General features: G+C 37.0%; 2 protein-coding genes and 2 pseudogenes across 4 annotated transcripts in view; 2 read left to right on the top strand and 2 right to left on the bottom strand.

The window, feature by feature from the left end:
* On the top strand, positions 8435-31802 carry LOC18781701 (annotated as a pseudogene).
* Positions 32054-39706, bottom strand: LOC18781706 (cycloartenol synthase). Of its 2 annotated transcripts, none has more exons than XM_007214914.2 (18): positions 39169-39706; positions 38266-38451; positions 37886-37975; positions 37411-37605; positions 37238-37322; positions 36828-36994; positions 36283-36471; positions 35506-35619; positions 35223-35345; positions 35018-35140; positions 34853-34951; positions 34625-34681; positions 34155-34201; positions 33913-34056; positions 33333-33510; positions 33043-33123; positions 32711-32794; positions 32054-32300 (listed from the first exon to the last, which is right to left on the bottom strand). In XM_007214914.2, the coding sequence occupies exons 1-18, from the start codon at positions 39379-39381 to the stop codon at positions 32187-32189; spliced, it is 2289 nt and encodes a 762-aa protein (XP_007214976.1). In that variant the 5' UTR covers positions 39382-39706; the 3' UTR covers positions 32054-32186. The 2 variants fall into 2 exon arrangements, with proteins under 2 accessions (XP_007214976.1, XP_020416004.1); XM_020560415.1 differs by lacking the exon at positions 39169-39706 and adding an exon at positions 38559-38855.
* LOC18783162 (lupeol synthase) lies at positions 48309-54314 on the top strand. Its single transcript, XM_007214919.2, has 14 exons — positions 48309-48583; positions 48924-49170; positions 50738-50923; positions 51100-51189; positions 51284-51481; positions 51608-51692; positions 51812-51978; positions 52090-52278; positions 52375-52608; positions 52718-52840; positions 52933-53457; positions 53550-53624; positions 53741-53824; positions 53943-54314. The coding sequence occupies exons 2-14, from the start codon at positions 48970-48972 to the stop codon at positions 54063-54065; spliced, it is 2280 nt and encodes a 759-aa protein (XP_007214981.1). The 5' UTR covers positions 48309-48583; positions 48924-48969; the 3' UTR covers positions 54066-54314.
* The window catches only part of LOC18781700, a 12177-nt pseudogene continuing 7783 nt past the window's right edge, over positions 55452-59845 (bottom strand). The window contains exons 5-18 of the transcript XR_002270797.1: positions 58846-58930; positions 58514-58680; positions 58195-58383; positions 57993-58102; positions 57771-57890; positions 57521-57643; positions 57340-57438; positions 57139-57195; positions 56995-57041; positions 56777-56920; positions 56509-56686; positions 56225-56305; positions 56021-56104; positions 55452-55806 (exon numbers count right to left, since the gene is read on the bottom strand). The product of XR_002270797.1 is annotated as a beta-amyrin synthase (transcript). The remainder of the gene's footprint in view (positions 55807-56020; positions 56105-56224; positions 56306-56508; positions 56687-56776; positions 56921-56994; positions 57042-57138; positions 57196-57339; positions 57439-57520; positions 57644-57770; positions 57891-57992; positions 58103-58194; positions 58384-58513; positions 58681-58845; positions 58931-59845) is intronic.

Raw genomic sequence — 59845 nt, 5'->3', positions numbered from 1 at the left:
GAACGCCTGAACCGTATGGTGTGAGGATATGCATTCTCGGGCAGACTACATGTCTCCCGAGTTTGGTCAGGATGTGCGTTCTCAGGCTGACTACATGTCCCCCGAGTTCTGTGAGGATGTGCATTCTCGGGCTGACTCGGGCTGACTATGTGTCTCCCGAGTTCTGCAAGGAATGTGGCTCGGGTTGACTTTGTGTTTTCGAGGCTTGCGAGGATGTGTCGCTTATGTGACAATTGGAATTGAAGAAATATTATTGGAATTGACGGAATATTATTAGTATTGATGGAATATTAGTAGAATTGACGGATCAAAAATAGGGGTATGCCTAGGTGGAGAGTGTTTGAGTTTTGAGATGTTTTAAACTAAAAGTAAATTTAGGTTTTAGCCACAAAAAAACTTTCATTTTTGGAAAAAGCCAAAACTTTTTCAAAAAAGACAGAAAAACCTCTCAACTTTAAAACCAAAGACATGCAAATGTAAAGGATTCCTTAGGAAATCCAAAAATAAATAAGGGCAATTTTGTCCATTTTGGCTTCTTTTAAAAAATTTCTCTCTCCTTTGGCCTTTTCCAATGTCTTTTCTTAAGTGATGAATTTGTTTTTACATGTGAAAGAGGGAAACATATTTTAGTTAAATTGTTGATATTGACATTAAAGTTTCACATGGTCAATGCTATTTTAATAATTTTAACGTTTTCCTACTTGTAAGTAATAAATCAATTATATATATATATATATGCACATGTGAAAGGAGTGGAAGATTGTTCTGAAATCAATAGCCCTTGCTTGAGTTTCAGCGGATTGATTGGAATTACTTATGAAGGTTTCTCGATTTTATTTGATTAAGTTACCTATGTTTACTTATAATTTATGTAGAAAGAACTACGTATGGCTTGATCCCTTAGTAAGGGTACGTAGGCAACCTAGAGTTACTAGGTGCAGCCACAAGATCAAGTGTTGAAAATTTGTTCAGTTAAGTTATATTGAAACTTGATAACGTATTCATGTTATTCTAAGAGTTGTAACCAATTTCAGATGGCAGAATGATTTATTTGGTATAAAGAGGTTTGAAACTATTTAAAGTTATTTATCTAATGCATGTTGAACGATTAGGATTTGAATTTCAATTTTAACTATATATTTTTACAAGTGGAAATTTTTTTGGGAAATGTATGTTTTATAGGGGAAATTATATCGGTTTTCCGACAGAAGTTAAACCCTTAAGTGTGTTTTACATTTTGCGGTTAAGGGTAAGAGGGGTATTCTGGACATTTATCCATTCTAGGTTGGGCCACAAGGGGCACAAGTCTAAACGACTGCATGACGAACACAACTATCGGCGCTCACCAACCCGCTCGAGAACTAACTCATGACGACAACTCGTGCAGGAATCTGTGCAAACTCAATCTATTAATCTGTTCCATAGGCAACGTAACCAAGGAAGTCGACCTCTGCGAGTCAACTTGGAAATCAACCATCCTCGCCCGAATCACGAAGGTCACCAACGTGATCGGCAAGCCATGCGCGCGGAAGACATCGAGAAGCTTGTAAACGACCGACTTCGAAACTTAAAGATTACAAATTTCGAAGATACTCTACGCTGAGAGGTGGACCAAGCAAACTTACGCCTTTCACCACTGAAATCGAGAAGGCTGCTCCCCCGAAGCGATTCCCAACGCCTTTGTTCACGCATTTCAAAGAGAATTCAGATCCCGAGAGCCATCTTAAAACACTTCAAAAGTGTTATGATCCTCTATAAGGCCAACGACGCGCTAATGTACAAGGTGTTTGCAATGACCTTGCGAGGAGTAGCCCAAGACTAGTTCCACACCCTACCATCCGGGTTAATCAACAGCTTAAAGGAGCTAGCTTACGTCTTAACCAAAGAATACACTTCTTACCGAACGATCAAGAAGAACCTGACCACCTCTACAACCTGCCAAGAAGTCTGATGAATCCCTTCGAGATTACATTAAGAGATTCAAAGCAGAAAAGCCCAATATTATAGGATGCAATGACCGAATCGCGTCTTCTGCTTTCAAGAAAGGTCTTCCAACTGAGCACGACTTATATCACAAGCTGATTATCACTCATAACCAGACTTTGGTAGAGGTCTTCCCGACCGCATAACGTTACTCGCTCTGGGATGACTATCAAATCACCGCGAAGAAGTCTACCAAGCAGGAAAATCAGCCAACCAAGCGAACAGGCCAAAGAAGCGACAGGTTTAGCAACAAGAACAAGGGCAAACGTAGGTTGCACCCACAAGGAGACGCTACGGTAGAAGAGAACTACACCAAGTTCTCCATCCCCATACATCAAATCTTTGTCCAAGTGAAGGACAAACCTTGGGTATGAAGATCGCTGCCCTTAAAAGGAGATCCAGAAAAGAGATACTAGAAAATACTGTGTCTTCCAAGGGACGCATGGGCTCATTACGAATAACTGCTTTGCTTAGAAAGCGCACCTCGAAGAACTTGTGAGAGAAGGTCACTGCACGAAATTCATTGCGAAGCAGGTCATCTAATAGATTGAGGACCGCAATACCGCTAATGAGCCACCCTAGAAGGTCATAAGGATTAACATAATCTTAGCCGACTCTAAGGAGTCTGGGCTGACCAGCAAAGAAAGGAAGACGAAGATCAAACCGACCTTCCACCAGCAAATGTTGATCCCGTGATCGACTTCCAAAAGAAAGATCTAATCAACCTTGATATGCCACATAACGATGCTATTGTCATCAGCACTCAAATCGTTCAGGCAATGGTCGACCGAATCCATGCATACGAGGGCTTGGAGACAAAGATCCACAAATCAGCTAGGTTATTGACTGGCTTCAATGACGCAACAACAGTTACCGTGGGCATGATAGAGCTCGCAAACATTCATGGTCATTGATGAAGTTTCACCCTACAAAGGCATTCTGGGCAGACCATGGATCGGCAAGTCAATGCCATCACTCTGCCACACATCAGAAAATCCGCTATCCAATCCCTGAGGGCTGTGTCGCCCAGATCAATAATGATCAAGCAATGGTGAGGAAATGCATGGCTCAAGGCCTGAAGAAAAGTAAGCAAACACAATTCCTCCCTATGAGTCAGGCAGGAGAGGAGTACAGCAAACAGATCTCTCTCCTAGCAACCGAGCAGGCAAGAAAGGAAAGGGAATAGCTACCTCTTATAGCAATCAAAGTATCAGGACCAAGCCGAGGGAATTCGTTCGGAGGTCTCTCCTGAAGAATGATGGAAACCTGAAGATGACGTCGAGCTATTACACTTGAATGCTGACCAACCAGACAAAAGCGCGGATCGGCTAGTGGCTAAGCCCAGATGAGAAGGTGGAGCTAACCATCTTCCTCTAGAACAACAAAGATAAGTTCACATGGTCGCCATTTGACATACATGACATCAACTCGAACATCATCTGCCCCCGGCTCTATGTCAACCCTGCCAACAAGCCAGTGGAGCAGAAGCCGAGATCGACAAGCTCCTAATTGCCGACTTCATCAAAGAGGTCTCCTACTCGGAGTGGCTAGCCAACGTTGTTCTAGTGGCAAAACAAGAAAATGGGAAATAGAGAGTTTGCTTGGAGTACACTGACCTCAACAAAGCATATCCTAAAGACAACTTCCCATTGCCGAGAATCGAGCAGCTCGTGGATTATACTTCCTGCAATCAACTACTTAGCTTTATGGACGCCTACTTTGGCTATAATCAAATCCTGATGCATGAGGATGACAAGGCGAAGACATCTTTCATCATTGAGAGAATGACCTACTGCTACAAGGCTATGCCTTTTGAGCTGAAGAACGTCGGAGCAACCTACCAGAGGCTCATGAATAATATCTTTAAGGAGCAAATCGGCAAAACCATGAAAGTCTACGTGGATGACATGTTGGTCAAAACCCCCAAACATGCGAACCATATGAAAAACCTCGCCAAGGCATTCAGCTTGCTCCGCTAGTATCACATGAAGCTGAATCCAAGTAAAAGCATATTCGGTGTATCATCCGGCCGATTCTTGGGATATCTAGTCACACAACTAGGTATCGAGGCACACCCACGCCAAATCAAAGTCATTCTCGAGATGAAGTCACCTTTCACAGTGAAGGAAATACAAAGTCTGACTGGCAGAGCAGCAGCCCTCAACAAATTCCTCTCGAAATCTATCGACAAGTGCAGATTATTCTTCAAAGCTTTGAAGAAAGGATAAAAAAGACAAGTAGGATGAGGAGTGCGAAGTAGCTTTCTAGAATCTAAAGACTTACCTCACTTCATCTCTCATTCTCTCAAAGTTAGTTCTTGGTGAAGACTTATTCGTGTACCTGGCAGTATCCAACTTGGTCGTTAGCTCAGCTCTTATCCTAGAATAACTAGGGGCCCGACATCCGGTAATCTACACATCAAAAGCTCTCCTCAATGCAGAGACTCGCTACCCGAAATTGGCTAAGATCATTTTGGCCATTGTAGTTTCTGCGAGAAAACTGCGACTCTACTATGAAGCTAACCGAGTCATCGTCATGATCGACTTTCTTTTGAGATCAATCCTCCCCAGCCTCGACGCTTCTCAGCGACTCATGAAGTGAGCTATAGAACTAAGCCAATACGACCTCATTTACTAGCCAAAAATTACAATAAAAGCCAAGGCTTTAGCAGACTTCATCGCAGAATTCACCCCATCAACCGAAGAAGAGAAGCTGGTCAACAAAAAGAAAGAAAGTTCGAAAGCAGACAGGACCTATCCGTTTCCTATCCAAAGAAGGAATTTCCTAAAGGAGGTCTCCATGCTTTCTGAGAGAGGTATCCAGGTTCCTATTGGTTTCCTAAAGGGGGCAGGGCAATGACCAAAGCATCCTACGAGAGATGCAGAACATGCCCAGAGTCCCTCAATGGGGACCCTGGCCCTTGTCGACTTCCTAAGAGAAAGCATCCTACGGGAGATGCAGAACATGCCCGGAGTCCCTTAAGAGGGAACTTGGCCCTTGTCGACTTCCTAAGAGAAAGCATCCTACGGGATATGCAGAACATGTCCGGAGTCCCTCAAAAGGGACCCTGGCACTTGTCAACTTCCTAGGGAAAAATATCCTACGGGATATGCAGAATATGCTTGGAGTCCCTCAAGGGGGACCCTGATACATATAAATTTCCTAAGGGAGATACACGATCGAGATACGGGCTGGTTACTCTAGCAATTCATAAGTCAATATGCAAATTGAAGTTGAAAAAATAACTGAAATTTCCATAGAAAGCTGACCAACCGGCCAAGTTCAACAAAAAGAAGATAGTCCAACAAGACCAATTATTCAAAACAAACAAAAAGCAGATTACAAAAGCTGAAAAGAAATAAAAGAGTCTTCATCTACTCCGAGACGCTGGCAAGAGATCCCTAATCTGTAGCATCTTCGACATCCGCCTGATCAGCCATGATTTCAGCAGCTCCACCTGCCGGATCCACGACGTCTGCTACCACCTCATCAGCTGCATCCAACTCTGCTCCATCCTCTTCAACTACCGCATCTTCGGCCACCTACTCTTCAGCTCCTTCCATGTTTACAGCATTAACCTGCTCACTTTGCATTTGGAGCAAGTCAGGACAGAGCATCTCTATGTCTCAATCTCAAATGGCACAGAAGGGATTATTTTCATTTTTGCAGTCCAAGTAGCCCAGCTTATACACATCCATGGTAGGTTCGAACTTGGATCCTTCAGCAAACGAGTTCCGAATAGCTTCAGCAGCAAAAACTACTTCTTTTTGAAGCAGATGATATTTCTTCCCTTTGTTTTTCAAGGAAATATTTGAGAAGGTATCAAGATCGCTAGCCTAATGGATATGATCAACCAACTTGAAGCAAGTAGACGGGCTTGACAGTAAGTTTGTCTTCAGCAAATCAGACACGCATGCATCCCCTGTAGGTCTAGACACGCCAGAAGAACCCTTCGCCCGGGTAGATGCATCTCTCGTCTTCTTAGCTGCCGCCATCATCACCTCTAAATGCGTCAACAAAGCTGAATCAACTTCATGCTTTACTGCTTGTGACTCAACAACTGGAACCTGATGGTTGGGCGGATGAGCAGACTTTCCAGTTCTATCTTCATCCTTTCACTGGTGCAGACGACTTGAACCTCAGAGAGGAATATCAACATCTCTTTGCCTTTCAGCAGTGAACTAGTTTGTGTGCAGACTACTTCATATAGCAGATCGCGGTCTCCAAGCTTGTCAGCATGAGGCTTGAGTAAAACATCCCGAATATTGCGCATATGTCTAATCTACTTGTTATCTGCACCAACGAGATGTTTAACCCTAACTGATGACAGGGGAACAGCTCCTACTTTAGTCTTCTCAATAGAAGGGATCTTTGGCTTCTTCCTCAACAGTGACACATTTTTCACCTGCGAAGAAGCAGTTTCATCTCTTGAAGACTTGGCAATAGCCTTCATTTTTCAAGAGAGTCTGACAGAACACTCCTCTTACCCAACTGGCAAATCATCAGAGTATGGACCATTCTGCTTCCAACTCTATACATCTTGGGCAGTGGGTATACCACCAACTTCCTCCCGATACTTGCTCAGTTGACGCAGCCCGCAATTCATGAGGCTCAGCACGCTCCAGTCTAGATCTGCAACGATAGGCAGTAGCTGGCCCACCTGTGAGCACCTACTCCATCACTGCTGCCGCCCACAGCCAGCCATCACCTGTCACGATGACAACCAGTCGGGCTTCCCCCAACTGGTTGTTGCCACAAAAAAAGATAAGACGAAGAAAAAATATACATGCTCGACTTCCCTTGGGATGCATGGCAACTCCTCTCTTTGACAAGCAGTATAAATTCTACAAGATCTCTCTCAAGGTAGAAAGTAGAGAAGTTAAGTTTGCGATACGAAGAAAAGTGAAGAAAAGTTCTGCATTTATACAGGTTGGGCATCCTAGGTCAAGAAAGAATCGCAAGCATATTCCTACTGGGAATCCAACTCCAAGAATAGTTAGAAGCCCACTCCAATTGGGAATACCTCATCCACTCAGGATCCCAAATCCAAGAAGGAAGCTCAGTCTAACAGTCAATCAACATCTCCTACATGCCACCGCGCACCATGCAAAAGCTGGGGGGGGGGCATTTGTGGGAACCGAATTTTAGCAAAACCCTAGGTCAAATATTTCCTTCCAGTTGGGGATTCTTGCCTTGAATTAGGGATTTGTTTCTCATTAAATCCCTAATTGATTTAAATCTCCTAAAATCAGAAAAATAATTCATTTCCCAACAAGGATTATTTTTCTCCAAATCCTAACTCTATGAGGCTCTATAAGTACAAGGCCATGCAAGGCATGAGGTAAGCCATTCTAAGCTGCCAAACCTCTGCAAAAATACCCTCCTCGCCGCCTCCTCTCTCTCTCTCTCTCTCTCTCTCTCTCTCTCTCTCTCTCTCTCTCTCTCTCTCTCTCTCTCTCAAGGCTCCGGCTGCCCGGTTCACACCATACATATATCTCCGTACCTTTTTTAGCTATTGTTTCTCCACAAATCAATTGAACTAACTTAGGCATTGGCGGGCCTTTGGCCAACACCCCCCGGGTGTGATCCTCTTATTCCGATTTATTTTGCAGGGAGAAAGAGACAACGAAGAGGAAGGCGGAATCTTAGATGAATATTCTCGTGGACGAAAATCACTCCCACAGTATGTATGAGAAACCCCTCTCACAAGATCACCAGTCTATCAAATCAAGCCATTCACGTAATTAAGGGATCTGTGGTGGCTTGGCCGTGGCAATAGCAGCAATGGGTAAATGCCGACTTCGTTGAAAAAAATGACGTATAGCTGATCAGCTTAATTACCAAAGACCAAAAACAATAACATCACATGGCATGTCATATATACCTCATATTGTTTGTTTTGTCTATAAAGTTCTCCTGCATTTAATCTCGTTATAACCAAATTCAATATTCTTTGCAAACTGCACTAGAGGTTCTCTCTCTCTCTCTCTCTCTCTCTCTGTGTGCGCATTAACCATACATATACAACACACGCACACACACACATATATATATATATATATATATATATATGAGCTAGCTAGCTGGCCAGCCCCGCCTCTCTTTCATTCATAGCTATATAACCAAACTCTACAATACGGTTTCTGCAGCTTCTTTGCAAACTGCAAACTGCACGTACGGGGTTTCTCTCTCTCTCTTAAATATCTGTACACACTATATATACAACAATTGATACATTTACAAAATATGGAAAGCCAGGGGATCCTTTGTATGTATATATTCACCAAGCTACCTAGCACATCTTTATGGTGAATTAATTGTGACTTATACATTGCAGATGCATGAAACAGGTTCTTACTGAGAAGATTGATATCAAGGTAGAACAGCAGTTGGTAGCTATATATAGCTTTATATATATATATATATATATATATATATATATATTTGAAGAATGTGGAAGCTTAAGGTTGCAGATGGAGGGAATGACCCTTACATCTACAGCACAAACGACTTTGTGGGGAGGCATATATTTGAGTTTGATGCCGAGGCAGGAACTCCAGAAGAGCGAGCCGAGGTGGAAGAAGCTCGTCTTAATTTCTACAATAATCGCTATCAGGTCAAGCCTAGCAGTGACCTCCTATGGCGTTTGCAGGTATTTATCCACTTAATTTCGTTAGTACTTGGTAATGTTCTCTTTAGACTTAAGTTTAGCAAGAGAACATGACTGTGTGTATGTTTGGCTTGGTTTTTATTATTAAATTATTATAAAAATCTTGAAAAGGGTTTCAAACTTGATATCATCTATATATACAAAGCAAAAGGTAGAGAACAGTGAAACATTCAAAATACCAAAAAATACCCTTGGTTAATTCAAACATTTAGAATTAAAATTATTAATTAAATGAGGATAATATGGTAAGTTCACATTTTTTTCATTTAAAAAAAATTAAAACTAAAAACAAAATCAAATAATATGTCCTATTTTTATGGAATATAACTACCCATATTATCTTTTCTTAATTTTAAAAAAATAAAAAAATAAAAAAAACCAATTGGCAAGCATGTGCCAAGGGGCTAGTATCTTATTAAAAAATAAAAGTAAAATAAGGAAAAAAAATAAAAATAAAACTAGACAAATAGTTAGCTTTAAACCTGTCAGCTTTGAATACTTTTTCTTGTTTTTAATTAGCACTCATAAGTTTGTTCTATAATCACCTAGAGGATAGACGGGTAAGGCGGTCGTCTAAGGCCCCCAATTTTTAAAGCCAATATATATATATATACAGTCCCCTTCTATTGAGGGATCCCTTAAATAAAATTATTTGAGGGACGCCCTTTAGGGTACCCTACAATTTTTTTCCCAATGATCCAAACCATCTATTTTTTAGGTCTTCATTCATAGATCATCCTAACAAAAAATTAGACAAATTGGAAACCGTTTCGACATCCAATTGTGTCTTACAAAATCAATGAACACGGTACTTCAAGAAAATGCTAAAATTTCAATAACTTAATTGAGTGGTCAAATGATATCGGATTCAAGTGATTTTTTGTAGGGATGATCTTTGAATGAGTATCTACAAAATAGACGGTTTGGATTAGTGAAATACAATCCGGAGTGGGGCCTACAAGGGGTGTCCCTCAAATAATTATTTGAGGGATCCCTCAATGGAAGCTCTCTGTATATATATATATATATATATATATATGTATGTATGTTACTTTTGTACTGTATTGATATTATATTAAGCGCAAGTATTGTTTTTTAAAAAGCCCAATTATCTACTCTAAAACTTAGAAAAGGAAACTCAATAAAGGACCAATTATTATTATTTTTAAAAAAGTTAAAAAGTTTAATGAGTTAATATATGTACTGCAAGAGGAAGTGTTCTTGGAGGAAGAACAAGAAGGTAAAAACCTACAAGACTATTGCTTTATATTTTACTAGCCTCTTGCGCATGTGTCAATTGGTTTTCTTTTTATTTTTTTATTTTTTTATTTTTTTATTTTTTTTTTTATTTTTTTAATTAAGAAAAAATAATATAGGTAGTTATGTTCTATAAAAGTAGAACTTATTATTTGATTTTGTTTTTAATTTTAATTTTTTTAATATAAAATTTTGAATTTACCATATTATCCTCATTTAATTAATATTTTAAAATTTTAATATTTGAATTAATCAAGGGCATTTTCTGGTATTTTGAATGTTTCATCATTCTCTGCCCTTTGCTTTATATATATAGATATTGAAAAAGACATGATAGAAAAACTTCATTATGTAAAGTTGATTGATACTTTTTGCATCGAAAAATGTAAGAAGAGTTATATTTAAGTGATTTCGTCCCAAAAAAAAAGGTGATATTTAAGTGATGTTTTGATGTATTTTATAAAGTTTTTATGTGAATTAAATTTTGTTTGTTTCTTTTAGATTACAATTGTGACTTTGAGTTCATATAATTTTTTTCTACGTATCCAAAAAAACATAACATAAGGTCACATTTTGGTGGTTGGCCTAGGGCTAGGGCCTCCAAAACTTAGCACCCGACTGTAATCAGCATCATGAATTAACTTACTTTTTCTCTAATACCAATGTTAATCCTCTCCTCTGTTCACTAAACTGCAGTTCCTAAAAGAGAAGAACTTCAAGCAGACAATTCCCCCAGTAAAGGTTGAGGATGGCGAGGAAATCACATATGAAAAGGCAACAGCCTCACTGAGAATATCTGTTCACTTCTTATCAGCCATGCAGGCAAGTGATGGCCATTGGCCTGCTGAAAATGCTGGCCCATTGTTTTTCCTTCCTCCTTTGGTGAGTGTATAATTTCTAATTTCCTTATAATTACAGTTATTTATTAGAGTTTTTTACTAAAATTTTGGAGCGTTTTACTAATTTTCCCTTTTGAATTCTTTTTTTTTCAGGTCATGTGTACATACATTATAGGGCATCTTAATACTGTATTCCCAGCAGAGCATCGCAAAGAAATTCTGCGTTACATATACTATCTGTTGAAATATAATCCTTCTGCAGATTTCCTAGAGCTGAAGTCATCTTCTATTTTTTGTTTTCCTGCTAAGTCTATTTAAATGATGTAATGAGAACCATTAGATCATAGTCTAGGTGGATTCTCTAGCTTAGATTTGGTATGACATGTGTAATCACCTAATAGGGTGACAGCTGTAATTCTGTTAGAGAGAATCACACTTCTCTCTCTGTCAGTCACACTATGTGTGCTGCAGAATTTGCTGAATTCAATAGAACAGTGCATTCCTATTTTTCTCTTCACTCTCTCTAGCAAAATGCTCTAGAACGAGCACCTCTTCCTAATCTGAAAATACACATACAAACTGAGAATTCTAACATGGCCTCAGAGCCAGGTTTGATTGTTTATTGGGCGTGAATCTGTGACATTCGAGCTGGTGCTTGGCTGAGCTGACGTTGAGCTCACTCAAAATTTCACGAAGCCTTTCTAGCTGCGTCTGATGTCTAACATGGCAGTATCAAGCTCTTCTGAGTTTCGTACACCAGTGTTCAATGGAGAAAACTATGAGTTTTGGAGCATTCGAATGAAGACCATTCTGAAATCTCATGGACTGTGGGATTTGGTTGAAAATGGCTTTGATGCTTCAGATCCAATGAAGGAAAAAGGAAAGGAAGAAGGATCTAAAGCTGCTGAAGAAGAGAAGTCTACATCGGCTGAGATTTTGATGAAAGATGCTCGTGCACTTGGACTGATCCAAGGTGCAGTCTCAGACCAAATTTTTTCCAGAATAGTGAATGAGGAAACCTCAAAAGGTGCATGGGATATTCTGAAGCAGGAGTTTAGAGGCGATAAACAGGTACGAAGTGTGAAACTACAAGGCTTACGTAGAGAGTTTGAATACACTCGTATGAAGGATAGTGAGTCATTCTCTGGTTATGTAGCTAAACCGTTTGATCTAATTAATCAAATGAAAAGTTATGGTGAAGAGTTACCTAGAGAAAGAGTTGTGCAGAAATTGCTTATTAGCTTGCCTAGATCTTATGACTCTATATGTTCTGTGATTGAGCATTCAAAGGATCTTGACACTCTTGAAATTCAAGAAGTGGTTGCGTCTCTCAAGAAATTGGAGCTCAGATTGGATAGGCACACTGAAAACTCCACAGAAAAGGCTTTTACTACCCTAAACATAGAGAGTAAAAGGTCTAAGAATGGAAGTTCTTCTGGAGGTAACAAGTCTCAGAAGAACTGGAAGGAAAATGGGAAGAATTGGAATAACAAGTCCAACTCTAATTCCAAACCAAATGCATCAAATGAAGGAACTAAAACACCCTGCAAGCACTGTGAAAAACTGCACTATGGCAAGTGCTGGTTTGAAGGAAAACCAAAATGCAGAGGATGTGGAAAGTTTGGTCACATGGTTAGAGATTGCCATGGAAACCAACCTGTGCAGAAGGTGAATTATGCCAATCAGGTTGAAGAAACTGGAACATTGTTTTATGCATGCAATGCTGTGACAGATGTGAAATTGAACAATTCTTGGTATGTGGACAGTGGCTATAGCAACCACATGACTGGAGATGAAAGGCTACTGATAGATATTCGAAGGGATGTAACTTCCAAGGTGAAAATGGGGACTGGAGAGACAGTTCAAGTTGCAGGAAAAGGTACACTTGTGATAGAAACCAAGACAGGCAGAAAACACATTTAAGAAGTGATGTTGGTGCCTGGTTTAGAAGAGAACTTGCTCAGTGTTGGTCAGATGATGGAACATGGGTATTGTTTAGTATTTGGAAAGGGAATGGTGACAATTTTTGATGATTGGTCGCTGCAAAATCCTATAGCTAAGGTTCCAATGACTAGCAATAGGTGTTTCTCTCTCACAATGGTACCTGCTACTCAGTTGGTGCTGAGAGCAAGTGTGACTCACAGTTTGCAGACTTGGCATAAAAGGCTGGGCCATCTTAATGATCAAAGCATCAGGATGTTGGCAAATCAAGACATGGTTCATGGACTGCCTAGTCTGGAGAAGGATTTTGCAATTTGTGAAGGCTGCAAGCTGGGAAAGCAGCATAGAGACTCATTTCTTGCAGAATCTACTTGGAGAGCTCAGTTTCCACTTGAATTAGTTCACACTGACATCTGTGGTCCAATGCAGATTGCATCAATGTCAGAAAACAGATATTTCCTGTTATTCATTGATGACTATACAAGAATGGCTTGGGTTTATTTTCTCAGAAATAAATCTAATGCTTTTGAATGTTTCAAGAAGTTCAAAGCAATGACAGAATTGCAGAGTGGACACAAAGTGAAATCACTTAGAAGTGACAGAGGTGGAGAATTCATGTCAAATGAATTCCTTGCATACTGCAGTGAGGCTGGAATACAAAGACAGCTGACAGTAGCATATTCCCCTCAGCAAAATGGAGTTGTTAAGAGGAAGAACAGGACTGTGATTGAGATGGCAAAGTCTATGCTACATGAAAAGAGTCTTCCTTATGAGTTTTGGGCAGAAGCTGTCCATACAGCAGTCTACCTTCTCAACAGGTGTCCTTCTAAGTCTCTTAAGAAAATGACACCATTTGAGGCCTACACAGGAAGAAAGCCAGGTATTGCACACTTGAAAGTGTTTGGATGCCTATGTCATGTACTTATTCCTTCTGTTTTGAGACACAAGTTGGAAGAAAACAGTCACAAATGCATTTTTGTGGGCTATGGATTGTGTAAAAAGGCTATAGACTCTATGATCCTAAGACTAGAAAGATTATCTTGTCTAGGGATGTCTATTTTGATGAAGAAGCCTCATGGAAGTGGGAGAATCCTAGCAATGCAGATGTGAGAATGCCTATGCCAGATGGAAATCAAGGTACTGCAGAAACTGAACAGAGGCTATTAGATGAACAATCTCAGTTTTTGGATACTCAAATGCAGATGGAAGAAGAAATTGCACCTCAAGGGGAAGAAATGCTTGATGAGACTCAAAGGTTTGATCACACACCTCACGAGTGGAGGAGTATTAATGACATAATGGCACAATGCAACATGTGCATTGTAGAACCTGACAGCTTTGAAGAAGCAGATTTGGATGAATCATGGAGATGTGCAATGGAGGCTGAATTGGAGATGATTGAGAAGAACAATACTTGGAAATTAGTTGACAGGCCATCTAACAAACCAGTAATTGGTGTTAAGTGGGTCTACAAGGTCAAACTGAACCTAGATGGTACTGTGCAGAAGAATAAAGCTAGGCTTGTGGCTAAAGGCTATTCACAGAAGCCTGGAATCGACTATAATGAGACATTTGCCCCTGTGGCAAGACTTGACACCATCAGAACTTTGATAGCCCTTGCAGCACAAAAGGAATGGAACCTATTTCAACTGGATGTGAAGTCTGCCTTTCTCAATGGCATTCTAAAGGAGGAAGTTTATGTTGAACAACCTCAAGGATATGTTCAAGAGAGCAAGGAAACCAAGGTGTACAGGTTGAACAAGGCTCTATATGGACTGAAACAAGCCCCAAGGGCCTGGTATGATGAAATAGATGCCTATTTCAACACTGCAGGTTTTAAGAAGAGCTTAAGTGAAGCTACTCTCTATATCAAAACAAGTAACACCTCAGGTATTATCATTGTCTCACTTTATGTAGATGACATTATATATACTGGAAGCTGCCCTAAAATGCTTGAAGAATTTAAACAAGATATGATGCAACACTATGAGATGACAGACTTGGGTCTGTTGCACCATTTTCTTGGCATGGGAGTGGAACAAACTAATAAGCATATTTTCATTCATCAAAAGAAATATGCCATGAAAATTCTTGAGAAGTTTGGAATGAGAGACTGCAAGTCAGTGGCAATTCCATTAGTGGTGAATGAGAAATTGTGTAGAGAAGATGGGAGTGAAGCAGCAGATGAAAGTGAATTCAGACAGATTGTAGGAAGTCTGCTTTATCTGACTGCCACAAGACCAAATGTCATGTTTGCATCTAGCTTGCTTGCTAGGTTTATGCACAATCCCTCAAAGAAACATATGGGAACTGCTAAAAGGGTGCTGAGATACATACAAGGCACATTGGATTTTGGAATTGAATTTGAAAAGGGGAAAACAGCTACTCTAATTGGGTACTGTGACAGTGACTGGGCTGGGAGTGAGGATGATATGAGGAGCACCTCAGGATATGCCTTCACACTAGGCTCAGGCATGTTCTCTTGGGCTTCCACAAGCAAAACACAGTTGCTCTATCTACAGCCGAAGCTGAGTATGTGAGTGCTGCAGAAGTAACTTCACAAGCTAAGTGGCTCAAATTTGTGCTTGAAGATTTTGGTGAAGAACAGGTAGAAGGGACTCCAATTCTATGTGACAACACCTCTGCAATTGCAATGGCAAGGAATCCAGTTCATCACCAAAAGACAAGACACATCAGCAGGAAATTTCATTTTATAAGGGAAGCCATTCAAGCAAAAGAAATTGAACTGGTGTATTGCAAGACAGAAGATCAGATAGCAGACATTTTGACTAAGGCTCTGCCTAAGGATCGGTTTGTAAGGCTGAGAAGCTTGCTTGGAGTGAAATCAGCCAAAGGATTAGAAGGGAGTGTTGAAATATAATCCTTCTGCAGATTTCCTAGAGCTGAAGTCATCTTCTATTTTTTGTTTTCCTGCTAAGTCTATTTAAATGATGTAATGAGAACCATTAGATCATAGTCTAGGTGGATTCTCTAGCTTAGATTTGGTATGACATGTGTAATCACCTAATAGGGTGACAGCTGTAATTCTGTTAGAGAGAATCACACTTCTCTCTCTGTCAGTCACACTATGTGTGCTGCAGAATTTGCTGAATTCAATAGAACAGTGCATTCCTATTTTTCTCTTCACTCTCTCTAGCAAAATGCTCTAGAATGAGCACCTCTTCCTAATCTGAAAATACACATACAAACTGAGAATTCTAACACTATCATCAGGTACATACTTATTTGGTATATTTGTTCACACAAATGGGATCAAATTTTAAATTCAATTTCCACTCCTTGTGCATATTTTGTGTTAAACTAGTATATAAAGAATGGTAATGTATTTTCAGAATCAAGATGGTGGTTGGGGATTACATATTGAAGGCCATAGCACCATGTTCTGCACAGCCCTGAGCTACATTTGTATGCGCATTCTCGGAGGAGGACCCGATGGAGGCCAGGACAATGCTTGTGCCAGAGCAAGGAAATGGATTCTTGATCATGGTAGTGTCACAAACATGCCCTCTTGGGGAAAGACTTGGCTTTCGGTACGTATGGCCTTGTTGAATGGAAAAAATATGAGTAACAGTTTCATTTATTAGGCTTCAATTAATATGAGTATGTTGCTTTTGTTGTAGATACTTGGCGTGTTTGAGTGGTCTGGAAGCAACCCAATGCCGCCGGAGTTTTGGATGCTGCCTTCATTTCTTCCTATGCATCCAGGTTAGCACACCTGCAGATTGAAGAACTCTGCAAACTCAAGGAGTGTCCTTGTGATTTAGTTAGGACTCTTAATTTTTAACCTTTTTTATCTTGAAAATGCAGCAAAAATGTGGTGCTATTGTAGGATGGTTTACATGCCTATGTCATATTTATATGGGAAGAGGTTTGTTGGCCCAATCACACCTCTCATTCTGCAATTAAGGGAAGAACTATATGCTCAACCTTACAATGAAATTAATTGGAAGGGAGTTCGCCATCACTGCGCGAAAGTGAGTTAAACTTAGTTAAATGAATTAATCAGTTTATGATTCTTGTTTATGTACAGAACCTGATTACGGTAATTTAATTGCAGGAGGATATCTACTACCCTCACCCTTGGATAGAGGACATTATGTGGGATAGTCTCTACCTATGTACAGAGCCTATTCTTACTCGCTGGCCGTTTAACAAGTTGATCAGAGAAAAAGCTCTTCAAGTAACAATGAAGCATTTTCATTATGAAGATGAAAACAGTAGATATATTACCACTGGATGTGTGGAAAAGGTAATGTGGATAAGGATACTGATGTACCTTATAGGAGACTGGAGAAAAATATTAGCTTTTCAGATTCTCATCATGTTATTTGCATTACTTGAACAGGTGTTATGTATGCTTGCTTGTTGGGCTGAAGATCCAAATGGAGACTATTTTAAGAAGCATCTTGCTAGGATCCCAGATTATTTATGGGTTGCTGAAGATGGGATGAAGATGCAGGTTGGTATACAAAGCATCCCAAATTATTTATGGACTGTTGTAAACTTCTTTATTATTTTTTATATTCACAAATGCTTTTAATTTTAAGGAGTAACTCACCTAGAAGTTGACATATTTATTGTTTGACTGATATATGCAGAGTTTTGGTAGTCAAGAGTGGGATACTGGGTTTGCAATTCAAGCTTTGCTTGCTAGCAATCTCACTGATGAAATTGGACCTACGCTCGCTAGAGGACTTGACTTCATCGAGAAATCTCAGGTTCAATTTTAACTAGAGTCAACTAAATTATCATTTTTTTTTAAGTGTAAATGTGTAACCATTCATTTGTTCAGACTAATGAATCCTTTGCACTCAAACTGTACAGGTCAAGGACAATCCATCAGGTGACTTCAAAAGCATGTACCGCCATATTTCCAAGGGATCATGGATTTTCTCTGATCAAGACCATGGATGGCAAGTTTCTGATTGCACTGCAGAGGGTTTAAAGGTAACGAACGCATCAATTGAGATATCCACCCTGTTGGTTATCTCCATGTTTCTCACAATAGCCCTCTCTACAGTGTTGCCTGCTGTTCTCAATGATGCGACCAGATATAGTTGGTGAAAAAATGGAACCTGAGCGATTATATGATTCTATCAATGTCCTACTTTCCCTACAGGTAACAACTAATGTGTCTTCAAGTACTCTTATCTCGTATCTTAAGTCATAAATATGAGTTTTGAGTAGCATGTGGTTTCCCTGCAGTAAGCAAATTGTGTCTTCTATGTCTCTGTACTCAACTCATAAATAAAAAAGCTTTATTTTACAACTCCTTGCAGAGTAAAAATGGTGGTTTTGCAGCCTGGGAACCAGCAGGAGCTTCAGATTGGTTAGAAGTAAGCATTTTAACAAATTGGAGTCAGATTGGTTAGAAGTAAGAAGTTAATGTTCTTGAAATATCCATTAGCAGATACTCTATAGTCTCTCTCTCTTTTTTGTTTCCCCTAGATGTTAAATCCCACTGAATTCTTCGCAGACATTGTGGTTGAGCATGAATATGTTGAATGCACTTCAACTGCAATTCAGGCTTTGGTTCTGTTTAAGAAGTTGTATCCTGGGCACAGGAAGAAAGAGATTGATCATTCCATTACCAATGCTACGCAGTACATTGAAAGTATACAAATGCCAGATGGTTCATGGTATGTTTAGATAGTCAGATATGTAAATATATAAATGTTTGTTTCAATTAACAACTAGAGGAGAAGAATAACTTAGTTGAGGAACATTTTGCACAGGTATGGAAATTGGGGAGTTTGCTTCACATATGGTTCCTGGTTTGCCCTTGGAGGGTTAGCAGCTGCCGGCAAGACTTTCAATAATTGTTTAGCCATGCGCAAAGGGGTTAACTTTCTACTCAAAACACAGAGAGAATGGTGGTTGGGTAGAGAGCTACCTTTCATGTCCCAAAAAGGTAAAATGAGGAGGTGGATTGTATTTTTAAGCTTCAAGTTTCTTAAACAATCCTATTGTCTTACATTAAAATATTTGTCTCTGTGGTGGGTGATTCAGGAGTACGTTCCGCTAGAAGGAAACCGATCAAATTTAGTACACACTGGATGGGCTATGATGGGTCTGATTCATGCTGGACAGGCAGACAGAGACCCTGCACCTCTTCATCGCGCGGCCAAGTTGATTATCAATTCTCAAATGGAAAATGGGGATTTTCCCCAACAGGTACCTTTCTTAGCATAGCATGACTTGCATTACAATCTGCTTAATTTTTACTTTTAACTTTTTCTAACCGTTAATCACTGAACTATGGCAGGAAATTACAGGAGTGATCATGAAGAACTGCATGCTTCATTATGCAGCTTACAGAAACATCTACCCTCTGTGGGCTCTTGCAGAGTACCTCAAGTGGGTCCCATTGCCTTCCAAAGCCTAAATACTGTATTATGCAGCTCATCCAACTTAAAGGATGCAACATATATATATATATAAGAGCCAATTGTTGGAATTCATTTTTATGAGGCTCAGCTTGATGCCTATGCACAATGTGTCAATAAATCTATGAGAAAGTTAGATTAACTATACAATTCAATTTTAATTAAAGAAAAATATATTTGTGTCAACACTAAATTATGCTACAATTACAATATTAACGAGTGAAAATACGTGTGAGATGTTCTTAAAATGATCAATTGAAAAGAAGCAAGAAAGTCCACAACCCTTGGTAACCTTCCAGAAATGCACCAGTCAGTTTAAGGGCCTTTAACCCTGCTAATGACTCTACTTTGGGGCTACAAACCCTTGTTTATTTGGACAACTGCTTTGATGCAGAAGATCCTTGTTGATGTCAAGAATGGTGTGTTGGACTCTGGTTGCATTTGTTGTCAAGAATGATTTTCCTTGGTTGTCAATGCCAATTGTTACTCTAGTGGCATTTGGATTTTGTGGGACAATATGTTGTGAAAAACACTCCAAGACCTTGTCGTTGATGGACTATAGAACTATCAGACATAAACCACACAAAGATAAAGCACACACAAATCGAAAAGTAAAGAAGCAAACAAAGAACACAAGAATTTATAGAAATTCAGTGTTGTGCCTATGTCCTCTTGGTGATCCCTGAGAAATTCACTAGTATGAAAGAACCCATTTGGTTACAATGAAGAATCCCCTTTGCTATCTGACAAACCCTAGCTCTCTTTTCTCTCAGTCTTGGCTCAAACTCAATTTCATGCCTTAGTTTTCTCACGTTATAATAACCTAGCATTAAATTGCCTATTTATATGTCATAGGGTGACAATCTATCCTAATTCACCAAGGATCTGCGTTGGAGACTCGCCTCCAGCTCAAGCAGAAAGCGTGAATTCTCGCTCTGTCGCTCGAGAGCGAGCAGGTTTCTCTCGAGCGCCGGTGCCTAGGCAAGAAACCACCATTTTGCCGCTCGAGCGGCAAAGCCCAGTCAAAACGACTACAGCTCTTTTGACCGTCTATTTCCTTCACTCCTTTCATATCTTTAGGTGAGCCAACTTCAACATGACCATCACATGTAGGAGTATGAACCGCAAGATGGCGTTGTTCAGCAAAGAGTAAGAGAGCCTCAAGATCGGCATATGTAATAGGGGTTTCACAGGCTTGAGCAGACGCAACAATAGACTCATATAAGGGCCCAACATTATTCATAATGATAGCAAGAAGATCGGAGTCAGGAATAGGAGAACCAGATAACGTGAGGTTGTCGGCAATAACATTGACCTTGTCCAAGTAATCAGCAATGGAGGAATCACCACTACGAAGCTGCAAAATCCGATTCTGATTCGGAGAGGCGAAACATTTTTCAAGACCCACCCTAGTAGAATGAGCAGAAGTAAGTAAGACAACCGACAGTGGCAAGAACTGTAGAACTAAAAGAACTATTGATCCAGGATAAAACCAATTGTTCTTGTTGAATCCAAGTATCGTAAGTAGGATTAATGACATCAGTAAGCTTGCCCTTGTCATTCGTAAGAAAAGGAAGAGGAGCTATGGCATCATCTTTGACAAAGGACATCATATTACGGCTTTTGAGGAGAGGGAGAATCTAGACCAACCAAATGGGATAGTTATTTCGATCAAGCTTGAAATGAACAGCTTGAGAGACAGAGGGAAGAGCATCACCGGAATCAGAAGAAGAGGCCATGAGGAATAGAAAAGAAGAAAAATTTCTGACTGTAAGTCAATAGACTCTTGATACCATGAGAGAATTAGAACATATGGGGTAAGGCCTCAATCATCACGAGAATTAGCTTTGGGCCAAAAAGTCAAGGTTTCTATCCAAGCTAAGGAAGAGATAGCGTCTCAATTGGGTCAAGTCATGGACCCAATGGCTGCAGCCCAAACTTGTTTGCTCTTTGACTTAGCACTTTTACCCACAGTCTAAATGGGTTTACCCAGGTAAATACACTTTACCCAAAGGATTTCGTCTAATCTTGACAACTGGGGGAGATTTTAGGTGGTAAACCAAGGACTAAGCAACCACATTAAATGCGATTTGAACATTAAAGGCCTACTGAACTAACTTGTCAACAAAAGACTAGACTAAGGCCAGTTCTCACCGTCAACTTAAGAAGCAAGGCATTCGAGTTCACCAACTCACCCGTAAAAGAAGGATTGATAGCAGATTCAGCCATCTTATCACCACACGTGCATATACAAATACCAAGAGGGTTATATATACTACCAATTTGGAAATGCACGGGACATAGACAATCTCTCTCACATTCAAAATGAGATCAACATTCAAACTTAATCAATACATGATCTCGTTGAATTCAAATTGCACTCTTCATTTTAAGATTTCCAGCTGACCACTCTTGAGATTTCTTTTGTTTATTGCTCTGTCATCACTTGGAATGATTCCTAGTTTATAGAATTAGTCTTATAAGTTCTTTAGTTATCATCAACTCTTTGTATCTTGAACTGAATAGAGAGATATTCAGTTCCAAGTTGTAATATAGCATGTTTTAATCTCAATACAAGGATATTTACTCTTTCTTATATCTTAAAGCTCAAATTGGGCAACGTCAATAGTGTAAATGTCATATTCGGCAGTGTAACTTAATTTGTATACTGTTGTATCAGACTTTGTCTTATTATCATACAAAGTAGAATATTGAAGTTCTTAATCATACAAGGCATTAAAAAGAACTAATCAAAGTCAGTTCCTCACTTGTTACACAATGCCTTGATTAGATTTTAAGAAATTGAGCGTGAATCTTAAACATTTCAAACAACATAGTAGTAACACATCTTTTATTGGTCTTAGCCAAGTACCAATAGTGGCACGTCTATTCATTAAGTTACAAGGATTATTCCAAGGCCATTTCTCAGGCCCAAAGTGAGCTCTTTATTCAGCTTGATCCAACATACAAGGGCATCAATACTTTAAAGATACAGTACACCTGTCATTTTAGGGTGAATAGTAAACTTGCGGGCTCTGGTTGAGTGTAGTTTTTGTCTTGTCCCTAGTTCATCAAAAAAAGTAAAAAGAAAAAGGAGAAAATGAAGTAAGCTTTGGGCCTAGAAAAGACGACGAAAGGATATTCAAATTTGAGGAATTACGATTACTTGTGGACAATCCAATGAGATTGAATTTCTTGTCAAATCCAAATAGATTATGAAAATACCTGTAGGATATCTATAAATGCCTGGAGAAGGTTAAACAAACTAATTCGGATTTTTTGCAATAAATAATGATCAACCTTTTAAGTAGGATTGATATGAGTTATCAATCCTGAGATGTGCAAAGCTTAAAATAAAAGAACACGCAGGTATTTATTTTACGTGGTAAAACCCCACCTCTGGGGAAAATCCACGGGACTCCTTAGTCCAGAACGAATCTACTATAGAATTGAGATTACAAGAAATACGCACACACACTTGTCTTAGACTCAATCTAGACAATGTTTACCGACTTCTTCGTAACTCAGCTTCTGTCACGGGATGATCTTTGACACTCCTTTTGTTGAATGCAATACTGGTCACGATTGCTTCAAGCTCACCGGAGGATAAACACACAAAGTGTCTTGATGTCCTTAACCATATGAGACACCGACATGCATATGTATGCAATATGAATGATGAATGAATTCGATCAATCACCAAGCAACCTAAGCACTTGATGACTATCCGAGTGATCTAAGTGCAGCAGCTTTTCCCAAAATATATTCAATGTGCATCAATGGTTTTGGACGTTGGAATTTCCCAAACTATATTCAATATGCTTCAATAGTTTTGGACGTTGGAAAAGCTTACATCACAAGAAGGCAAAGCCTCCTTTTTATTCACAGCAAGTTTCTCACGAGAGAGAAACTTGCGAGACTACACTTCCAAAATAATTATAACTCTAAGACCAATTGAACTAAAACTCTTTGAACCTGGTGCAATCTGCTCTCCTTAATGAGACGCAACACAAGGGCCAAACACTTATCAAATTAACAATATAAATTTTGATTCAATAAAAATACAAAGTCTAATTCATTAAGGACTCTTAATGAAGTCACCAACCGACTCATATTTTAACTTCAATTATAAAGACTCAAAACAAAACTTCAACTATAACTCCTATCATGAATGCATGATATGTCATGATTTACCTGTTGTCAAGTTTCTCATATGGTCAGAGTATGCCTCGGAGGTATGTGATTGAAAGGGTAGTGCCAAAACTTCGAGTAGCAATTTCTCACAAACTAATTTTCAACCTATACTACAGTCTAAGAAATGCCAATACGATTTTCGTACTAACAGATTACTTGTGTACAATCCAATCAGAGAGGATCTAGCACCCCCAATATATGTTAATAGCTTACTTCAAAATTAATCTCATGAAATATGGGCCCTAAAATTCTTCAAGGCAGTTTAACTTGTTCATTATAGGAGAAGCAGATTTCAGGAAGAAAACAATGGAATAGTTTGTAAACTTGGTTTTGTCCCTCAGCTGAGTCTTGGTTTTTTTTCATTGCTCAAATAAGTTTCAAAAATAGCTTAATTTGCAGAGCTCAAGCTAGCTTGAGGAATGAGACATTGTGATTGAGTTTTAATTTCCAATTTAATATGGCTTTTCTTGGATTGTACTTAAATGAGGTAAAAATAAAATTTTGGTCAACTTCAAACTTCGTTAGAAATCCACAGCAGCCTTGACGAAAAATGAGTGGTGTACTTGTCTTTGGTGGTTGTAACTCGTTTTTGTATCGTGCTTATAGTCAAAATTACGTCGTTTGGGGTTGAGTTAATTGAATTATAATATGTGGTCATAGTTGTGTGTTGACATTGATTTTGGACATTGCATACCTAGTATGTGGCCACTTCGCATTAGCCCTCACCCATCATCCCGGGGTTTTTCTTACACACTTTATTAAGTTATTTAAAGGGTTCAAATTTGAGACTATTAATCTGTAAAGTAAAACTATATTTTTAAACTCTGGCTTCAAAAATGACGATAAAATAAGTTCACATAACAATACGTAATTAATTTCTGTTACAACTACTGCTGTCCACCTTAGCTACTAGGGGAAATTTCTAAAAGATAGCAACAAAAGTGTGTATGAATAATGAACCGACAACGAGATTATAGATATGAACCAAGCTAGACCTTTGCAAAGGTCACAGCAGCGAGGGGAAGGAATCATATCATAAATACATTTCAAAGTTTCCATTATTGATTTTTGCCCTTGGTCCATTATGTCTGCATTGAGTTGAATTTAAATAAATTTGTTAATTTTCTAGTAGCAAATTAAGTTGCATCGTTCTGATGAATATGCTTCAAAAGATTAATTTTTGTTTCATTTTATTTTAACTTTTAATACTCACTTCGAGATTTTTGCTGTGAAAATATTTTATTTTTATTTTTAAAAAATAATGCAATAAGTTGAAAAATTCAAACTACATGTCTTATGTATATTAAATAGTACCGAAACATGCAAAAATTTATCAGAGACTTTAATACAAAGCCAAAATCATTCTAAGCTTTTTCATATTAATGTGAACCTTTGTCGTGTTGTAGTTGAAAAGATATGATTATATTGGAGGAGGCGATCCATGGAACCATGCCAAATGGGCCATCCCACCGTTAATTGTTGCTCTAGAATGAATTATTTTGAATTAATTAATATATATTTGTAGGCTCACTGACTTGGACTTTGGTGGGCAGGAATATAAGGCTAGTTTGGCATTGTTATATTGTGAAAATAATCACTGTTAGATTTGTTGTGAGAAAAATCAATTGTGAGATAAAGCAGTTTAGCGTTTGGTAAAATTTTTGTTAAAAGTGTTGTTGGTATTGATTTTATGCATAATCAAAAAATGATTGCCGCATAATCATTAAGCCCAGCCCCTCTTCGAAACTGATTCCTGCATCATCAGAAAATGAAAGCACCTCATTAGCTGCTTTCACTTATAGCTTTCTCTCACAGTAATTTTTAACAATAAGTGATTTTCTCACAGTTTATCAAACGGGTTGGGCTTCTCAAATTTTTTTAAAAATCACTTATCATCCCAAATAAGCAATGCCAAACAGACAATAAGTGGTAAGACTTGTTTTTGCTTTGGCTAATATTTGAGCACGTCCGCATTAACTTACTTGTTACTGTATTGTGGACTACCTGTAATTTTGATGTCCTATTGAGTGTTTTGAGTTTTATTATGAAGTTTTAAAGTTGGGCTTATTTTAAGAAATCGATAACAATTTTGTAATTTATAGAAAGTTCAAAACTTCTTTATTATGTTGTAAATTGATTTTTTTTATATAATTTTTTTTATAAATAATTTAAAATTTTATATTAAGTATAATAGTAATTTTTTGTTTTATTAGTTGACCACATCATGCATAGGTACGTGTGCCGGCTTCAGCTTGCAAAACTCACACAACACACATGGAGATGGAGACACGCAAGATTGGAAAATCAAGAGTGATTTGGTTTGTAGGAAATGCACTCTATTAAAGGGTGAAATTCAAAACGTTTATTAAAGGGAGAAATTCAAAGCGTTTATTCAAAAAATAAATTCAGCTTTCATGTCCCCACACACCTAACCCAATATTCGGCTTTCATTATTATAAGTGAGTTAGGAATTAAGAGTTGAAAGTTTTAGTGACCCAACAGGAGTTTCGCTACTTGTACAAATTATGTGGGGTTTTACCTTAAAAACAAGCATTAGTGTAATTAGAAGTGGATTATCTATATTTTAATTGTAGATTATTATTTCATTTATATATATGGGACTTACACAATATAACTTGTATCGAGTCACCTACATATGACACTTTAATAGTATGTATGAAAAATCCTCTCTCACATGATCACCAGTTTATCAAATTAATTAAGGGATCTGTCATGGCTTGGCCGTGGCAATAGCAATCATGGGTAAGCGCCGCCTTCGTTGAAAAAAATGACACATAGCTGATCAGCTTAATTACCAAAAGACCAAAGACAATAACATCACATGGCATATATACCTCATATTGTTTGTTTTGTCTATAAAGTTCTCCTGCATTTCATCTCGTTATAACCAAATTCAATCTTCTTTGCAAACTGCACTAGGGCTCTCTCTCTCTCTCTCTCTCTCTCTCTCTCTCTCTCTCTCTCTCTCTCTGCGCGTATTAACCATACATATACAACGCTATAGCTGGCCAACCCCACCTCTCTTTCATTCTTAGCTATATAACCAAACTCTACAATACGGTTTCTGCAGCAGCTTCTTTGCAAACTGCAAACTGTACGTACGGGGTTTCTCTCTCTCTCTCTCACACACACACAAATATCCGTACACACTATATATACAACAATTCAGACATTTACAAAATATGGAAAGCCAGGGGATCCTATGTATATATAGATTCACCAAGCTACTTAGCACATCTTTATGGTGTATTAATTGTGACTTATATACATTGCATATGCATGAAACAGGTTCTTACTGAGAAGATATATATCAAGGTAGAACAGCACTTGGTAGCTATATATATATATATATATATATAATAAGAAAGAGATATTTGAAGAATGTGGAAGCTTAAGGTTGCAGATGGAGGGAATGACCCTTACATCTACAGCACAAACGACTTTGTGGGGAGGCAGATATTTGAGTTTGATGCCGAGGCAGGAACTCCCGAAGAGCGAGCCGAGGTGGAAGAAGCTCGTCTTAATTTCTACAATAATCGCTATCAGGTCAAGCCTAGTGGTGACCTCCTATGGCGTATGCAGGTCTTTATCCACTTAATTTCGTTAGTACTTAGTAATGTTCTCTTCTTCTTAGACTTAAGTTTAGCAAGAGAACATGAGTGTGTATGTTTGTCTTGGTTTTTCTTATTAAATTATTATAAAAATCTTGAAAGGGGTTTCAAACTTGATATCATATCTTATAAATAAATAATTAATTAAAATAAAGAAATAAAGAAAAATACAACTAGACAAATAGTTAGCTTTAAACCTGTCAAATTTTGAATTCTTTTTCTTGTTTTCAATTTGCACTCATAAGTTTGTTATATAATCACCCGGGAGATAGGCGGGTAAGGCAGTCGTCTAAGGAATCCAAATTAGAAGTGCCCTCAATTTTTATAAACCACTATATATATATATATATATTACTCAGTTCCGATATCTTGGACAATAAGAGTTTAAGAAATTGTGGTCACTCACCTTTGGATATTAATCTAATGGTTCAAAAAAGTTTTTTAAAAGGAGTGTAAGAGTGAGTGAACCGTTGAATTTACATCCAACGGTGAGTGACCACAAATCTCTTGAATCCCTGTAGTCTAAGAAATCATAACTGATATGTTACTTTTGTACCGTATTGATATGAGTAATGCTAAATAGCATTACTCTATTGATATTATATTAAGCCAAATTATCTACTCTAAAACTTAAAAAGGGAAACTCAATAAAGGACCAATTATTATTATTTTTAAAAAAGTTTAAAAAGTTAAATAAGTTAATCTAGTTGAATATATGCACTGCAAGAGGAAGCGCAAGAATAAGAAGGTAAAAATCCACAAGACTATTGCTTTATATTTAGTTTTTATATTTTATATTGAAAAAGACATGGTAGAAAATTTTGATTATGTAAAGTTAATTGCTACGTTTTGCATCGAAAAGTATAAAATAAGTGATATTTAAATGATGTTTTGATGTATTTTATAAAGTTATTATGTGAATTACATTTTATTTATTTCTTTTTAGGTTACAATTGTGACTTTGAGTTATATAATTTTGTTCTACTTATCCAAAAAAATTTACATAAATATGCATAAAGAGTAGAAGGTAACATTTTGGTGGCTCGCCTAGGCCTCCAAAACCTTTTCACCCCCACTGAAATCAGCATCATGAATTAACTTACTTTTTCTCTAATGCAAATCCCAATCCTCTCCTCTGTTCACTAAACTGCAGTTCCTAAAAGAGAAGAACTTCAAGCAGACAATTCCCCCAGTAAAGGTTGAGGATGGCGAGGAAATCACATATGAAAAGGCAACAGCCTCACTGAGAAGATCTGTTCACTTCTTTTCAGCCTTGCAGGCAAGTGATGGCCATTGGCCTGCTGAAAATGCTGGCCCGTTGTTTTTCCTTCCTCCTTTGGTGAGTATATAATTTCTAATTTCCTTATAATTACAGTTATTCATTAGAGATTTTTTACTAAAATTTTGGAGCGTTTGACTAATTTTCCCTTTTTATTTTTTTTTATTTTTTTATTTTATTTTATTTTTTTTCAGGTCATGTGTACATACATTACAGGGCATCTTAATACTGTATTCCCAGCAGAGCATCGCAGAGAAATTCTGCGTTACATATACTATCATCAGGTGCACACTTATTTATTTGGTTCACACAAATGGGATCAATTTTTAAATTTAATTTCCACTCATTGTGCATATTTTGTGTTAAACTAGTATATAAAGAAAGGTAATGTATTTTCAGAATCAAGATGGTGGTTGGGGATTACATATTGAAGGCCACAGCACCATGTTCGGCACAGCCCTGAGCTACATTTGTATGCGCATTCTTGGAGACGGACCTGATGGAGGCCAGGACAATGCTTGTGCCAGAGCAAGGAAATGGATTCTTGATCATGGTAGTGTCACACACATGCCCTCTTGGGGAAAGACTTGGCTTTCGGTACGTATGGCCTTGTTGAATGGAAAAAATATGAGTGCTAGGTGCATTTATTAGGCTTCAATTAATATAAGTATGTTGCTTTTGTTGTAGATACTTGGCGTGTTTGAGTGGTCTGGAAGCAACCCAATGCCGCCGGAGTTTTGGATGCTGCCTTCATTTCTTCCTATGCACCCAGGTTAGCACACCTGCTGATTGAAGAATTCTGCGAACTCCAGGAGTGTCCTTGTGATTTAGTTAGAAGTCTTAATTTTTAACCTCTTTTATCTTGAAAATGCAGCAAAAATGTGGTGCTATTGTAGGATGGTTTACATGCCTATGTCATATTTATATGGGAAGAGGTTTATTGGCCCAATCACTCCTCTCATTCTGCAGTTGAGGGAAGAACTATATGCTCAACCTTACCATGAAATTAATTGGAAGGGAGTGCGCCATCTCTGTGCAAAAGTGAGTTTAACTTAATTAAACTAGTTAATCAGTTTATGCTTCTTGTTCAATTACAGAACCTGATTACAGTAATTTAATTGCAGGAGGATATCTACTACCCTCACCCTTGGATACAGGACATCATGTGGGATAGTCTCTACATATGTACAGAGCCTCTTCTTAATCGCTGGCCGTTTAACAAGTTGATCAGAGAAAAAGCACTTCAAGTAACAATGAAGCATATTCATTATGAAGATGAGAACAGCAGATATATTACCATTGGATGTGTTGAAAAGGTAATGCTATTACAGAATCAATGAAGGATGCTAATAGTTTTGAGGTTCTCATGTTATTTACAAATTTTGCCTTACTTGAACAGGTGTTATGCATGCTTGCTTGTTGGGCTGAAGATCCAAATGGGGACTATTTTAAGAAGCATCTTGCCAGAATCCCAGATTATTTATGGGTTGCTGAAGATGGGATGAAGATGCAAGTTAGTACACATTTTGTTTAAACAGTAGCAGTTAAACACCATACAGTGAACGTTACTGTGATTTTGAATTTCAAACATTTACTCTTCACTATATAGTTGTATGCATTTAATTTTGAGACACAGTTTTGCTCCTTTGGTCATTAATTCAAAGTCAACTATATGCAGAGTTTTGGCAGCCAACAATGGGATACTGGTTTTGCCATTCAAGCTTTGCTTGCTAGCAATCTCACTGACGAAATTGGACCTACGCTCGCTAGAGGACATGACTTCATCAAGAAATCTCAGGTTCATTTTTAACATCAGTGAACTCAATTATCATTTTTTTTAAATGTGAATGTGTAACCATTAATTTGTTCAGACTAATGAATCCCTTGCACCCAAACTGTACAGGTGAAGGACAATCCATCTGGTGACTTCAAAAGCATGTACCGCCATATTTCCAAAGGATCATGGACTTTCTCTGATCAAGACCATGGATGGCAAGTTTCTGATTGCACTGCAGAGGGTTTAAAGGTAACGAACGCTTCAATTTAGATATCCACCCTGTTTGTTATCTCCATGTTTCTCACGATAGCCCCCTCTACAGTGTTGCCTGCTGTTCTCGATGATGCGACCTGAGATAATTGGTGAAAAAATGGAACCTGAGCGATTATATGATTCTGTCAACGTCCTACTTTCCCTACAGGTGACAACTAATGTGTCTTCAAGTACTCTTATCTTGCACCTCTAGTCATAAACTCATAAATAAAAAAGCCTTATTTTACAACTCATTGCAGAGTAAAAATGGTGGTTTAGCAGCCTGGGAACCAGCAGGAGCTGCAGACTGGTTAGAAGTAAGAATTTTAACAAATTGGTCATGTTCTTGTGCAAATATGTCAGATGTGTAAGAAGTTAATTTTCTTGAAATATCCATTAACAGATATGTTGAATCCCACTGAATTCTTTTTTTACTTCCTCTAGATGTTAAATCCCACTGAATTCTTCGAGGACATTGTGGTTGAGCATGAATATGTTGATTGCACTTCATCTGCAATTCAGGCTTTGGTTCTGTTTAAGAAGTTGTACCCTGGGCACAGGAAGAAAGAGATTGATCATTTCATTACCAATGCCACAGAGTACCTTGAAAACATACAAATGCCAGATGGTTCATGGTATGGAAGTTGGGGAGTTTGCTTCACATATGGTTCCTGGTTTGCCCTTGGAGGGTTAGCAGCTGCCGGCAAGACTTTCAATAATTGTTTAGCCATGCGCAAAGGGGTTAACTTTCTACTCAAAACACAGAGAGAGAATGGTGGTTGGGGAGAGAGCTACCTTTCATGTCCCAAAAAGGTAAAATGTGGGAGGTGTTATATTTTTAAGCTTCAAGTTTCTTAGACAATCCCATTGTCTTACATTATAATATATGTCTCTGTGGTGGGTGACACAGGAGTACGTTCCGCTCGAAGGAAACCGATCAAATTTAGTACACACTGCATGGGCTATGATGGGTCTGATTCATGCTGGACAGGCAGACAGAGACCCTGCACGTCTTCATCGTGCAGCGAAGTTGATTATCAATTCTCAAATGGAAAATGGTGATTTTCCCCAACAGGTATATCTCTTAGCACAACATGACTTTCATTGTAATATTGATGACATGCATTGCAATCTTGTTGACTTGCATTATAATCTTGATGATTGAGAAAGATCAAATACAAAATAACATACCATGTTGGAATACGCTTAATCTAACCACTAATCATTGAATTATGGCAGGAAATCACTGGAGTATTCCAGAAGAACTGCATGCTACATTATGCAACTTATAGAAATATCTACCCTCTCTGGGCTCTTGCAGAGTACCGCAAGCAGGTCCCGTTGCCTTCCAAACCCTAAGTGCTGTATTGTATAGCTCATCCAACTTAAAGGATGAAACATATAATAGCCTGTTGAATTTTTTTTTTCACGAGGTTCAGCTTGATGCCTATTGAGAATAACTGTGTATAAGCAATGTGTCAATAAATCTATGAGGAAGTTAGGTTACCTATTTACAATTCAATGAGATTGAATTTCCTGTTCAAATTATAAAGCAAAATAAAATTTCTATTCGTGCCATATGTTAATTATGCTTTTCTTAGGCGATGACTACGATTACAACATTAACAGGCAAAAAGACCGTGTCAGATGTTCCTAAAATGATCAATTTGAAAAGAAGGAAGAAGGTTCACAACCCTTGATAACCTTCCTAAAATGACTCTACTTTGGGGCCACAAACCCTTGTTTATTTGGACACTGCTTTGCTGCAGAAGACCCTTGTTGATGTCCAGAATTGTTACAACTAATGCATAACGAAAACTCATGTGATCAAAGACATGTTGTAAATTGATAAACATTAATTTATGAAGTACATTGATTTGAGCTGAGTTCAAGAAGCCCTCATACGGGTTGATGAAAACAATTCATTTTCTGGAATACTAAGCATTGAACATCATTCAGAGGGCCTCCAATACCTGACAACGATATTCTCCAAGGGCCCAAATGGGAAAAATGTTTCGGTAGGCTGAATAGCTGATCATGCAGTTCTTGTTGAAGACTCCCGTGATCTCCTGTAAGCGAAGTGAAAGAATTACTGAGTTCATGTACCAGTGGTAATTGGTAATCACAGTTGATTTATTTTTGGAGTCACTTAGCGCAGAGGTAACTCCTTTCAGGTTATTTTTCAAGTTTACTGACAGTCCTCTGCGGGAGGAAGTGACTGTTGCATATCATATGGGATGGTCAGGGAGTGTGTTCCACTGCAACACAAATGTGTGGCAGGTATCCAAGACTAAATGTGTTGACTAATATTACAGTTAGCATGTACAATCAAACCAAAGAAAATGTGTTTCTTTGACCATAGAGTTGCATGTTCTTTTGTAGTTGTAAATTCTCAGGACATAGTTCAATTGCACAGTCAAGCAAGAGAACACAATGTTTTTTTACGTGAACAAATTGCGGAGAAAGTGGCTAGATTTACCTTTTGAGGAAAATCTCCAATTTCCATTTGAGAGTTTATAAGTACTCTAGCTGCACGGTGCAATGGAGTTGGGTCTCTCTTAGCCTTTCAAACAAGAGAAAATAACAAAACATACGGGTACAAAAGTCAGTAACATGTAGTAGTAGTTCATATAGTTATTCATAAAAGCACCCAAAAACTATGTTGCTGCAGTTTTAGAATACACCCAGCTTTCTTTCCCTCCTCTTTTCCCACTTTCCATCCTTCCCCCTCTCCAATAGTGTTAGTGAGAAAATGCCCCCCACAAAACAAAAGAAAAAGAAAAAGAAAGAACACGATTGATATCAATGTACCTGTCCAGCACCAATGAGGGCCAACATAGCCCATGCAGTATGGACTATATGTGGCCTATTGTCTTTGAGATTTGTATACACCTGGCATAGAGATAGTCGGCATTAGAATCATGCAAGACTAACTTAGATCATACATTTTGTCAAATGTGTACGTGAGTGAAAACCAGAAATTAAGAAAAGGGACAAATCACATGCCATCAACATAATAGGAATTTTTCATAATTGAAAGAATGAAGTAAGCTCTGGGCCTAGAATGACAAGGATATTTCAAATTTGAGGAACCACTGAACCTTGTTCTGACATGACAGATAGCTTTCTCCCCATCCACCTGAAGGAAGCTCTTTGGATAACAAAAAATCACATGCTTTACGGATACTAGAGCAGTCATTATATGTCCTTCCAGCAGCAGCCAACCCCTTTATCCCAAACCACCCAGCATAGGTGAAGCATACTCCCCAGGAACCGTACCTATTATAAAAACTCCAAAGTAAATTGGTGCAACTAATCTCATAATCATTATGTTCTTTTGTTGTTCATCATCAGAGAGAGAGATGACAGATTCTGTCTGACCGGACAATTTAACATGTTATGTTGTCAACCAGTTGATTAAGATCATTGACGAGATGGAATTATGTTTGAATGTGCAGTGTTGTTTAAACACGAAAAATTTGTGTGCATGTGTGTCTTTTCAATTGTGGTCTGACGCAGATGTCATAGATCACCACAAGCCATTGATTGAGTTGACTTCGTGGATTGCTTGGACTGCACAAAGAACACATACAACCAACAATATCCACCGGCACACATCCAGACCGCACAGTGAAACGGGTACATGTATGAATGAATATTATATTGAGTTTGAAAACAAACCAAGAGCCATCTGTTGCTTGTATCTTTTCAATGAACTTTGCCGCACGAGCAATACAGCTTTCTATTTCCTCCCTCCTATGTCCAGGATATAATTTTCCGAACATTGCAAGTGCTTGAATTGCTGCTGAGGTGCATTCCACATATCTGCATTACCGCTCCAGTCAAGATGACATCAGTCATTTTCCACAATACAGGACTAAATGTACGAACAACATTCAAAATGATGTGTGCAGAAATCTTACGGATAATCGATAACAATGTCACCAAAAGTTTCGGCAGGGTTGATTAGCTGAAAATAAGATAGATTTAACAAATCATACAGATCTAATCCAACCATCATCAATATAACAGTATATTGACACTTGAACACAAAAGTTTCGGCATAATGCAAACAGAATAACATGGCATAGGCTGAAACCCAATAGACAGTTAAACGCAATCCAACCACATCACCAGTCTACAAAAATAATAAGATTCCACAATGACCATGATTATAAAAGAACCTGTTACAAAATAGAGTTCAAGGGCTCAAAGTACATAATGGTAAAAAAAAAAAAAAAACATGAGGAGACTTGGCAGCATATTCACAAAACTTGTTAGACAATGGGTTTGCCATTGAAAGCATACCTCTACAGAGAACACTCATACGGTCTATATCATAAAATAAAAAAGGGAAAAGAAGGAAAAGAAAAGGAGCATAAATGATTCATACCTCCAACCACTGGTATGATCTGGTTAATTCATAAGTCGCAAAACCACCATCATCATTCTGCAGTACTTCCAAAATCAAAAGATTAGGGAATTGATAAAGTACTCCTAAAACCGAAATGCAGGAATATGTAAACATTCTGTCAAACTATTAAGACACGAGCTGCCTAATTTATAATTTCCATCAATATGTCCTGTGTCAGATTCCAACTCCCATATAGCCAATCATTACCTGTAAGGAAAGCGTAACATTTACGGCATCATATAATCGCTTCATATCCAATGATTCGCCAACTGTTCCCGTTGGAAGTTTTGATAGTAATAAGACAGCCTGCACAAAGAAATAAATATTATTAAAAGAAATGTATGTATGTGAAATGTTGAGTTTCCAAGCTACCTTCAGTCCTTCTGCTGTGCAGTCAGAGATGGGCCATCCATGATCTGCTGTTGAGAAAGGCCAAGCACCTTTTGAAATGTGACGATACCAAAACTTCAGATCTCCAGGACAATCTTCTAAGACCTTCAAGAGCAAGGTACTAGTCAAGCAAGGATAATTAGCATAATTTTTAAGTGATACAGTATGATTTTAAGCCCTTGAGAACCTGCGAATCTTTTATGTATTCATGCGCTTTTCTTAAAGTAGGTCCAAATTCTTCAGCAAGGTTAGTTGATATGATCGCTTGAACTGCAAAAGAAGTATCCCATGATTGACTTCCATTGTAGCCCTGCAGCAAAAGAAAAAGAAAAAACAATTAGCAGCATATTTACAAAGTTGTAAGTTTGTAATAACTCTAATGATACAGGACCAAAATTGAGATTGCTTCAGGTGAGAAAGAGGGAGTGGGAGAAGAGATAGGGAGAAACAATTGAATGCTATTACTGGACCTGCATTTTCATGCCATCCTCAGCAACCCACAAATAATCAGGGATTCTCGGAAGATGCAACTTGAATGCGTCTGAGTTTGGATCCTCCGCCCAACAGCAAAGCATATTTAACACCTGCATCGTTTGGGATATAGAAAATCAAGAGCCACACAACTACTCATTGCATCTAAGTGAATCAGTGAACTAAAGAAAAGTGTCAATTGCGCAGTTCCATTGGCAACCATGTCCATATATGTATGAGATCTATTGGCAGATGATGATGGATGTTTAGGATAGTCAATTACTAATCCAACTTGTAAATTAATTTTAGATATTTGAAATGTGTTGGAAGATTTTTTGAATGATTCAATTACTTTATAATCGATACATGTGTGAGACTTGTTGGCAGCCATGGAATAATGACAAAAAGTCAAGCATACAATTCCAATAGAAGGCTACTAGTAGGTTAGAAAAAATTCAAAGAAAAGGCATATAACTAGCAAATAGTTTCTTTTCTTTCATTTACCATGGACTTCTTATGTTCTAGAATGGAAAGTTTCTATACAATGTAACAGGTTAGTGACCACATCCCTGAGTATGGCGTATTTTTTGTTCTTTCAAATATAACTCTTTGAATCATATTGTTCTATTCCTAAAAAATGTGCTTGCTGTCAGTTGTACAACATCTCACACACATTAATGTAAACCAATAAAAGAATTAACATGGTAAACTTGTAATTTCATACACTGCTCACTACTTCTACGTATAAACCAAAAAGCACGTGATGATATGCATACCTTGTTAACAGGCCCTATGCATATATACCGAGTATTTTCATCTTCATAATGAATATGCTGCATTACAGTCTGCAAAGCATTCTCCCTCAATTCCTTCGCAGGCCAGTGCGCGAAAACAGGTTCATATACATAGTGAAGAGATGCCCACAAAATATCCTGAACCATTGGGTGTGGGTAGTACAGATCTTCCTAACAATTGTATCAAGCATCCCATGTAAGCATCAAAAGAACATTTGCATATAAAATGTTATAAATAGATTACCTGTACAACTACAATTGGATGAAAATATGCATGCAACTATATAAATAGATGCAGTGGACACGTGTTGTATTTGTATTCAAGGAGTTATAGGAAAACAATCTACAAATTAACCATGTCTAGGACCCTAATCATAAATGTACTTGCACAAAAAGCTATCATATATTTCACCTGTGCCTAAATTATGGAAAGCGGAAGTGTACAATTAAACTCAAAGACATGGGATTCTTTATGCAGGGGAGCTGGAGGAAGAACATATTCAAAACAGCAGATGTCTCTTACCAACCTTTGCACATAGATTGCGAGCTTGATTCCAATCAACTTCATGATAGGGGACACTATAAAGCTCCTTCCTCAATGACCGGATTGTGGGTGTGATAGGTCCAACAAACCTCTTCCCATACAGATATGACATGGGCAAATACACCATTCGACAATGACACCACATTCTTCCTATAAGTGGAAATTTCGCAAATTCATAACCAGTGAAGAATAAAAGTTACACATTAACAAAATGCACCAATGCATGTTCCCTAATAATGCTAATGGGACCTCACTTATTAATCATAATGGAAAGAAAGCATATTCATTTTCTTGATGAAGATTTGTTAATGAAAGGAGACTTGAATTTCTTGTTATCCTGCCTAGAGTGAACCTATAGCATCAATGTCAACTGTAACAATAATGATGAGAGACCTGGATGAAATGGGAGAGAGTAAGGACATAGCCATACTTCTGGCGGCAGTGGATTATTCCCCGACCATTCATATGTCCCAAGTACCTATCACCATCAAAGATGCATGTCAACTAATATTTCCAAAGGACTACGTATTTGGCACAATCCAACAATATAAGCATCGAGTTCATACTGAAAGCCACATTTTCCCCCATGAAGTAATTTTAGTCACGCCACCATGGTCTAATATCCATTTTCGTGCTAATTCCATTGCCCCTTGTCCATCATCGGCACCTTCACCAAGCAACCTCAAACTTACATAATTTAGTGCAGTACCAAACATGGTACTTGGCCCCTCAATATGTAGACCCCATCCCCCATCTTTATTCTGCAAAAACAATTCATCAGTTCTTCTCTTCATTAATTCAAATTAGTTAAGACAAGTAGTAATGACATTATTGGTATAAAAACAAACCATTCATGTGTACAACTTATAAGCAATTCACTGAGTTTGATAAAATGTTAATATTTTCCTTTAAGAAGAGCAGAACGAATACAAGTCATATCAGTTTGTCATCTTATTATCATACAGGGAGAAAGTCACCTGAAATTCTATGTGCAAATAAGCTTTCTTAAAAAGCATTAACTTCAAGAGAAACCATTCTTGCCTGATGATTATAGAGATATCTGCACATTTCATGTTGATGCTCTTTTGATAACACAGCATTTAGAGCTCCAGTAATTGAAAGTGTAATGACCTGTTGCAAATTGCAATTGGTAAGTAAACTTAGTTACCCAACTATTACCAATTGGACCATTCATTGGTCCAATTGGTAATATGAGAATGGCCATGCAGTTCAAAAACAAATATGTGACCATCTTTTGGAATGTTTGGTAATATGAGAATGGCCATGCAGTTCAAAAACAAATATGCTACCATCTTTTGGAATGTAAAACTTCTTTCTCATATTCAGCCATGATATATAGATTTGCCGTGTTTTGATACAAATATTGATGGAAACAGAGTGTTTACTAGTTTCTCCCTTACCAAACCAGGAAGCAGAAACATTGGACCCCCATAATCCCCAGGCCAATGACCATCATGTGCCTGGATTGTTGAATAAAAACTGATAGCTCTACGTAAGGTCGTTTTCACCACCTCTTCCGTCACCTCTTCTTCATCTTTAACTTTGAGTTGTGGCAGATTAGTGACACATGGATTCTCCTTTTCGAACTACATTTCATTAATAAGAAAGAAACATTGGTTAAAAACAAAAACAAAAGGAAAAAGTAGTGTTGCAAAATATAGTAACTAAAAAACTAAAAACACCAACTTCAAACCTCATATCCTTTGTCCTGAAATCGCTAAACTCCTTTGCTCATATTGTCAGGGGATTAACAAATTAGGCATGATTAAGGAGACAAATTTTAAGGATGGTTACACGGTTTCTGTAGCCATTCTTTAACAAACTATTATAGATATACCCAGATGCTAAATATGAAAGCCAAAGATACAAGAAACAGAAAAGATGAAAATTTTCTATGACCATATCACCATGGCATGCAAAATGTTGGATGGCATACAATTAAGCATAGAAATGACGATACGGTATTGAAAATACAGATCATCCGGAAGAAAGAAATATTCCAACTTACAATGCATATCCCTGCACATGGAATCAGAGAATGCAGTGTGAGTAATTTGACCACATTATCAAATTCAGGTGATTGTACATACATAATTCGATGATCCAGAAGACCACAGTGATATTGTGAACAATAAACATGTAATTGGCATACAGGACAAACCATACAGCCATATGCAGTATGATCCATTCTTGAGATAAGTCTTACCCAACAATAAACAAACACCAATGAATTGGCAAATAGAGAAAAACCCAGATGAAAGTTCAAGAAATGGAAGGCTTTGCAGAAAGTTTGTGTTTGTAACCTGAATTCTCATGAGGAGGTCAGAGCTGTGCCGCCTCTCAAAACGGTTGTTCCAGAAAGCCTTGCGGGCATCTTCAATCCGTTGAAGCTCTTCTGGGCTTCCAAGCTCTGGATTGAACTCCCACACTTGCCGTCCCAAGTGATTGTTCACACTCTTCAGCCATTGATAACCGCCTTCTCCAACTGTCTCTGCTCCTATCTTCAGCTTCCACATTTTGACTTTTTTGTTTCTTGAAAATCAGTCCTGAAGAAAGTTTGAATTTTTTTTTTATGTGGGCTTGGTTTTTAATTGGTGAAATTGGTCACTGAATTTTCAGTGAGAAAGAAAAGAGCAGAAAGTTTATGTTTTTCAACTTGCAATTGGGTTTCTTATCAAAAAGAAGGAAAATTGTAATTGGGCATTGAAATTTTGTTAGTTGCCAGTTGGGATTGGAGAAGGAAAAACTGAAAAGAGAGGGGTCAGCTTGGTTTTCCCTCCTTTGGGATTTGGACCCTACCAATGAGATTATTAGTTGAAGCTACTTCAATCAATCCATGTGAACAAATTAATTTTTCAATCCAAGCCAAAATAAAAAACAAAGTTTATTTCTCCTTTTCCTTGGCCATGTGACCACATCAATAATTGTGGGTTTATATAGAAATGATGATTATTCTTTAGAAGGTTTGGTGCACTGAATGGAAAGAGGTATTGATAAATTTCCAAATTAGGCAAGTTTTGAAGATGTTAAAGATTTTTATTTAAGTAAGGGGCTTGTAACTCAAGTAAATATAAGAGTATTTATCTCTACACCCGAGATCTTAGGTTTAATTCTCTCCTCCTTCATGGTTTGTATTAAATTTATAATAAAAAAATGAGTTTTAGCTAAAAAAAAATTACTTTCAGATTTTTAATCACTAAAGGGATCCTCGAGCACTACTCAAGGGATCTCGAAGATGATTAGACCCTCCAGAGGATTTGAGCAATGCTCCTGGAAGGATCCTTGAGTGATTATATTTCTAAATCCTAAAGTTTTAAATTTCCCTAAAATATTCATGCATGATTTCTAACAACTAGCAAATATCATGGGATAATGATAAGAATGCCTATTCAAAACAAGGACACCACAAGCCATGCTGCTTTATATCATTGTCACTAATACCAATATGTTTATTGATATTTTGTCCTTGCTCACCACCATTGTCATCTTTATCTCAATCTCTATAGTAGGGCCATCATCACCAATCACAAGAGATTAATTTAATCAGATCCAACAAATAGGACTGTCAAATTCAACCCAAGTAAAACCCAGGACCACCTATGTGTTTCACAAGCTTAGCAAATAAATAAAACACTTTGGCCAATGGGTTCTACCAGTGGTGGTGACTTCCCCCTTCTCCCATGGCACCCCAGTTCGAAACTCCATATGTGCATATTGGCACTTGAGCCCCCTCTCCTTAGAGTCGTATCGTTGTATCAAATAAATAAATAAAAATACTTTGAAAATTGAGGTTCTCCTCATAACAGTTGAACTAGCTATAAGCTTCCTTTTCTATTTTTATACAACTAAATGTCAGATCTTTTTTTTTTTTTTTCATATGAAGAATATGATAAACTAATATAATCTTACAAAAATGTGATAAACTAATATAACTTTCAAGTGTACCGAAAGTTTTGTCGACCAGGTGAACTAATATAATTACAAAAAGAAAATACTTTCCTACTTTCCATCTAAGTAGGACTCCTACATTTCTATCAATGCCAATTTAATAGGTGTGCATAAGTTTTTCTTTTTGAGTTTTCCAATCACGAAAGGAAACATATCATTTACAAAATTTGTAATGTATTGCATCAAAAAGAGTTGGGTAGGATGCCTAACCACAAAAAGAGTTGGGTAGGATGCCTAACCAACTCTCAGTTGGGCCAGCAAGTTAAAAAATACTTATAAATTATAATTATGAAGGAGATTAGTCGTACTTATCATAGCCCGAGACCACCTTTGAAATTTGAGACGGCCAAACTTTTTTTTTATATAACCAGGCTTGGCCGACTTGTTTTTGCCTTGTAGGGAAAGGAAATGGCATGTTGTATTGTATTGTACCATCCGTCTTCTCAGATAGTTCTAATTCAATACATGACAAGGTTGCAGAAAACAAACCATGCATAATTCAAAGAAAACAACTTTTCTATAGATTCTATTCTAATTTATTAGTCAACGTTGGAGTTTGGAAAATTGATGAGATTGGAATTTTTATATATTTTTTCAAAAACATTTTGAGCTTCATCTAATTTGGGGCAAAAATGTGTTAGTTTAATTATTCATTTCAATCTGTAATGTCCGATTTTGTAATGCTTGACAACCTATGTGTCATTTTGCCTACTCATTTATCGTATTAGAAGTTTACTCCTCCTATAGCATAAGGCAATGCAACAATTATTATTCTAAAATTGTATGGGCCTCAATTTATTTAAATGTTAGAAAGTAGAAACATGTAGAATCATTGAACGTATTTTTCTTTATTACAAAATGAACCCCAATTTAGCTCATGCTTTGGAAATGCTCTAATGCAAGACTGTTGAGAGGATGGCATCAATGATCACCACCTCTTACTCTTGCTCTTTGATTTTCTCTTACATTAATTCTTCCACCCTTACAAAACAAGTGAAATTAACACGAATGTACGTAATAATGAAACACCTAAGATATGTGGCAAGATTTGACAAGAAAACTTACATATTAGGGCCTACACCACGCTAAGTGACCCATATTTCTCTCTCTTCCAACAGAAACTTAATCCAACGAATCCAAAATCTTCTCTCTAATTTGAATACCCAATTGAATCAAATCAAAATTTAAAAATAAGGACTATATTCATCTAATAGTCCAAATTTAAATCAAAATTTACATCCTTCCATTGGAAAAAAGACAAATTTATTTTGATCGAAAATGCAAATAAGAACGTAAATATGGCTTTACATCACCCAAATTTACATCCCCATTAGAGATGCTCTCAAAGATTATGTTCAGTTAATAGCATTGTCCCGACAAATACACGAATAGACATGCAAAATAAAAAATAGTCGTAGATTTTGGTATATTGAACTAATATATGCACATTCATCAAGTGTTTGCTTCGGTGAATACCAAAAGTTTGTGCATAAAATACCAAAAAGCCGATTGTAAATTGTTTGTGTGTGTTGAGCTCTACTGTTTGGTGCAAGGGTGGTCATAAGCCCAAGAACAGAAAACAAAACCAAAACCCAACCAGGAATAGATCTGGGCCTGAGCACGCATCTCACCATGATGGATCAATCAAAGGTAAAATAAAAAGAAAACCCAATTTTCCTTTTCAAGTAGTAATCACTCATAGATACGAATCAAACCATTGTAACACCACGTGACGGTGTGAATGTGAAACTAAAACATTACCCAATAAGTGTTATATACTATAATTTGGAACTCCGGTAGTAAAATGTGCTCCGATGCGCGAAAAGTCGGTGTACCAAATAGGATTGTTGGTTTCAAGTGAGATGGGCCAAGATCATTCATCACGTTCTTCACTTTATATTTTCTTCACACCTCAAAATAGAACCTCTCTAGGTAGAGGGAGCAACCTCTCTAGGTGGAGTGTTTCTACACAACATATAGCAGTACATTTTTATATCCTCCCAAGCTCATTTGGTTAGAAACTCTTGCTTCTAATACGTACCCAAAATCCCTTTTTTCCCCTCACAAACATCCAAGTGTAATTAAAAGCAAAAGAAGATAGAAGAGGGTTAGAGAAGATGCCTTTTTCTGAAACCAAAATGAGCACATCATCTTGGTTGTAGTATGTTGGGATCATCGACTCATATTCTAACCATTCCAAAACATAGAATATACAAATAGTATGAATAATATATCACTCCAAGAAGATCATTGAAGATTTGGAGATCCCTCCAACTCAAAATAGTTTTAATTAAAAAACAACTCTAGGAATCTCTATTTCTCTATTTCTACATATCAACCAAAAGCAACTCTATGAAAACAGTTGATTATTATATATACGGTTGCGTATGGTTTTCTGATAGAGATTGGTCATGAGTAAGTGAGACCACTAAGACCATCAAGAAAAAAAAAAGATCTCAAAAAATAAGGTACAAACCATTAAGCATTAAGCACGCCAAGCTTGAGATAGTCTCGTTAAGTAGCCTCACTCTTGTCTTGAATATTCATAAAATGAATCATTATAGTAGTAGTTGGCATCACTATCATTGTATAAATTAAAATAACTATATTTGAGGCGGACACCAATGTGGAATTGATCAGTCTCCATTATTAATAAATCGCCAACCCAACAAAAGTAATAAAAGATAGGTTCTGTATTGTCCAATTAGTCCAAGCCATGGCATTTTTTATTGGGACAAGCATGTGAAACGATAATGGCTTCAGCCAAGGACCATTTTGCCAACCCAATAAATGTATGAGAAACTGTAAAAAGGAAAGCCTTTGACTGTAAATTAACACCATGTTTGTAGCGAAAACAAATAAACCAGATCTACTTACTTTTTTCATCAGATTTATTTGCTTTCACTGCCTTCGATATGTAGTGCTTAGGTCCGATGATTCAGCGTTCGAGTTCAGAATTCAGAATTCAGAGTTCAAAATTCAGAATTAATGTTTAATTATGAACTGATTTTATTGGATCAATTTCAATGGGAATCGATGGGAATCTCTAAGTCAAACTTAGATCTCTAGGTAAGTGTTGGAATTGATTGAATATGCGTGCACCAGAGGCACATGCACTGCACAGCTAAGTTTTACCTTTTTTTTGGGGTCAAATTGCTAGCTCTCTCTCTCTCTCTCTCTCTCTCTCCCTCTCTCACTGTGGGGGTTGGTAGCCCATCATACGTCCGTTCTTTGACCTATCTGCTTAAGACAGGCTCATCTTCATTGACTTCCTGCACTCACCAACTTTGAATTGAACAGTAATTTAATTCATATCACTTTCATTTTATAAGTACATGAGACAAATAATAATAATTTTTTTTTTCCTTCTTGGTTTCCTTGAAACTGTCAATGCCACAACTGTTTTTTAATTCCTGGGTTACACACAAAATCTATCGTTGAACTCAGACAGGCATAATCTAATTGCGTTGATAAAGTCAAGCACGCCATTTTGTATTTTTAATAACCAAATGTTGTTTCTTCTGATTGCAAGATTAACATGGCTTCAACAAATACATATTGAGCTATTTAGTGTTATACTTATTCTTAACATTAATAATATAAATAAATTTTATACCATTTAATTTTTATAAACAAATTCAAAAAATAACAGCTTGTCCTATTAAATTTAATTTTGATTATTAAATTACTTTGATATTCTATTGAGTGTTTTTGATTTTTTTTTATGAGGTTTTAGGTTTGAGTTTGTTTTAAGAAATCAATGGTAATTTTGTAATTTAAAAGAAGTTAAATGAACTTTAATTGTGTTTTAAAAGTCCATTTCATATAGAATTTTTATTTATTATTTTTTATAATTTAAACTTCTATATTGAATATAATAACAAATCTCCCATATATATTTATCTTACCAAAAAAAATAAAAGTATAGTGGTCACTATAAGTAGTCAAACTTGTCGTACTGCATTATAAAAATAAGTTTATGATATATCATGTTGTTGGAGACACCATCAGCACGTACGACAAAGGGAGCATGAAGTTCCAAATCATGAATGGCCATCCAGCAAAAGGGAACTTTCATTTTAACATGTCGTTCCAAAAGTAAAGAATATCTTCTTCTTGATGATAATGCATATGCATAAATGAACAAAGAACGGAAAAATCAAAACAAAGCACAAAATACAAGGAGGGTTTAAGTAAGACTAATCTCCACCATTTAAATTCATGTGATTTTAAAGCTGATATATATATATATATATACACGTACGGACATCCCTCTCGTATATATACAGTTATTCTCTTATTCAGATGTCCATACACTATTATAGTGCATATGCTACTGTAAATAAATGAGAAAGCAATGAGAGATAGTAGAAATACATGACGTGTAGATAATAATAACGTCCGGACATCTGCATTGGAGAATTTATATTTATAAATAGCGGTATGATACAAACAATTAATCGTCATGAACTTACAATTTCAAGTTGTTGAAAATAAGTATGTTTGTTGCTTCAAGATTATCAATGACAACTTAGTTGGTCTGCTTAGGTCTCTATCTATTTTTTCTTTGCAGCACATTGTGAAGTGTAACTTTTAAAACTACACTCTTCTCAAGTATCTTAAAATTTTTGTGAGGGTTTATAATTTTAGTGTTAAAATATTTATTTTAAAATTATAACACGAGTTCGATTATTATTTTCTTAATTATATTGTCCAAACACATAAAAAACATAATATTTGAATCGAAAAACACATTTCCAAATTAAGAGGGAAAACACTGTTTCAAAATCAAGAAAAATGGTTTTTTTGTTTGGTAATCGTATAGTAGTAATAAGCTCAAGCAAATTGTGCAAAGACTGTCTTCCATGTCAAGGACGGCGTGTCCTACCAAAAAGAAATAGGGAGATTCACTATTATACCCAATATGGGGGCCCAAATTATAAAAATATCCTATATAAAATGGACTTTAAAAACACACCCAAAGCCCATTTACAACATAACAAAAAAACTTTTAACTTCTTATAAATTACAAAACTGCCATCAATTTCTTAAAACAAGCCCAACCCCAAAATCTCATAAAAATACCCAAAACACTCAATAGGGCATCAAAGTAATTTAATAATCAATATTAAATTCAATAAGGCCAGCTATCATTTTTTTGGGTTTTTTTTGGGTTTGTTTATAGGAATTCAATTGTGTAGGGTTTATTTATAATATTAGTGCTAGAAATGGGTATACCACTAAATATCTCAAAGAAATAGGTAGCTTCTACTCAGCATATTGTGCGAAGACTGACTTCCATGTCGAGGATGGCATGTCCTACTAAAATGAAATAGGTACCTTTGCTGAGAGAGAGAGAGAGAGAGCTCTTTTCTATGTTCCTTCCTTTTGGGTATCAAAATGTAATACAGCCAAAAATTAGCATAATGAACCTTTGATCATTTCAGCAATTTTTTTTATTTCCTACACAAATCTACACAAATTTTTTATTTTCTATCCGGGCCTATCTATCCAACAAAACTATTTCACCAAAAAAAGACCATATTTATTAGTATAATTTCACATGTGGGACAATTTAGTATCAATTTGTACCAAAATATAATACAGCCAATATATAGTATCATTTAGTACTAGTGTAGTGGTTTGGAGTAATTATTCATCCAGATAAAATTCTGAATTCGAGTCTTAACATTCGTGTTGAGGATGGCATGTCCTACCCATAGTCTAAAATATCGATAATATCGAAGAAATATTGAGGATATTATCGTTTTTTTGATATCGATAATTTCGCTCACACTTCAGTAATATTTTTTCAAAATATTGATATAATATCGCTATAATATCGAAAATATCGATGTGATAGAAAAAAGGAAGAAAAAAAAACACAAAGCACACACACAAAAGGAAACCCCTGCCATTTTACTCCTCCAACGCCTTAACTACCATGTTGCTTATGTTTTTGTGATACTATGCTAAAATATGTATATTTATATTATTTTGTTTTGAATTTTTTTTGCAAGAGTCAGATTTTCACATGAGAATGTGAGTCTTTGACCTTTCCTTTTGAGATGGAATCGAGCGACTCAGGGAAAGAATCTGATACCCAATCTTCAAATGATTTTACTTATGGAAACATCAACCAATCTCGGATCCATATGGGTGGTATGTTAATAATGCAAAACTATTTTGAGGATTTATCATTTGATGACTACTCTTCACAATACACTTACTCTACACATAGAGATGATGAAGATAGTGAAAAATCTGAACCTTATAGGAACTCTATGTGGTACTAAGTCACTCATGTATCTTACCATGCAATGTATAAAATGTAAAATATTGTAGTAACTCATTATATATAAACAATTATGGTGTGTTTAATTTGCTTTCATTAATTACTACATATTTTCTACACTCACATTGTTTGTCAGTTCACTATATAATCAATTTAAATCAGTTAAACCCATCATACTATGCATTTCCTTCCAATTTTTTGTGATAAACTAATAGATACTAGTTGACTAAATAAACATTTTCCAAAGTTTTAATAAAAATTTCTAAGTTTTTGTTACAATTTCAGTGGTTTTTATTTAATTTTTATCGATATCGATAATATCCCGATATTTCCACTGAAATTTTCTTGTTTTTGGAGTATCAATTTTTTCGATACCATCGATATTTTAGACCTTGGTCCTACCAAAGAGAAATAGGTACCTTTGCTGAGAGAGAGAGAGATCTCTTTTCTATGTTCCTTCCTTTTGGGTATCAAAATGTAATACAGCCAAAAATTAGCATCATGAACCTTTGATCATTTCAGCAATTTTTTATTTCCTACACAAATCTACACAAATTTTTTATTTTCCATCCGGGCCTATCCATCCAACAAACTGTTTCACCAAAAAAAGACTATATTTATTAGTATAATTTCACATGTGGGACAATTTAGCATCAATTTGTACCAAAATAATACAGCCAATATAGCATCATTTAGCAAAGGACTTATTAGTGTAGTAGTTTGGAGTAATTGTTCCTCCAGATAAGATTCTGAATTCGAATCCTAACATCCATGTTATGTGTGTATGAATTTATAGTACATTATCGTCCATCTCAATAAAATCCCTTTTACCACCACATACCTATAATTTTTATTTCCAACAGTAAGGTAAGCATATTAATTTGTGACCAACTTTGATTGCTTTTGGTGGAAGGCCTGTGTGGTTGGGTGGAAGAAATTTTACGAAATGATGTTTCTTGTGACCAACTTTTTTGCTCTCATTAATAATCAAATCCTTTCCTAACCCAAAAAGAAAAGAAAAGATCGAGGATGCAGGCATATTGATGGGACAATTTGTTCTAGCAATGAAAATAAAAAAGTAAAAACTTGTACATGCAGTAAAAATATTGATTAGTTGAATCGTATACTAGAAACCAAAATACAATTATTATGAGAAAATATCATTTATAAACACCAAAGTTGACTTTGAATTATTTGATTTTACCTCTAATTTCTCTCTCTCTCTCTCTCTCTCTCTGTGCACTCACACTCACAAACAGTTGAGGATGGATAAAATATTCGAAAAAAATGGGGCTTGGTGGATTTTTATTTTATTGTCGGCGTCTGTAAGCAAAACCATTGTATTGTATCTATATAAAGTGGGGTTCCCATGCAACAACCATCACAGACTCATTCAGTATTATTTGTGCTAAGCAACTAACTCAAGCAACCCGCCCTTCTTCTTTCCCTCATCACCAGCCTGTTTTTGCAGATCGGTGAGTTCTCAACAGCCAGTTCCTTCATATATACTCAAATATATATCCAAGAGTTCAAATGGGTGGTTGAGACATATATATGATGAACACCAGGCCAGCTTTTAGAATCTCTCATTTGCCCTAGTATTTTTTTTTTTTTTTTCTTTTTTTCTTTCTACCAAAGAGGTAGGTCAGACGGGAACGGAAATTCGAACTCTGATCTTACCTCTTGGTTAAATACTCTCAACCAATGAAGCTACAAGTCTCGACGAGAGCTTCGTCGTAGATAGATTAATATTTTTTAATCATATTATTAGTACTCAAGAATCTTACTAATTTTATCTGTGCTCCATTCATGCAGTTAATACCATAAGAAACTTTTTGTACAATTAAGTGATCAAGGGAAGATGTGGAGGATTAAGTATGGAGAGGGGGCAAATGACCCCTTGTTGTTCAGCACAAACAACTTCCATGGAAGGCAGACATGGGAGTTTGACCCAGATGCAGGTACCCCTGAAGAGAGAGCAGAGGTTGAAGAAGCTCGTGAAAATTTCTACAGAAACCGCTTCAAGGTTCAGCCCAGCAGTGATCTCCTCTGGCGTTTTCAGGTAATTAATATAAATTTTGGGCGGCCTGCTTTAATTGTTTACTAATTTTTTTTTTTTTTTTGTGTATATTTTATTTGCACCACATTAGTGGAGCTATACACACATGTTGAAGATTTGGATGAATCTCAAGAAGATTATGCCTTCCTCAGATAACAACAAGAAAACATTTAAATATTTTAAATTCCAACCCCAATCCTTTCTTTTCTTTTTTTTTTTGGTCTGACCAATCCTTTCTTTCTGTCGTATATATATATTTTTTGGACAATTCTTTCTGTCGTATATGATTTCATGTTAATACTTCAAAAACGTGATATAAATATGTAAGTTTTTTCTTTTTTTACAAATTACTCCACCAATATGCAAAAGTTTCTAATAAGTCCACTGGTCAACCTGCGTGAACTTAGGAAAGTCATGTGATTTTTTTGTGGGGTAAAAGTCCACTGGCCAACTTTGTTTGACCACTAGTTGGACTATTTCTTTAAATGGTGGATGTAGATACTGATTGGACTTATATTTGGGACTCAGAACATTCACAATGGGCTACTTAAACTATCTCTTTAATTAAAATTTAGAGAGGAATTGAAAAAACTCATCTCCAATCATGCTCTCTATCCGGCTCCTAAAATAGGAAGACCTCTAGGAGTTCTTAAATCTGAAGAGAGAAAAAGTACTCCAAGTGACTCTATAATTAAATGCTTCTATATTTAATATTATTTTAAGTATTTATTTAATGTCAACTATTTTTTATTATTGTTTTTGTGTCTATACTTTATTCAAAACATTTATGACTCTTTAAACTAGAGAGTATGGTTGATTTTATAGAGAGCTCCTAAAATAGCTTTCTAGTGTTTTTAGTTAAATTTTAACTAAAAAACAGAGAGCATGATTGTGGATGGTCTCAGCAATATTTAAACAAACCCACAATACTTAATGATATGTATACAAATACTGAATAGTGTATTTCTTTGTATACAAATGATTGTCCTTTGATTAAAATTTAATTAGTCCAAACTAATTATAATTATCAGTATGATTCATTAAATCATTTTTTTAGAGCAAGCGATAATTGTATTCATAACTTAAGCACTAAGACCATCAGCCAAAATAACATAAATTACCCAAAAATAGTTAATACAAATGCGGAAGCACAGTAACCCTAAACTAATGTTTTTATTACTAATGGGTCAAGAGTTTGAGGAACCTTGAACAGGCCAAAGTTGGTGGTTGGGTCAGCAGATTATACTAAGTGTTAACCTTAATTAAAGATAACCCTTTGTTTGGTGAATTAAGAGGATAATCAATATGTTAACCTTTACATTGAGTACAAGTCAGAGCAAATAATTAATTTTAGTGTTGATGAGACAGTTATATACACTTGTATTAGGTGAGTGAAAGGGAAAGGGGAAGGCCCCCAGAAAGGCACAGCTTTTCCCCCATCACATTTTTCATGTAATTGTATCAAATCAGATAAAGAAAATCTCAAAATTGTATTATTGGTTATAAATTAATGCAATGTTCCCACTATTAATCTTGGTTTATTAATTTTTTTTTCTTTGACCAATTGCAGATGCTAAGAGAGAGAAACTTCAAACAAGAAATTCCACCAGTAAGAATTGGGGAGGGTGAGGAAATCACATATGATCAGGCCACCGCTGCATACAGGAGGGCTGCGACCTTTTGGAATGCCTTGCAATCACCTCATGGACATTGGCCTGCTGAAAATGCTGGCCCAAACTTTTACTTTCCACCCCTGGTAATTACTACTCTTCATCTCACAGTAAAAAAAATTTATCATTTACCAGAAACAAAAATATTGACAGTAAAAAAATTGAGATGCAGTAAGTGACACTGACAGTAAAAAAAAATTGGGTTTTTTTTGGATGCACAAGTATTTGACAACTAACCAACTGTTACATTATTTCAATGCAGGTCATGGCTGCATACATTCCTGGATATCTTAATGTTATTTTCACACCTGAGCATAAGAAGGAAATCTTGCGTTATACATACAACCATCAGGTAATTAGAAGCTATTAATTCAAAGGATCAATTATTTCTTATTATGTTTTGTTTTGTGGTTGAGCTTATTGAATTATGAACTTGTCTATTGCAGAATGAAGATGGTGGGTGGGGATTACACATAGCAGGGCCTAGTATGATGTTCACCACATGTCTTAACTACTGTATGATGCGTATACTCGGAGATGGCCCCGATGGCGGTCGTGACAACGCATGCGAAAGGGCACGAAAGTGGATTCTTGACCGTGGGGGTGCATACTATTCTGCATCATGGGGAAAAACTTGGATGGCGGTATGACATACTTGATTGAAATACAGATAAAATGTTGTTGTACTGCAAAGGATGCATGCTTAATGAATGTGTCTAGAAAGAAGATCGTTATTGTTCAAATGATTGAACTTAATTATTTTGTTGTAGGTCCTTGGTGTGTACGATTGGGAAGGCAGCAACCCCATGCCCCCGGAGTTTTGGACTTACCCTACTCTGCTTCCTTTTCATCCATGTAAGCACAATTTTCTTGCAGAGTCTCTTTTTTTTTTTACTGAAGTTTGCTACTTATGATAAGTCTTCTATGGTTTTTTTAACTTTCTGGTTCTAACTAGTGCTGCTTCTTGTGTGCAGCAAAAATGTTCTGCTACTGCAGGTTGACTTACCTACCTATGTCTTACTTTTATGCCACAAGATTTGTTGGTCCAATCACTCCTCTTGTTGAAGAATTGAGACAAGAAATTTACTGTGAACCGTACAGCGAAATTAACTGGAGTACAGTGCGCCATTCGTGTGCAAAGGTGAGTTTATTTTTCTGTTCGTGAGTTCATATACGCAACTTTAATATAATGTTCTTGAAATTTTACTCACATACACAAGCTGACTTTGCTGTACATTGTTGATCAATGCAGGAAGATAACTACTATCCCCATGGCAGGGTTCAACGTTTTATGTGGGACAGTCTTTACACAGTTGCTGAGCCTCTTCTTAAGATCTGGCCCTTCAAGAAGATCAGAGACAATGCTATTCAATTTACAATTGACCAAATTCATTACGAAGATGAGAACAGTCGCTATATTACGATCGGATGCGTGGAGAAGGTAATGAAATTAGCTAGAAGAAGAAAGATATGGAATGTGTAAAAGAATGCCTGCTGGTTATTTTAGTGATCTAATAATGCCATTTGAATTATACAGCCATTGATGATGCTTGCTTGCTGGGCCGAGGATCCTAGTGGAGAAGCTTTTAAGAAGCACATTCCTAGAGTTACAGATTATATATGGCTTGGAGAGGATGGAATCAAGATGCAGAGTTTTGGCAGCCAGTCATGGGACTGTGCTCTTGTAATTCAAGCTTTGCTTGCTGGGAATCTCAATGCTGAAATGGGACCTGTACTTAAGAAAGCACACGAATTCCTGAAGATATCTCAGGTTCCCTATTTAATCCATAAAGAATTTCTTTAATAATATTTCAAATGTTTCTGTTATTTTGAGATTTTCTGTTGGCCTAAAAATATTAATCCTGTATGGAACATTGTAGGTGAGGATCAATACTTCCGGTGACTACTTAGCTCATTTCCGTCACATTTCTAAGGGAGCATGGACATTCTCTGATCGGGATCACGGATGGCAAGTTTCTGATTGTACTGCAGAGGCATTGAGGGTAATTGATTTTAGGCATGCACTTTACTCAAGTTGAAGACTGAGCTTCAACTATGATGACAATGGGGCTGACTTGTAACTTTTTTGTTTCAGTGTTGCTGCCTGTTTGCAAATATGTCCCCAGAAGTTGTTGGTGAGCCAATGGAAGCTGAGTGTATGTATGATGCTGTCAATGTCATAATGTCTCTTCAGAGTCCAAACGGTGGTGTATCAGCCTGGGAGCCAACAGGAGCACCAAAATGGTTGGAGTGGCTCAACCCTGTGGAATTTCTCGAGGACCTTGTCATCGAATACGAGTACATCGAGTGCACTTCATCTTCAATCCAGGCCTTAATTTTGTTCAGGAAGTTGTACCCTGGGCACAGAAGGAAAGAGATCAACAATTTCATCACAAGGGCTGCAGACTACATTGAAGACATACAATATCCTGATGGCTCATGGTATGGAAACTGGGGAATCTGCTTTGTGTATGGTACCTGGTTTGCAATCAAAGGGTTGGAGGCTGCAGGCAGAACATACAACAATTGCGAGGCAGTACGCAAAGGTGTTGACTTTTTGCTCAAAACTCAAAGGGAAGACGGTGGTTGGGGAGAGCACTACACCTCATGCACAAACAAGGTATTAGTCTTCTTCTACTAACCTGATTGTAATCAAATTCATTTGTAAAGAAAGCATAATCCTCATAATATTTCCCTTTTCTATCTCTTCAGAAATATACAGCTCAAGACAGTACAAATTTGGTCCAAACTGCACTTGGATTGATGGGTCTGATTCATGGCCGGCAGGTCAGTAATGATTTAAACATCTCAGAACTAACCTCTGCTCTCCCCATGCTTTGTTTTGATCCTTTACAATTCCCTCCACAAAACTGATCTCTAAATAATTCTTATCTTTGTTATAGGCTGAGAGAGATCCAACTCCCATTCACCGTGCCGCAAGGGTGTTGATGAACGGTCAATTGGACGATGGTGATTTCCCCCAACAGGTACTGTAGTAAAACCAAAAATGGAAAAGAAGAATGACAATACATATTACTTATTCTTATATATATATATACATACACACACACACACTAACTATTTGTTACTCTTTTTCTATTGCAGGAACTGATGGGAGTTTTTATGAGGAATGCCATGTTGCACTATGCAGCATATAGGAATATCTTCCCATTGTGGGCTCTCGGAGAATACCGTACACTGGTTCAGTTGCCTACCAAAAGGACTTGAGACTCGAACCACAAGCAAAGGAGTTCATGGACTTGCCAATACAACCAGAACCAATAAAAGCTTGTTCTAGTTGGGCCATATTTTTTCTTTTGTTCTTTTATGTTTGTAGAGTTTGATGTACTTGCAACCGCTGAAGAATGAATAATCTATGCATATATATAAATATATTATATCTTACTTATACACACATGTATCATGTATGAGGCACAAGGCTTCAATAAAGTAAATGAATATGAGTTTTCCCCGTAACTGCTACTTTACTACATTCTGCTCTTCAAGTCCATTCACTCCATTACTGCATGAACACCCTGGAAATGAAATAACAGATGAGGGTAATATTTTAAAATATATAACCAAATTCCAGATTTCACCAATTGAATCTTTATTAGATGACTTCGTACTCTGCCTCACAGAATTTTTACTTTTAAGACTCTTGAAGCGTTTCTGGACTCATCTCATCTTTTACCCGTGGAGAGCGAGAAAGTACAGAATTCATTGCAGCAAAGACTAGAACTGAGGAGCAGCATTTGCAGGTTGCAGTCTACAGTTGAAGATGTTAAGGGCAAACCTTCAAGAGTGTCAATGGCTTGTTCTGATATCACCTTGTCTCCCACTCCTTGGTAAGATCCCTGTTTTTACCTTTAACCCAGCCACTTGAGAGTTTATGACTCTTCATGGTTGTTGCTTCATTTGTCCTTAAATAACCAATGTTCATTATACTTGAACGCCAAGCAAGAAACCCTATTGGATGATACTCATCACTGTGTTCATCAGTAGGACATGTAGTTGCTCCATCACGAAACCCTATTGGATGATAACCTTTTAACAATTTTTGAATCTTAGTACTCCAAGACACATAATTGGTGTCATCCAACTAAGAGACATGAAGTCACCAGATTTCCCAGGTGTTCCAAATTAGGGCACCAAAATTCCCAAATTGGATCACACAATAGCAACTTACAAGTCAGAGCCTCAAATTCACCAATTGACAACTAATTCAACCTTCTTAACACAGAACAAGGATCTTGCACCGATCAAAAGACCAGAAATGGAATCAACTTAATATATGAAAACATATAATGCTGTAAATGTAACTGTACATGTGAAGAACACATTACATAGGAGAGAAATCCATGATGAGCTTGAAGAAGCAAAAAGTAAACAAAAAGGTGAAAAACTTAGCTCAGAGTCACACACGAAACAGGATCTCAGATTCTGTGTTACAGCTCTAATACTAATACCATGGAAGAAATCATTGTGCCACATCAAATCACTGTAATTCACAATCAATCAATTACAAATAGAGAACAAATATTAAGACTAGTAAAGAAGAAAAGCAGGAGAGAGCAGAAGGGTTAGAATGGGTAGGGAAAAGCCTTATTTATATATGTATTATTAATAAAATTTATCATCAACTCGGACAAAATATATTTAAAATACATGCTTAAAAGTAAAGCTGATATCCAAAACCAAATATAAAGAGAATATTCACCCCCTTGTATTTTAATAGGCAGCATAAATAACTCATTAACTTTTAAACTGTTTTCTTCCTTTACTTAATGGTGTTAAGCAGACAACACTCTTCGTTTATACGTACATACAGGTAGATTAATCTACACGACTACACATAGAGAGGCTTTGGAACCATATTGCAGTATTCTGCAAGAGCCCAAATTGGGATAGTATTCCTGTATGCTGCGTAGTGTAACATGCCATTCCTCATGAAAACTCCCATCACTTCCTGTCATGAGAAAACGAAAATAAACAAAAGATGAGAAACCTGTAGCTAATAGTAATTAAACAATATCCTTTTTACTTTTTCCTTGGTGCAGGAGAAAATACTTCCTCATCACCGGATGTATATGATAAGACAAAATAGACGCATGGTTGTATACAACCCGGTAACACTTAAGATTTTCTCATGCTGCAGAATAAATGGTGTTTAAGAATGGTACCTGCTGGGGGAAATCGCCATTTTCCAATTGAGAATTGATCAACATCTTTGCAGCTTGGTGAATAGGAGTAGGGTCTCTCTCCGCCTATTGCATAAATTAAAAATATAAACATGAAAACTTAGAAACTGGGAGAGAAATATGCAAAAGTAAAAGAACTGAGGAAGTGGCTGGCACTTAGCTAGGTGTATATATTCATGTCCTAACCTGTCCACCATGAATTAAACCCATTAATCCCATTGCAGTCTGCACCAAATTGGATCGGTCTCCTTCAAGAGGTGTATAGATCTGTGTAACCAATTCAAGAGATTAATTTTAGTTTACTCTGAAGAGAGAATATATTTACTAATGAATCTCAGAACAACTAGGCGCATGGTATAAATTGAGCTGCATGTGCTAGTGTGCTATGAGTATTTTGGGAATAGACCAACAAAGCCTCAACATATTTCATGTAAAGGGGGACAGAAAAGAAAAAGAAAGAGAAAGTGAACCTTGTTTGTACAAGAAATGTAGCTCTCTCCCCATCCACCATCATCTCTCTGTGTTTTGAGTAAAAATTCAACACCTCGGCGTATAGCCTCACAATTATTGTAAGTCTTGCCAGCAGCCTCTAACCCTCTGATTGCAAACGATGTTCCATAAATGAAGCAGATTCCCCAGTTTCCATACCTGTGATAATTACTGCCTCTTTAGTTTATTTCTCCAACACAAGTAAGAACATAAGTATGCTTAACATAATCTGATCTAAGGCAAGCATACCATGACCCATCAGGATTTTGTATGTCTTCAATGAACCCTGTAGCAGTTGTGATGAAATTATCTATCTGTTTCTTTCTGTGGGCAGGGTATAACTTCCTAAACAAAGCTAAAGCCTGGATTGAAGATGAGGTGCACTCGACGTGCCTGCATGACTCTCATGTTAGTCTTCAAGGAATGTAAGGAATTACAGGATGGAAATGTTGGATCAAAAGTGTTACTCATATTCGATCATGAGATCCCCGAGAAATTCTATAGGGTTGAACCACTGAAGGAGAAAATGAATATATGCATGTGATGATACACATTGAAACAATGGAGATATTAAAATTCTTTGATCACTTAAAGGGATTTTTCTTACTTACCTCCAACCATTTTGGAGCTCCTGCCGGTTCCCAGGCTGATACACCACCATTTGGACTCTGGTTCAAATCATAGAATGGAGCTCATTAATACCATTATGACAAAATAAAGGGACAGTAAAGAGAAAATAAAAATAACTATCTTCAGTAGTTATAAATTTCCCCATTAGAGATATACTACTTTTTATTCAATCTAATCCCCACCTGCAGAGAAAGTATGACATTGACAGCATCATATAAACGCTCAGGTTCTAGTTGTTCACCGACGAGTTGTGGTTGCAGCATCGATAACAACAAGCAACTCTGTGTGACATAACTTGTGCTTGAGAAACATATACAATTGTAATGGCTCTATCTCAACCCTCAGCTTGACAAAAATAATCACCTTCAAAGCTTCTGCAGTACAATCAGAAACTTGCCATCCATGGTCTTGATCAGAGAAAGTCCATGCTCCTTTAGAAATGTGGCGAAAATGGGCTAAAAAGTCACCAGAAGGATTATCTCTAACCTAGAATATTACAATCCAATGCATATTTTAGCCAACTTAAAATGCAATGGGAGAAAGAAAAATGCTTGATGGTCAAAGTGAAAGGAAGAAGGAAAAGGGCTTTTGTAGAACTTGTAAGTACAGAAACCTGAGATTTCTTAAGGAAGTTATGTCCTTTCTTAAGTACACATCCAAGTTCATCATTCAGATTTGCAGCAAGCAAAGCTTGAATGGCGAAACTAGCATCCCACATCTGGCTACCAAAACTCTGCATATGAGTACAATGAATCAAAAACAGAACTTTTGTTGCCCAAATAGCAGTTCCAACCAAGAAGCTGAAATTAAAACCTGAAATACGCAAACAGCTAACCTGCATTTTCATTCCATCTTCTGCAACCCATATGAAATTTGCAATCCTTGCAAGATGCTTCTTGTAAGATTCTCCGGATCTTCAGCCCAGCAAGCAAGCATATTTAATGGCTGCCAAATTCAAATAACGTTGCATTTTAAATAGCAGCAATATGAATACTATTCTCATCTAATTAGTTTTTCTTTCATTATGATCTGATTACCTTTATCACAACTCCAATAGTAATGTATCGAGTATTCTCGTCTTCATAATGAATGTGTTTACTGGTTTCTTGAAGAGCCTTCTCTCTGAACTTTTTGAAGGGCCAGCGAGTGAAAAGAGGCTCACAGATTGTGTGAAGACTATCCCACATCAAGGATTGTAACTTACCATGGGGATAGTAGTTATCCTCCTGCATTAAAAAAATAAATAAAAATTGAACATTCATCTTATTCATGCACAGAAATTTTTCAATAACATCAAAATGTGGTGGTGTGGCAAGAATAAAAAATATTAGGTGCATGCAAACCATGTAAACTCACTTTTGCACACAGATGGCGCACTTTGCTCCATTTATTTTCATTGTAAGGTTCATTGTAGATTTCTTCTCTCAGTTGCAGAATGAGGGGTGTGATGGGGCCAACAAATCTTTTCCCAAACAAATATGACATAGGCAAGTAAGCCATGCGAGTATAGCAGAGTATTTTTGCTGCACATATGGAGTATCAATCAGAATGAGAAAGTTGCAAACCACAGAACTATCAGTGAATTCGCATTGAAGTCAAAGTTACATCCTTTTAATTGAACAATATCCATTGTACTTTACTACAATACTGTTTTCTGAGTTCAAACAGAAAAATTAAATTGCGCAAACCTGGATGAAAAGGGAGGAAAGATGGGCAGCTCCAGAGCTCTGGGGGAATAGGGTTGTTTCCCTCCCAATCATACACACCGAGTATCTACGATCAACGAAATTTAATCATTTGAGACAGTACTAATCTACAATAAGTTATTGGTGTTAGTGTTTGAATTCTTAGCTGGGTTTCTATGGAAGATTAGAGTAGAGAGGAAAAAACAGTGAGAATAGAGGAAGATTCAAGCTATATGTATAATGCTCTACTCTAAGAAGCACGGACACGGATACAGATACGGCGATACGATACGACACGACACGGGGATACGGTAAATTTCCAAAAATTTGGATACGATACGTCATGGATACGGTTATTATAAATATATATTAATAAATATATATAACCTAAAATATATTTTAAATAAATTATAAATTATAAATATAGTGTAGTATTTTGGACTTTCTTTTCTAATTCTATATATTTTTAGGCATGTATAGCTTTTTTCACCCAAATATATCATTACCCAACGCCCATTTTAATGCTATTGCTTAAGACCCAAACCCATAAACAGATCTATGTAAAAGGAAACATATATTACAAATCTTGTTTTAGCAAACGACGTCGTCACTTGAGATAATAACAATTATGTCAGTCTAACATCTTCTTCTTCTCTCGCTCTCTGTCTCTCTGTCTTTGTCCCTCTCTCTCCCCCTCCAGTCTGACATCTTTTTCTTCTTCTTCTCTCTCTCCCTCCCTCTCTCCCTCCCTCCAGTCTGACATCTTCTTCTTCTTCTTCCCCCTACCTCTTCACATGCAGCGCCAGGGGCTCCTCAACGGCAAACTTCGGCCGGAGGTTCGTATCCAAAAAGTCAGATACTCGTATCCGTTAGTCAACTAACGTATCCGTTGACTGCGATACGTATCCAATGCGTATCGGACCGTATCCGAAGCGTATCGTATCCAAACGAGTATCCGATACGGGATACGCCACTAATTGGCGTATCCATGCGTCTTAGGCTC

This window comes from Prunus persica, chromosome G3 (genome assembly GCF_000346465.2).
Source record: "Prunus persica cultivar Lovell chromosome G3, Prunus_persica_NCBIv2, whole genome shotgun sequence".
NCBI lineage: Eukaryota > Viridiplantae > Streptophyta > Magnoliopsida > Rosales > Rosaceae > Prunus > Prunus persica.
Note: the sequence above shows the minus strand (reverse complement) of the source record. Positions and strands in the feature narration are given on the sequence as shown.

Coding starts and splice junctions, on each gene's coding strand:
- LOC18783162 (XM_007214919.2), top strand. CDS start 48,970: ATGTGGAGGATTAAGTATGGAGAGGGGGCAAATGACCCCTTGTTGTTC. Junction 51,979..52,089: donor TGCGCCATTCGTGTGCAAAG/GTGAGTTTATTT, acceptor TGATCAATGCAG/GAAGATAACTACTATCCCCA. Junction 52,841..52,932: donor GTACTGCAGAGGCATTGAGG/GTAATTGATTTT, acceptor TTTTTGTTTCAG/TGTTGCTGCCTGTTTGCAAA.
- LOC18781706 (XM_007214914.2), bottom strand. CDS start 39,381: ATGTGGAAGCTGAAGATAGGAGCAGAGACAGTTGGAGAAGGCGGTTAT. Junction 37,323..37,410: donor GGGGGAAAATGTGGCTTTCA/GTATGAACTCGA, acceptor TGATGGTGATAG/GTACTTGGGACATATGAATG. Junction 35,620..36,282: donor GCATAGGGCCTGTTAACAAG/GTATGCATATCA, acceptor CAAACGATGCAG/GTGTTAAATATGCTTTGCTG.